This window comes from Ornithorhynchus anatinus, chromosome 13 (genome assembly GCF_004115215.2).
Source record: "Ornithorhynchus anatinus isolate Pmale09 chromosome 13, mOrnAna1.pri.v4, whole genome shotgun sequence".
Classification (NCBI taxonomy): Eukaryota; Metazoa; Chordata; class Mammalia; order Monotremata; family Ornithorhynchidae; genus Ornithorhynchus; species Ornithorhynchus anatinus.
This window is the reverse complement of record NC_041740.1, coordinates 31,402,550-31,471,751: the sequence shown is the minus strand read 5'-3', so window position 1 is coordinate 31,471,751 and position 69,202 is coordinate 31,402,550. Positions and strand designations below refer to the sequence as shown.

The window sequence follows — 69,202 nt, the reverse complement described above, 5'->3', positions numbered from 1 at the left end:
AGCTCCCTCCATTCCTACCATATCCTCGAGTGAAATGTACTCATGGGCTCAAAATAAATGGGGAAAAATAAAAACATCCCTGATCTCAGGAAAGCCTTCAAGAGTGAATGCTACGTGTGCAATTTCTGGACAGCAGAGGTGACCTTGGGTAAACCTTGGGGACATATTTTCTGGGCAGATTGGGCTAGTGAAGCTCCTTGGTGGTCACTTCTGATGACTCCCCCTTTAGCTCTCTGGGACTAGGTACTTATAATTGATGGGACACTGGAGTGTCCACCAGGAGAAGCAGTGAGCCTGGCAAATTGTAAACTTCTTGAGGGCAGGGACTGGGTCCGTTTACTCTTACTGTATATTCCCTTATGCCTATTACAGAGCTCTATACACATCAATAGATGTCGATGATGGATGAAGGAATGAATCCAATTCTGGCTCCTAACGGCTACTGATAATAATAATAATAATTGTAGCATTTGTTGAACACTTACTCTGTGACGAGCACTGTACTAAGTATTGGGAGATGTAAGATAATCAGGTCAGGCTCAGTCCCTTTGCCACAGGGGTCTTACAGCCTACGTAGGTGGGAAGACCAGTATTGAACTGGCCATTTTACAGATGAGAAAACTGAGGCACCAAGAAGGGAAGTGACTTGTCCAAGGTCACACAACAGGAAACTGATGGATCTGGGATTAGAATTTAGGACCACTTACTTGCAGATCATCAATAAGCCAATTAATCAATGGTATTTATGGAGGGCTTGTTTTATGCACTTCATTAAGTACTTGGGAGAGTATACTCTAACAGAGTTGATAGATACGTTCCTGATAGTCACACTCCCTGCCCACAAGGATCTTAAAAGTCTAGAGGGGGAGACAAACATTAATATAAACAAATAAATTACAGGTAAGTACAGAAATGCTATGGCTATATTAGGCCAGGCTGAACCACAAAGACAAATATAGAAGCAATCAATAATATTTATTGAGCATTTACTTTGTGCAGAGCACTGTTCTAAGCTCTTGGGAGAGTATAACCCAACAATATAACAGACACATTCCCTGCTCAAAAGGAGCTTACAGTCTAGAAGGGGAGACAGACATGAATATAAATAAAGCATGGATACGTAATTACCAGTAAATATCAGTTCGCTTTTATAAATTCAAAGTTCAGTGATTATAAACTGTGAACCTTTGTCCTTTGCTTCCATCCCTATCCTCACAGCCCTGGGGACCTAAACAATGGATGCACCCCAATTTTCCCAAGCCTTCAGAGACCAAGGTCCTGCTTCACCCCCTCCTGAAGCTCCAGCCTAGAAACAGGACCACTACTCCCGTCAAAGACTCAAAGCTGGTTCATTTGTTTTGTTTGTTTTATGGTATTTGTCAAAGACTCAGAGTTTGTCTGCAAACAGGCAGACGGGATGGACTCTCTTTGGTTCTAAATTATTCATGGTAACATCCTCTGAGTTTAATGGTGGGTGGGTGGGACTCTTCCCACTCAGGAACTGATACTTTTCCCCCAGTTGCTGGTTCCATATGTGGCCTGGCCAGTGGTGAAGGTAAAGCATGTAGTCCATTCCTGCTGGCTTATGGGGAGAGAAAAGTCGAGTACTGGGCTTACACCCTGCTGGAGGGGACATAGGGTCAGAATGCATGAGATTTTTAGGTCCCATGGAAAAATCCCAGGCCCCTTTGGAGAAGGTCTCTCAATCAACAACATCAGCATTGATTTAACTGAAGGAGGGACTGTAGGGTGCCGGGCACTACACTGGTCTCTGAAGCACCAGGAGAGCATTTCTGAAGATCTGGAGTGTGCTACATTAGATCAATATGCTTGTACCCACAGAGCTGGAAACTGAAATAGTAACCCCGCTGCCTGGAAACGAATTTCTCTGGCTTGAGAAGATGTGAGCTAACAGGAAAACACCGAGAGGTAACCAGTAGACGAGGACATGAAAAAGACCCTTCCATTTCTATTTATACCTAGTGTCTTGTAAAGAATCAAGTTCTTTGTAGGCACAGCACATGGAAAGAATGAGGGTGCACAAATTTTAGCAATCATCCCAGTTCCAATAAGGGGTTGTTTTTATTGCATCTTCCTTCCCAGACATTATGCCCTGAACATAACACCTCAGGAAGTAAGAGGCAAATCTGATCATCAGAATTTTACAGATGAAAACTCTAAAGGAAAGAGAATTGGAATGTAAGAGTGAGGAAGACTTCAGAGCAGAGTATTTTTTTGTAGGTGGCTTTAGGTAAACCTACTCTATGGCCTTCTTTCTATCCCAAACAATTTCCCTCGAAGTCAGAATTTAATTTGGAATAGCCAAGTGGATTTCTAAGGCTCAGTCTCCTCTGAATAAAGCAGGAAATGCAATCCTGGCTCCAAACCACAGCAGTTTCCTGCATCCCCAGGGTGAGAGGGTATTTTGTATCATCTGGGCTCCTTCCTGTAGAGTATACCCTGCCTCTGTGGTCATCATTTCAGATGGGATTCCAGTGCAAAAGTCCAACTAATAATCATCTGGGTGAAAGCAGGGACCATTTCTACTTTATTATGCTCTCCCAAGTGCTTAAAACAGTGCTCTGCACACATTAAGCACTCAGTGAATGGCAATAGTTGACTGACTGGTTTTTTTACATAATCGACTCTTGTTGGCCTGCTCCTGAATTCTAGGATAAGTTTCTTGAGGCAGGAACCATGTTGTCCATTTTCACTGTAAGTTCCTCCAATACTGCCTTCCCCAGAGAGCACCCCCAGCACATACTGACTGACTCACTGATGTAATCCTAAGGGATGGCTGTGGGCAGTCATTTTGGAAATGCTATTACTTGTCTGGAACCAGCATCACCACATTGGTGATGATAGCTTGAAATCCAAACTGGGAGATTTTTCAGTGCTGCCTCAACTCTCCTGATTATTGCAGAATCCTAGATATGAAGAGTCATCTGGGAGTGACAACCTTGTTAGTACAGCCTTTAGATTATAAACTCCTTGTGGGCAGGGAACATGTCTACCCACTCTAATGCAGCATAACCTCCGAAGTGCTTGGTAGAATGGTGTGCACACATTAATCACTCAGGGAAGACCATAGATTGATTTACAGAAGCTTAATCCTGAAGTTCTAAGGCAACTCAAATCCTTTTCCCTCAGGGGTGATTTCTCCTGGCATTTTCATTGTCTAAATTCAGATACAGTGTCAGAATAGGCCCCGATCCACCAGAAAACTCTTCCAACTCAGCAAGCATCCAACACAATCACATCTCTTTCAGACAGTCACCAGGGAGCTAGTGTCTGCTGGTGACTGTGCTATGGGGACTCATACACAAGAAAACAGTCTCCTTGTGCATTTGCTGCACCTAGTCAGCACAGCATTATCGACTGACAATAATCCCTGAGAAGCCTGAGGTTATGTACTAGTCAAATTTTACACACAACTAAAATTTTTCAATGGAAGCATAGGAGTCCGCTCACCAGGCAATTTGTTATTCAGAATGGTATTCAGATTGTGGGAATCCAAATAAAGAAATCCAGCATGTCCTTTGGTAAAGTGACACAGTGAGAAGAAAATGGAATTATAATTATAATAATTATTATAGTATTTGTTAGGCACTTACTATGTGTCAGTCACTATACTAAGCACTGGGGTGGATATAAGCAAATTGGGTTGGACACAATCCCTGTCCCACATGGGGCTTACCATAAGGTAACTGAGGCACAGAGAAGTGGAGTGACTTGCCCAAGATCACAAAGCAGACAAGTGGTAGATCCAGGATTAGAACCCATGACTTCCTGATTGCCAGACCCATGCTCTATCCACTATATTATGGAAATTCAACTCCTGACCAAAATGAAGATGATAAAATTGTAATAGGTTTGAACTTTCTCTATGGCTAGGACTCCTGAACTGACCACAGAAAGCACATCCAGTCTTCTGAGCAGTAACATCAGCATCATATACAGGCAATCGTCAACATTAGAGGGCAAGGCAAGTTCACAGATAATGAGTTCCTGGGGCGCAGACCATTTTCCCAGTTCTGTAGCAATATTCATAGCATATAGCTTTGCTGGGAGAGTCATGCGGGCAGAATGGGTGTCTGCATGATACCAAGTAGCTACTATCTGGTGAACTGGAATGGGACATTAGCAAGCAAGAAGTGCTGTAAAGACATACTCAATCTCAGTCATACTCAGTGTGACATAAAGTAGACCATGGGGAAACTCAGCAGCAGGCAGACCAGCCTGGCCTATTCCAACCAGGAGAGAGAATGTCCTCTGCCTTGCTGATGTGTTTGCCCCATGAAGTGCTTGTTGCTCTTTTCTAATTGATCTTTTGAACTTTAGATTTTGCCTGAACTTCTTCCAGCCCCCTACCACCAATTTCTACATTTCAGGCTGATCTGTAATTGTTTCCCAGAAGCCCACTGCTATATCATGTTGCTTCAGACCTTGTTTCACTCTGTGGAACTGTGAGGCTACAAGGAACGTGAGAGGACTTCTAGTCAAACTCCCTGCTTTCATCCAAGCCCTCACAGGGGACTATTTCAGACACATGAGACTCTATCCAATTTCTGAACGTTCCCAAAGAATTCAACAACCTCCCTCAAAACCCATTCCATTCATTCAATGGCTTTTTTTTTATGGTTTTTGTTAAGCACTTACTATGTGTTAAGCACTGTTCTAATAACTGGGCAGATACAAATTTATCAGGTTAGACACAGTCCCTGCCTCACATGGGGCTCACAGTCTAAGTTGGAGGGAGATAGATTTAATTTCCATTTTACAGGTGAGGTAACTGAGACACACAGCAAGCAGTTGGCAGAGTCAGGATTAGAACCCAGGTCCTCTGACTCCCAGGCCCATGCTCTTTCCACTAGGCCATGCCACTTCTCATTTAATGAGTTCTTAATGTGTGCAGAGCACATTACTAAGTGCTTGGGAGAGTACAATACAACAGAGTTGGTAGATTATGATCCCTGTCCGCAAGGAGTTTACAGGAGAGCTTTTTTTAGACCATATTTTACTCTGTCAATGAAATGTGACCAACGAAATGGAATCCTCTCATCTTCTAAGCCCTCTAAGCATTTTAACAAAAAAAAAATATTATTTGCATGTAGAAAATGTTTAAAGAGGATAATTGTTGATGTTCAATAAATGTAAAGTGAATCAATAAGAAGAAAAAGGTAACTGCTCATAAATCAAATTTGACAATATCTAAGGGGCAACATCTAGCCCATTATGTTTATATGTATTCGTTTGCTCTTTTAAGAACTGAGTTGAAAAAAGCTATTAGGTTCTAAGCTATAAAAAAATTTGAAAAACCAACGGAAAACTCTAAATGCTACCTGAATTCAATTAGTGTATGTCTTTGCCTGCAGCAAAGATAAAGTTTATTTCACAGAATAAGTATTGTGGCTTCCTTTTTAAAGTCACATAACTTTTTTTTGCAGGACTTGAAAATAAGTTTGATGTTGTTAGAATTGACATATAAAATAGGCATCACTATTCAAAAAAAACCATTTTTGTTAAACGAATATCTTGTTTCCACCAGGAAAGAGTACTATAATCACATTTACAAGTTAATCATCATCATCATCATCATCAGTAATGTTATTGAGTGTCTACGGAGTGTCAAGCAGTATATTAAGCACTTGGAAAACCTGAAAAAGCAAGGCATCCATTCACTTCCTTTCAGGAGTTAACAATCTAATGATTTTACAGATAAAAATTAGAAGGGGCATGAGAAAGAACAAGGAAGGAAGAGGAAGCAATACAAATGGGCCAGGATCAAATAGTTTACACAAATGAATGTGCAAATAAAATTATATATGCATACACACACATAGATCCTGAATGTAGAATTACTATATACAAGTGGTAAGGATGAGATTGGGTTGACATGACTGTAGTGTTCTCAATTAATTAGGGAAGGCTTCCCAGAGGAGGGTGGGATTTTAGGAGAGCTTTGAAGATAAGAAAAGTTGTGAGCCAGCAGAAAAGCAGCGTGGTTTAGTGTATAGAGGCTGGGACTGGGAGTCAGAAGGATCTGGGTTCTAATCTCTGCTCTGCCATTTGTCTGCTGTATGACCTTGGGCAAGTCTTTTCACTTCTCTGTACCTCAGTTATCTCATTTGCAAAATGGGGATTAGGTCTATGGGATTAAGTCTTTGAGTCCCTTATGGTACATGGATTATCCTTTACTTACCCCAGTGCATAAGTACAGTGCCAGGCACATAGTAAATGCTTAACAAATATTAAAAAAATGTAGGGGAAGCATTCCAGGCTAAGGTAACAGTGTGAGTCAGGGGATGACAGTGAGGGGTCATCCACTTGGGTCATCCAAGTCAAGAGCATGGGTTAGGAGCTGAGCTTGAGAGGGGTGGAAAGTGTGAACTGGAGAGTTGTGCTTGAGGAGAGCTGATGTATAAAATGATGAGAGCTGATCTCTAAGTCAGAGAAAGGTGGTGGAGAACCTCAAAGCAATGGAGTTTCTGTTTAGTGAGCTCTTGCCAAATCGTTTGGTAATTTATTCTCTATTACATTTTCTCTAGCTGCCATTTTCCTTGTTTGATTAACAATGAAGCAAGGGCAATCCTTAGTATGTCTTAGTATAGAGAACATAGGTGTTGCACTCAACAGTGGATTATCCAACAGACTACAATACTGAGGAGCCTTGAAACTGTTTTTTTTGGTCACCCCAGGCTGACTCCACTTCTTCTGCCATCTGCTTTGCCATCAACAGTGCTAGGTACACAATTGATTGGTTGATCAATTGATTATAACCACATCATGCACAATCCCTGACCACATGGGACTCACAGACTAAGGGAGAATAGGTATTTAATCCCCATTTTACAGATGAGGAAATTGAGGCACAGAGATGTTATGTGACTATCCCAAAGTCATACAGCCAAGACAGAATTAGAACTCAGATCACCTGACTCCCAGGACTGTACTCTTTCCTTGAGACCATACTGCTTCTCTGAATGTAACTTTGAAATGTCTTTGAACACAGAAGATAGCTCTCTATCTTTTTGACCTAGCTGAAAATAATTCTGTTTCTTTCTCCCCCCTTAGACTCCTTACTCTGTAAGAGCTGGATTGTGACTCTTACCTCTACTGTTCTATCCCAAGTGCTTAGCATAGTACTCTGCCCAAAGTGCTCAATAAATATTGTGAATTGATTAATTTTATCTCTGTATGTTCTGTAAAAATTGTCTGTTGCCATCAATACTTTCTTTGCAGATGAGGCTGAAGCTCCTAGTATCTCCCTTATTCAGCCAGATTCTTAGTGTAAAATTATTCCCTGAGAATGAATCAATCAATCAAGATTATTTATTGAACACTTATTCTGTGCAGAGTACTGAACTAAGATCTTGAAAGGGTACAGTACAGTTAGTAGACACAATCCCTGGCCTCAAGGAGTTTAAGATCTAATGGGAGATGCTATAACTCTCTCTTGAGGGTAGATCTTTGCTTGGTTCCCCCAATTTGCTTGTATACACCCCAGTGCTTAGTACAGTGCTTGGCACATAGTAAGCACTTAACAAATACCGTAATTATTATAAAGAACTTGGCAAAATATTAACCCACTGAATGCAGGCTCCCAAGGAAAAGGATGGGCAAGTATGGGCTTCTCCCAAGTGTGTCCTCAACAATTACTACTGATAGGCTAACCTCAGATATAGGCAAACCTCTACCAGGCAAAAAAATTTAATCTGTGAGCATTTCTCTTTTGTATTTATAAACACATTTTTGCCTCTGCCTATTTCTAACACTTTGGAAGTTCTCACAGTAGGTGTACAAATCCTCCAAATATGAGAGAGATAAATTTTTTATTGAATAAAAGCCCTAAATGATTAAAACCTGGGTCATCCTTGAAAAGGTTATTATCAATCTCAGTGGCTCTCAATATGGATCAGAAGAGATTTAATTTATCTTATTGGTATCTGATGACGACATGCACTATTGAGTCTTACTGGAAGTCAGTGTGGATAAGAGGAGGATTCTGGATCCATGTCTAGACAGGTGCTGTCAAAGTGCCTTGAACTTTTAGCGTATTCCAGAGATACTAAATTATGTTGACAGTGTGCAAGGAAATTTTTACTGCTAGGACTAAAGTAGAATGGATTTACAGATTAGCACTCAAACACAGGAGAGTAGAGAGTGAAAATGAGCCTCAGTGATTTAAAAATGAAAGGCAGGGGAGTAGACACACAGCTGTAGCAACTGCCCAAATCACTGGTGGTGTTATTCTTTTGTGGCCATTTACTGGTGGGGTTTAGCAGAAGTTTTAGTTTGCTTAACCCTACCAGAGGATTTGAGTCAGAAGACCTCAGTTCCAATCTCAGTTTCAACATTTGTCTGCTGCGTGACTTTAGGCAAGTCACTTCACTTCTCTGTGTTTCAGTTACCTCATATGTAAAATGGGGATTAAGATTCCCATATGGGACAGAAACTATGTTCACCTTGATTATCTTATATTTACCCCATTACTTAGTATAGTAGGTGGCACATGGTAAGTACTCAGAAAATACCATTTAGAAAGAGAAAGAGAGGGCCAGGCATGCAAAAGTGGATCTGGGAGAGTGTGATGTATAGATAAGAATTTCTTAGACAGAATGATGTGAGGTGTGGTTAGATGGACGGGAAGGTGAGTGAGGTAGATCTGAATGTGACCCCTCAGGTGGAAGGAAAAGAAGGGATTAAGAGAGAAAAAAAATCTATTTTGGGGGCGATTAGAAGGGGAAGAACAGGAACTAAAAGAAGCCTTGATGGCTAGAGGGATATGGAGTAACTAGAAGAGGTGGCCAGGGGGATTGCAGGGACACTCTAGGTAATTGAAGGTAGGCAAATACTTTTATTTGTCAGGGTGTCAAGGCTGTATTTTTTAAATAGTATTTATTAAGTGCTTATTATGTGCTTATTATGTACCAGTAAATAAAACTTGGGGCAGATAAAAGCCTCATAGGAGCTCACAGTTTTAATCTCCATTTTAAAGATGAGGTACCTGAGATACAGAGAAGTGAAGGAACTCGCCCAAGTTCACACAACTGAGAAGTGACAGAGCCAGGATTAGAACCCAAATCTTTCTGCCTGTGCACAATTCATTCATTAATTCAATTGTATTTATTGAGCATTTACTGCATACAGAGCACTAAACTAAGCACTCGGGAGACTACAGTACAACAGTAAACAGACACATTCCCTGCCCACCACAAGCTTACAGTCTAGAGGGTGAGCTAAACTCTATGTCATTGTCCTAATGCGAAGGGTACACATTCTGTGTTTCTAGCCTGTGACCGGCAAAGTTTAAGGCTGATCTCCAGCCAGCATGAAAAAATTGGAAAAATCTAAGCAATTACTCTGGCCATTGGGCTGAACTTGGGCTGAGCCACCAAAGTTTCCACCATTTTGCCTGGCAGAGGATGGTGGAAGATGGCAGTGGTGGAGGTAGTGGTAACAAGACAAGGAAAGGGAGTATCTTCTCCCCTCACCAATCAACTGGATTTATTGAATGCTTACTGTGTGCAGAGGACTAAGTGCCTGGAAGAGTACAATACAACAGAATTGATAGACACATTCTCTACCCACAACGAGGTCACAGTCTAGAGCAGGAGACAGACATTATAGTTAAATAAATTACGAATATATACATAAGCGTGTTGGAGCTGAGGGAAGGGTGAGTAAAAGGAGTAAATAAGGGTGACATAGAAGGGAGTGGGAGAAATGGAAATAAGGGCTTAGTCAGGGAAGGCCTCTTGGAGGAGAAATGCCTTCGACGAGACATTGAAGGTGAGGAGAGTAATTTGTCTGTAGGATATGAAGAAAGAGGACGTTCCATGCCAGAGGCAGGACATGGGCGAGACCCTCTCTTCCTTCTCCCTTTCCTCTCTCCCAAAATCTCTTACCTCTTTTCTCTCTTCTTCTATTCCTTTCGCTTTCATCTCCACCTTCTACCCCTTCACCTCACGCTGCTTCCCCCTGGCCCCATTTATTTAGGTCCTGCCTCCAGGAGGCCCTAGGCATGTTCAGCTAAAATGGCCAGAAATCCATTACCTTAGCTCAGCACTATTCTTCACAGAATGAATGTAGGACAGAGAAAAGAGGAGGTGGACTTTGCTCCTTGTCCCTGCTCCCTCAGGCCTCAGAGTTTGTCCTCCCCTGGCCTGGGGTTTACTAGGGTCCTAACTCGGCCTGGGGAACAGGATCACACCAGTCATTGCTCCTGGGCTTCTGCTTTAGGGGAGGAGCCAGGTGTTAGGTTTATTCCTTCTGGAAAAAATCCAGATCCTTCCCTTTCCACTTCCCAAATGTTGAGAGCAAATTATTTCTGCATTTAACATGCACAGGCACGCCTGTTCCTTAAGCCATTATACATCCCCAGGATGCACTGCTGAATGCAGACAGTGGAGTCTGTGGCAGGCAAGACAGATGTCCAGGAGCTAGAGGTCTGATAGATTTGCCATTATCCTTCAGTTTGGGAAGATGTAGTAATCCGAGGCCTAGGCCGGAAGACATGGGTCCCATCCATCACTCTGCTTCCCCTGAAAAGAACTCCAGCCGAATTTCAATACTTCCCTAGCTAGTTTCATCAGGACAAAGGTTATCTTGCAACACAGAAGAGCCTATGTGCCTTTACTTGACTCATTTTGGGAAGTAAGTGCAAGCAGGACCAAGATTGGCAGAGTGATCAACTCCTTCTGTCCTGTAGCATGAAGGGGGATGAGTTTTGGGCAAAATCCCTCCAAAAATAGCAAGAGACCTTCGACTCCTTCTGGGAGAGCTAAGAAATGCTCAACTTGGACACCTGACAGCAAATTATTTTCCATTTTCTTTTGGATCCTTTTAAGATGTAAGATAAAGAAAAGATGCACAACACAGATACCAATAACTCAAAGAGTTACCTGCATTTTGGCCAGTCCCTGCACTGCTCAGATAATAATAATGTTGGTATTTGTTAAGCGCTTACTATGTGCAGATCAGATAATGCCTTGATCTGGTTAAGCTTCATATGAACAGCCAGGATGCAAGATTATCAGAGGTGGCATCCTCAAATTTAGTCTGAAGGACAGACTAAAAAATATGGAAAAAATCCATAGCAACAGGGGGCAAGACAAAGTTTGTGTGTGAGTGTGTGTGTGTGTGTGTGTGTGTGTGAGAAAGAGAACAAGAAAGAAGACTGAAGTAGAGAGAAAGGGGGGGACAGAGAAAGGGAGAGAAGGAAAAGTGAGACAATAGAGAAATAAGAAAAGGAGATACTGGAGAGACACTTTTTACATCTGTACTTTTTTGATCACCCTCCCCCCTCCCAAAAAAATCTTAGCAATGAGAGATTTTTATTGCTAATCAATTTTGTAAATGTGATAATTGCTTGGTCAGCTTCCCCTAATTTTCCTCTCCCTCCCTTCCCCTGTATTCCCCCTTCTTGTCTCTAAGTGGAAGGAGCTGCTACTCCTAATAATTCTTCAGGTGTGGGGAAGAGACCAGTTTGTTAGCAGAGAGACCCTCCTGGTCCACAGGGCAGATGACTGGGCTCTAATTTGAGAAGTGAGTGTTTGGCTATAGCCTAAAGGGGACTGGAGTGTGCTAGTGGTGGGAGGAGGGAGTAGTCAGAGATGATATTTAGGCAACAATTTATACCAGGAAAGATAAAGTGGATACCTGATTGCCTTTGCTGCTTCAAAATATATAGAAGTAGTTGTGGGAATAAGGTAGAAAACCCTTATATGGCTTCATACACTTAAAACATAATTCAGTTGAGTTCTCTTGCAGTCAGGAGTCCCTGTTTTAAACCCATTTTTTAATGGTAATTGTTTACTATTAATGCTTACTATGTATCAGCTGGTAGAAGCACCTTGAGAAAATGAACTTCACTTGCTCAGTCAGAAGCAGTTTTAATTCAACACTTTCTTAGAATGTTTTTCTACCTGTCTGTTCATTGATGAGGTCCCACTCTGCTTTCCCTTTCTTGGACATTTAAAACATGTAAAGCTTGGATCAGAGTTCAGCATACTTTTCAGGGCAATCACTGATTCAAAGCTACTGGGAAGTGGCATGGCTTAGTGGAAGGAGCACGGGCAGGGGCTCAGAGGACCTGGGTTCTAAACCCAACTCTGCTACTGTCTGCTGTGTGACCATGAACAAGTCACTTATCTTCCCTGTTCCTGTAAAATGAGAATTAAATCCTCCTTCCTTCTACTTAGACTGTGAGACCTATGTGGGACAGGAACTGAGTCCAATCTGATTTTCGTGTATCTAATGCAGCACTTAGAACAGTGCTTGACACATACTAAGTGCTTAACAACACCATTAAAAAAACCCCAAAAGACTCAAACAAAAAACACCCTAGACTTGTGCTCCAACCCTCTAATAGACCATTCAGGAGGAAGGGGTTGCTAGGGGGAAAATTAGTGATGTAGAGGCACTCAATAAATTAAAGGAGGGACTGTTTATTATTGAATAGAGTCCATTAGACATTTCTCAAAGTACTTCAACTCGGTATGCTTTTGATTAAAACACATTTCAAAAAAAGACTGATGTTTCACCCTGTTAAAATATTCTCTGACTCCCAGTGGTCCACAATGCCAGGTAACATGGTCTTGGAGTTTGAAAACCTGTTGAAAATCTTCCTATTCCTCCCTCCCAACTCACTGATGGATCTGGAACATCTTTTACCTTGAGTATGTTGCTATAAAAAACAGTCTCTTGTTCTGTCCGTGGTGCAACAGAATTCATTCGTGGATATATGGAGAGCACCTTCTTCTTATCCATTTAGTGGTGCAACAGAATTCATTCGTGGAGAGGTGAAGAGCACCTATTAAGATGTGGTAATGACCTCTAATTACTCTTCAGTGCTCTCTGTCTAATGGCTCTCACTTCAGGCAGTGGCTACTGAATGGATTCTTTAATGCTGCATTGGTAAATGCTGCTTGCTCTTCTCTCCCAGATAACCTATTTCACTAACAACCTGCTCTATAGTTCTCACACTTCTGACATTTGGGGTTATCTCTTAGCATGTTCTCCACTTTGGTTTGGTAATAGTGTGTGCTACTCTTTGTCTCAGCCTTTCCCTTCAGCTAATTCTCTTGAACACCTTTTTCCTCTCTACACAGTCAGCTTTCTGTGCTGTGATTGCTCTGGAAATCAGGGGACCTGGGTTTGAGTCCTGGTTCTGCCTGTAGCTGGCTAATGTGGGCAAAGACCATGCATCTATGTCCTAGGGGTAAGCACACGGGCCTAGTAGTCAGATGACCTGGGTTCTAATCCCTGCATCACTACATGCCTGCAGTGTGAACTTGGTCAAGTCACTTTACTTCTCTGTGCTTCAGTTTCCTCATCTGAAAAATGGGGATTCAATACCTATTCTTGTTCCTAGTTAGAATGTGAACCGCCTATGTGACCAGATTATCTTGTGTCTAGCCCAGTGCTTAGTACAGTGCTTGGCATATAGTAAATGCTATATGCTACATCCTTGCCCACCTACTTATTCACTGCACTCCGTCAATCAAATTTATTGAATGTTTACTGTGTGTAGAACACTGTACTAAGCCCATTCCCTGCCCACAATGAGCTTAGAGTCTACAGTGATTGACAGGGATGATATAGCATGAGTGGCACTTCTCAAACCATCAGCATGAGAATTGATTCCTCTGTGCAGTTTCTTGGTCTTGAAATCTCAGGTACCAGGTTCATTCATTTAAATTTTTTTATGGTACTTGTTAAGCATTTCCCATATGTCAGGCACTGTACTAAGCACTGGGGTAGATGCATGATAAACAGGTTGGCTACCATCCCTGTTTCATCTGAGGCTCACAGTCTAAGAAGGAGGATGATTTCCCATTTTACAGATGAAGTACAGAGAAGTTAAGTGACTTGCCCAAGGTCACACTGCAGATAAATGCTGGAGCTGGAATTAGAACTAAGATCCTCTTACTCCCAGGCCTCTACTCTATCATGAGGACACATTGCTTCCTGTCATCCACTCTATTAACACCTTGCTCCCACCTTCCCTCCATTACAACCTTCTTTTTAAATTTTTCTCTGTCTTTCTTTATTTCTTTAAAAGAGAGTTCTGCCCTGGAAGGTTTTCAGCATTGAATAAGGCATGCAGAGAAACATATTTGATTTCTATATTTGTTCTCTGATTTACGTATCACCTACTCTCTAGGGTCTCTAACAAAGTCAGAGTCAACAGAGAAAGGGGCAGATAAGACTATAGTGGGAGATCTTCTTCGGAAGTTTATCTCAGACCAAAAGGGGCTTGAAATAAAAGGTCACCCTGAATGATCCTGACAGAACTGACTACCAGAAAATCCAGAGGCTAGCCTGGTCCACTAGATTGTAAACTCCTTAAGGACAGCAACTCTTTCCTTTTCATCTAGTGCACTTTTTCCAGAGCTTAGTACAGTGCTAGTATAATGTACACAGTATGGGCTCAATAAATATGATTGACTGATCGATTGATAGGCAGTGATTGTGAATACTGCTGACAGAGACTCCTCAAACCACAGCAACCTCTAGCTCCTCTGAGGGGAGTGGAAGGGGTCTCTGGTCTTAGAATTAATGACTCTAGAAGGACTGTCTTGTGGAACTAGCCCCAAGGCTATCTATGGAAGGGTGATGCCTCGGTAGGTGTAGGAATAGTGCCACCTATAAATTGCATTGGCTACAGAGTCAAGATTAGAGCCAACAGCCAGCCGGTTTCTGTAACTGTAACCGAGAACCAGCACCACGTGCTTGGGGGTTGTGGAAACTGTGTCCCCCAACCCATACTAGGTTGAGGTGACCAGATACCCCTGCAGAGATAGTCCAGGATCCACATAATCTCCAGAAAGTAAATGCCACACCCAGAATTACCCATGCCCATTTACTGGGTAGAAACTTGGAGGGGAACAGGGGAATAAATGAATCAATGGGAGAAAAGTGGTATAATAATAATTATTATTATAATAATGGTATTTATTAAGCACCTATTATGCATCGAACACTGTTCTAAATGCTGGGGTAAATACAAGTTAATCAGGTTGGACACAGGCCTTGTCCCATGTGGGACTCTCAGTCTAAGAGGGAAGGAGAATGGGCATTGGATCCCCATTTTACAGAGGTGGAAACTGAGGCACAGATCATTTAAATGACTTGCTCAAGGTCACACAGCAGGCAGATGGTTTGGCCTAGTGGAAATATTTTAGGAGTGAGAGTCAGGACACTGAGTTCTAATCCTGGCTCCACTATTTGCCTACTGGTTGACCTTGGCAAGTCACTTAACTTTGCTGTCCCTCAGTTTCTTGACCTCTAAATTGGAGATTAAATTCCTTACCTCTTTCCCCCAAAGACTTTGAGCCTCACAAGAGAATGTCTGTTTGATTGTATCAAGCCCAGCACTTAGAGCAGTGCTTAGCACAGATTAAGATCTTTTTTAAAAATGGTATTTATTAAGCACTTATTATGTGTTGGACAATGTACTAAGTGCTGGGATAGGTACAAGCCAATCAGGTTGGACATAATCCATGTCCCACATGGGCTCACAGTGTTCATTCCAATTTAACAGATGAGGTAACTGAGGCACAGAGAAGTTGAGTGACTTGCCCCAGGTCATACAGCAGACCTGGCATTTGAACCCAGGGCCTCTTATACCCAGGCCCATGCTCTAACCATTAGGCAACACAGTTTCTTGACAAAACACTTGACAAATACTACAGTTATAATTTGAGGCCTTCTACTGATGATTCCCAACACCAATCAGTGTGTCAGGTTTCTGGTTGGAGGCTATTAGGAGGAAGCTCTAGGGTACTGGACCGACCGGCTGCTCATGCCAGAAAAGGTGTTGACCCAGAGGCTAATTGATTTTTTAACCATTATCTGTTCTTTCCACTCTTCTGACACGTTGCTCTCTCCTGCTGAGACAGGATAGAGGGAATCAGATCTTGACCGCTTCATAACTTTACCTGTTCTTTATCTCCTCTTTTTAATCACTAGGAACAGCTATTTCATTTGCTAAGATCTTTGGAAATGATCCTGATAAATTATGTTAACTGAGCTCACATCTGTTCCTCCTGAAACCACCCATAGTTCCCGAAACCAAAGAAGTCTTTTTTTCTATGTCTTTCCCTCACTGGAATAAGCAATTCCTTTTCCTTTGTTACAAGATTCTAGTTGTTCTTTTCCTGGTTATGCTTGACAACCCTCCCTCAATGCTGATCTCAGCAATGGTTTTGAGAGGCTGGTGCTGATCTCAGCGTTGGTCTGCCAACGTGAACGTGAGCAGTTATGTTCTAAAGAAGCAGAAATGCTAGGACACTGGACCTTGATTTAAGCTTTTCCAATTAAAGATCCCAGAGCACACTTAACCAAAGGCATCGATTAGGAGCCTGAATGCAGACTCGTTGTTTGCTTTGGGGAATTAGTCCTACCTGGTAGGTTAAGAGGAGGATTTACATTATCTAGGATTTCACTGCAGGGGAAAAGGATCTGGAAAATCCCCCTTTGTGGGGAGGAAATTAGGGAGTGTAGGAGAAGAGTGTAGGGAATTTTGATTGTGAAGGAAACCGCTAACCCATACCCTTGCCATACAGTTTTAAATCAGGGGAAGCCTTTCTTAGTGTGCCTTCTGTGCTGTGCCACCCAGGGCAACTTAACATCTCTGTGCCTCAGTTTCCTCATCTGCAAAATGCAGATGAGCTACCTCTTCTTTTTCCCCTTAGACTGTGAATCCCTTTTGGACAGGGACTGTTTCCAGCCTAATTACCTTCCAGCTCAAACCACAGTGTACAGCAAGCACTTAACAGATACCACAATTATTATTAAGAAAGCCAATAATGAAACACCAGAGCTAATTGTCTGTCATAATAGATTCAGTTTAACCTGGTTGCTATAAAAATAAACTGTGCTCTGAAAACCCCTGAAAACTGTGAGTACAACCACTAACAGCACTTTTATTTGATTACATTTTAACTTCCAAAAGTGTCATCCAACTAAGTTATAGCTATAGTATTGTTAGTGAGAAATAACAAATTAGAAAATTATACGGAAGCTGATGTAATAGCCCTATGGAGCATGAAGAAAACAAAACAAAAACAAATCAGAACTGGAGAATCAATTTTCTTTGTCATAAAATGCTAATGTTGTCCCAATAAATAAGAATTCCTTTCTGTTACTTTGTTGCATGTGTACCCAGTGACACACTTGGCATTTGGCTTCCTTTTGTTGTTCATTTTAAAATGGGGTTGTCATTGATAGATCAGTAAAAAAAATAGTTTTTAAGTTCTTTTTCATGAAAGTAATTACATTTCTTCGTTTCCTGTTGATGCAACAAGCCAATCAATAAATACAGAGGGAAGGGGAGCAAACAACATTTAAATTCAAGTTGCTTTAAAATTAGCATCTTCTGCATCAAAAATTACTGAGATAAAATGCTCCAAATTAATCATTTTTCAATAACAGCAGCAAAAAACCCTCCAACAAAGAGGGGGAAACTGTTACACTTCCTGCCAGCTACAGAACCACAGAAACATGACTTAAATATATAATCGCTGCCAGTACCTTGTTGCTAGACTCAAATTTCTCCTCTTAACATTTACCAAAGGCAAATAAAAATGACCATTTTAGTGCCTCATCGAGGAAGATAACCCTCTGTGTTGAAAGATAGTTGGTAGGAAGGTTGTGACGTATTAAATCTATATTGTTACATAGCGAGAGGGAGGATATATTCTGTGGTAGAGTGTCAGTTAAATAGCTCTGATAAGAATTTTACCAGGAAATCTTCTCAAAGGTCTGCTCCTAACTTAAATGAATGCATAATGACCTAGCTGAAGTATCCTTACAAATGGCAATCTGGGAGTACACAGGTTCTTTCTTTGTTATCGTTCTCGGTGACCCATGAAAGTAAGCCAATCTTTCTTTCCAAAGTCTGTATCAGAGAGAATGTAGATAATAATAATAATAATGTTGATATTTGTTAAGCACTTATTATGTGCAGAGCACTCTTCTAAGCGCTGGGGTAGATACAGGGTCATCAGGTTGTCCCACGTGAGGCTCACAGTAATTCCCATTTTACAGATGAGGTAACTGAGGCACAGAGAAGTTAAGTGACTTGCCCACAGTCACACAGCTGACAAGTGGCAGAGCCGGGATTGGAACCCATGACCTCTGATTCCAAAGCCCGGGCTTTTTCCATTGAGCAATGCTTCTTTGACTTCAACCTGTATCCTTTGTTTAGGATGCTAGGAAATGGAAGTCAGGGAAGTAGAGGAGAAGCAGCATGGCCTAGTGGATAAAGCAGGGTTCTGGGAGTCAGAGACTTGGGTTCTAATCCCAGCTCCACCACTTGCTTTCTGTGTGACCTTGGACAAATTACTTAACTTCTCTCTGCCTCAGTTACCTCATCTGTAAAATGTGGATTAAGACTGTGAGCCCCATGTGGGACGGGGGTGGTGTCCAACCTGATTAGCTTGTATGTACTGCAGCACTTAGAACCCCACTTGATACATAGTAAGCTCCTAACATATACCATCATTATTTTATCATTCATGTCTTTCATATTTCATAAATGTCAGTAGTAGTATCTATTGGGAGCCCACTGGGTGCTTACCCAGTGCTTAGTACAGTGCTCTGCACACAGTAAGCATTCAATAAATATGACTGAATGAATGAACTGTACACTACACTGAGTCAGTGGTAGGTACAGAACAAAAACATGACACATTCCCTGCCCACTAGTAATCTACCCTCATTGGGGGAGATAGACAAAAGGTCAGGATTTCATTCCAAGGTATTCCCAGGTCTCTACCCACAAGGTAGGTGGAGGCACTTTTGTTCAGGGTAGGGTTCAATCTGTAGTAATCATTGCACAGAAATCCCACCAAAAATATAGGGGTGATGGCATTGACTGCCCCCATCTGCCCTTTCCAGCCTTCATTTAGTGCTAGCAACTTTCAGAATGCTGGAGGTTATCTTGGATAATAGTATGAGGTCAGACCCACCAATGCTAACCCTCCTCTGGAAAGATGTTGCGACAATGTCCCAGTGTCAAAATGGATGTTAACCTAGGCTACCATATCCTAAGGTGATAGACTGTAAAGGGGCTCTGGTGAATGGAATCTAAGCATCCTTCACCCAAAAGGAAACTGGAGACAGGTCAAAGGTACAGTTCCTGCCACAGGGCTAATGGTTGATGAAAACAACCAGGACAGATGGAGATCTCATCTTTTCTTAAAGTCTCCATGGTTCTAACCTCCTTCTGGACTTATTTTCCCTAATATATAAATTGGGAAGCATCATCATCATCAATGGTACTTACTGAGTGTTTACTGGGTGCAGAGCACTATACTAAGCCCTTGGGAGAGTACAATATAACAGGGTTAGTAGATACATTCCCTGCCTACAATGAGCTTACAGTCTACCACTGAAGATGATGGAAAGATATTTGTATAGAGAGAAAGCCATTACATCTTTCATCTGTTGATCAGATTTGATCAACTTGCACCTGTCCCTGCACTTAGCAGAGTGTGAAGCACAGAGGAAGCAGTTAAGGTTCTCATTAAGAAATTAGAAGAATATGGATATGAGAGGCTGAAGAAGCAAATCACCATGTTTAATATGATTTTGGGTGAGGCTTGGAAATGAATTTCTGATCAAAGTCCAAAACCTTTAAAGTGAATAACTGATCAAGGCAGGAGATAATGCAAGGAGAAGAAAAACAATCCATGGAGGAATGAAGATGAAGTTTTAACATTTTCCAAGGTTATGCAAGGGCACTAGCTGGGCATTTCTGAGCTAGTCTAATTTGGGGGTCTGTGAAATTTGCCTTGGAAGATCTAGGGGATTCCTATGTTGTTTATTAAGAGAGATCATTCTGGGAGGTGGGGAGAGGATATAGAGGTGTCCCCTGGGGAACCAAGAAGAACAAAGCTTTTCTGACTTTCCCTGCAGTCCCCAACTCAGGGACCAATGCTAGAGAAGCTGAGCTGCCTTTGGGATAACCTAGCCTGAAACAGCTGGTCCAACTATAGCTGAGTCCCATGAGAGCTCCAGGCCTCTATGGACACAGGCCAACTTCAAGTCTGGGGAGTCCTTGGAGGTTTGCAGCTGCCTTTGGGGGATCATCCCAGCATTAGTTGCTATTCGATTCAGGAGAGCCTGCAGGAAGGCAGCCAATGAGACACGGAGAAATAACGAGTCAGCAGATGATCCTGGCTACAACACAGTCTTAATGAAAACAACAGATCCTGGGCAGATATGGAGGAGGACAGGGTTAAAACCCCAGCTCCGTTGTGTGACCTTGGGCAAGTCATTTCATCATTGTGTGCCTCAATTTTTTCATTTGTAAAATGTGATTAAATGATTCCTGCTTTTTTTCCTACTTTGCAAGAATATAACTGATGTCAAAGTTCTTTGGTAAAATCAAAGGGCTCTATAATATAAGGTATTACTTTTATTATTTTCACATGCAAAATTCTCACCTTTCAGCTTCCCTGCACCAAATGGGGACTGTCAGTCTATGTCAGGATAATAGTAAAATAGAAAACTCATTTTCTTTAGAAAATTAATCTGAAATTACATACTTCTATTCAACCCAGGGATTACCCTATTTCTGAAAGCCTAGTGCTATTTTGGTTTCATGTGAGCTCTCTTGCTAGGTTTGCTCAGAGGACCGGGCATCTGGAGACCTGGGTTCTAATCTCACTCTTTCACTTGCCTGCTGCGTGACCTTGATGTCACTTAATGTCTCTTAATGTCTCTTTGCCTTGGTTTCCTTACTTGTAAAATGGGATTAAAATGCCTGTTCTTCCTCCTTCTAAGGAGGTTAGCCCTGTGTTGGAAGGGGCTTTGATTTGATTGCATGGCATCTCCCCTAGTGCTTAGCACAGAGTAAGTGCTTAACAAATACCACAATTATTATTATCATCATCCTTATTATTGTGTTCCCCACTCCAAGATTGCTGTCAACACCAGTACTGCTACTGACTTGGACTTGACACGCTCAGATTTTAAACACTACACCCCTACTGCCACCCCTGAGACAACTGCCTCACTTGCTTACTATTGGAAGCTGACCACTTAGCACAGGGCAAGGAAGCAGCATGCCCTAGTGGATAGACCATGGGCCTGGGAGTCAGAAAGTGACCTGGATTCTAATCCCAACTCCACCACTTGTTTTCTGTGTGACCTTCGACAAGTCGCAACGTCTGTCTCGGTTACCTCATCTGTAAAATGGGGATTAAGAATGTAAGCCCTAGGCAGGACAGGGACTGCACCCAACCTGATTAACTTGTATCTACCCCTAGTGCTTAGTACAGGAGAAGCAGCGTGGCTCAGTGGAAAGAGAACGGGCTTGGGAGTCAGAGGTCATGGCCTCGAATCCCGGCTCTGCCACCTATCAGCTATGTGACTGTGGGCAAGTACTTAACTTCTCTGTGCCTCAGTTCCCTCATCTGTAATATGAGGATTAAGACTGTGAGCCTCACGTGGGACAACCTCATGACCCAGTATCTACCCCAGCACTTAGAACAGTGCTCTGCACATAGTAAGCGCTTAACAAATACCAACATGATTATTATGATTATTATTAGTGCCTGGCATAGCAAGTGCTTAACAAATACCATTAAAAAATTGAGAGAAAAGAATGGTTAGAAATAGGAAAAGTCACTGAAGCAAGAGAAACATCACAATGGGACTTGTATTCAATAAGCAACTTTTATGCCTTCCTCCAAGAGCACAAACTTTTTATGCTTTCCTTTAAGAGCACGGATTTGTCCTGGAAGAAGCTGTAGGGACTAAATTCCAGTAAACCAGTCCCCCTCCCAAGGCTGAGTAACTTAGCACCTAATAAGCACTTAAATACCAAAATTATTAGTGTCATTACTTTTGGACCCACTTCCAAAACTCATCTTCCAGTCCTACACAGTCCATCTACACCTTAAATTGTGCCTCAGAACCAGTCTAGACTTCCTCTTTTCTCTCTTTTCCCATTTTCAATAATTTTTCTTTGCTTACTCTCCTCTAACAGTCCACTGCCCATTTTTATTTTTTTTCTATTTCAGAAGTTTTGTAACTTTTCCTTTACAATGGAGTCTCTAAGGATATTCCAGGACTGAGAAGTCCACAACTTAAATGAGTTTCCTCTAATGATTTTCCTGCTTTTCTCTTCAGCAGTGCTAGTGCAGAGGTAGACAATTATGGTACATCCAGAATGTGACAGAACAACACAACCTAATTCTATTCCACCAAGCAATCAAATTCTGCAATTTAATTCCACAGTGGAGTAGAATTTTGACCCACATAATTGGCACATTAAGAAAACATAAAGCAAATGAACATGTGTTTTAAAATAGCGTTGGCTTCCATGTTCCAAACTAACTCTCATGAAGATGTTAATTTTCCCTGAATAGACATGGTTGAGGAGGCTGATGTCTAATAAGCATTAGGAGGCTGGTGTCTAATAAGCAATTCCTCCCACATTGCCTAACCAGAGTCATCATCTTCAATAGCAGCAATGGTTCTTTCTGAGCACCAGACATTTAGGGACTAAACAACAGTTGTAAAGATATAGCCCCTGCTTTGAGAAGCATTTTCAGTCCTAAAAGTAAGCACACCCCAGACCTAAAAGAAACCAGGCTGGGATCAAATTAAAATGGTGAGCTAGACTGATGAAAATCAGGTGGGGGTGTGAAAAGAAATTAATTCTATCAGCCTGTCCTTTTTATTCTCTGGCTTGGCTTGCAGGGGAGGTAATATTTCTAAAACACAGCTCTCCCTGCCTTTTAAATAGCTGTGAGATTTACATTCATGGCTAGTGGAACAGTTTTCTTCCTTAACAAGCACCTAGATCCATAACTGAGTGGCAGGTGGATCGAAATTTTATTTCGCTCTGATGTATTGGGTTGATAAAGTGATATTTTTAGCCTCAATATATCTGCAAGTACTTTGTATCTGATGCCCAATAAACTCTAGTCTAGCACTTTTTATACCTGGATTTAGTCATGTGTTCTGAGAACATATGAGCAGGCCAGGGTTGGGACAGGCTTCAAGAGAAGAAAATAATCTTTTCCTCATCAGAGTCCATACAATATCAATGGGGCTCATGTTTGGGCAATTCTTTATTGTTTGATATTTGCAACACAGAGTATGGCTGTTGTCAGGGACTGGCCTTATGGAAACACAAAAAGTACAATATGCTGTATTGCTATGCATTTTCCATCAATTAATTTTCCTGGTATGGGGATTTTAAAAAATGTTTGTGTGTGTGTGTCTGTATTTGTTTGAATGTTTTTTATTTGTAAACAAAGGTTTTCTGCTGAAGGAAATCACAAAGAGCAGACAAAGCCTGGGACAGAGACTACATCTCCATGTGGCCTCACCCTTCCCTCTTCTAAGCCAGGTCTCCAGCCATGACAGCCACTAGGATACAAAGGAGTGGGAGCAGGAGGGGATGAGGGTGATTGGAGAAGATGGAAGAGGAGGTAAATGGATTTGAATAGTGGTGATTTGCTCCTGGTGAACTAATTTTAGCAGGGCTACAGACCTTGTCCTGGGCTGGTTGGGAAGGGCTTGACAAAATCAGCCACCTTCCAAAATCTGCAGACTCTTGGCCAGGCCCTGGTTGAGCTCTCAGTGTGAACCCACCTCCAGACTCTAAGCTCACTGTGGGCAAGGAAAGTGTCCATTTACTGTTACACTGTACTCTCCCAAGTGCTTAGTGCAGTGTTTTGCACACAGTAAACTCTCAATACATAAGATTGAATGTATAGCCAAGTCACTCTATGTGGGTATAAAAAGAGCTGCTTGGATGAGAGGCAGGAGATCTTGGGAAGAGGACTAGAGACGGTATGGGGGAGGGCAGTATGCTATCAGGGCTCCACCAATCAATCAATCAATCATAGTTATCGAGAATTTACTTTCACTGTACTAAGCACTTGGGATAGAACAAGATAACAGAGTTGGTAGTTACTTTTCCTGCCCACAGCAAACTTACAGCTTTCATCTGCTACATCCCAGCTCAGGCTCTTCACTCCTCCAAAGTCCACTTTCTAACTGTTTCTTACTCTACTGCCTCCAAACCAAACAGAAACTACCATCTCACCGCCTCCAGCACCCAACAGATCTTCCAGGTCACAGCTCTCCTCATCTTCTAAGTCCTCCTAAAATCCCATCTCCACCTGCAAGCCTTCCAAAAATATTCACAACACTCCAGTTATGTCAGTGCAACCCCAACCCTAAATACTTTTGTAATCCAAGCCTGAAATTCTGCTCCTTTAGCCTCAGCACCCTACTGATTTTATTTCGGGTATTTGTCTATAGTTCTTCATCATTCCTGATGTATCTGCCTCCAGTCCCTTCTCCCCACTTATTCTTTTAGATGGTGAGACTCCTGAGGGACAGGGATGATTTTAATTCCTATCTGTGTCTTCTCCAGTGCTTAGTTCAGAGGTCTGTATACAGTCAGTGCTTAATAAATACTACTGCAATTGCTGTTCTCTGGTATTTGTTAAGCGCTTACTATGTGCCGAGCACTGTTCTAAGCGCTGGGGTAGACATAAGGGAATCAGGTTGTCCCACGTGGGGCTCACAGTCTTAATCCCCATTTTACAGATGAGGGAACTGAGGCACAGAGAAGTTAAGTGACTTGCCCACAGTCACACAGCCGACAAGTGGCAGAGCTGGGATTCGAACTCATGAGCCCTGACTCCAAAGCCCGTGCTCTTTCCACTGAGCCACGCTGCTTCTCTGTGTTTATCTATGCATATTTATGTTTGTATTCAATTACTTACTTGACTTTATTAACGTCTGTCTCCCCCTCTAGACTCGTTGTGGGCAGGGAACATGTCTATCAACTTGATTATAGTGTACTTCCCCAAGTGTTTAGTACAGTGTTCTGCACACAGTAAATGTTCAATAAATTGAGAAGCAGCATGGCTCAGTGGAAAGAGGCAGGGCTTGGGAGTCATAGGTCATGGGTTCGAATCCCACCTCCACCACTTGTCGGCTGTGTGACTGTGGGCAAATCACTGAGAAGCAGCGTGGCTCAGTGGAAAGAGCACAGGCTTTGGAGTCAGAGGTCATGGGTTCGAATCCCGCCTCCACCACTTGTCGGCTGTGTGACTGTGGGCAAGTCACTTCACTTCTCTGTGCCTCAGTTACCTCATCTGTAAAATGGGGATTAAGACTGTGAGCCCCACGTGGGACAACCTGATTCCCCTGTGTCTACCCCAGCGCTTAGAACAGTGCTCGGCACATAGTAAGTGCTTAACAAATACCAACATTATTATTATTCTCTGTGCCTCAGTGACCTCATCTGTAAAATGGGGATAAAGACTGTGAGCCTCATGTGGGACAACTTGATTACCCTGTATCTCCCCCAGCACATAGAACAGTGCTCTGCACATAGTAAGTGCTTAACAAATGGCAACATTATTATTAATAAATAGGATTGATTGATCCTCATACATTAGAGGTACTTCCTATTTTGTCCTTGTTTACATAGTGTTTCCAGGAGAAGGGAGTGGTACACACTATCGAAGTCAGCCAAGAGGTTGAATTGAATTAGGATGAAGTAGAGTCTGATAGATCTGGAAAGAAGATGGGCATTGCTCACCTATGAGAGAGCTGTTTCCATGGAGAGAAGGGGGTGGAAATTGGGTACTCTATCTGCTTTCTACTGAACCCCAGTGTTTAAGTCTGCCATGCAAAGATTAAGACTGTCTTTCAAAGATTAAATTCTATGAATAATCTTAAAGAAGGGCTCCCTTTACTGATAAATTTGAATATCAAGGGTTAAAAATAATCCTACATTTTCTCTGAGTCTTTATTGCCTTAGTGATGGGGCAAAATCCTAGCCATTTTTCTGCTGTTTATCTGCAATTCTGCTTGACAGTACAACTTGTTCACTAGAGATGCTACTTTGCTGTAAAAACTCTCTTTATGTTCTGAAGGAATCTGCATTTTGAGTATATACTGCTTGGGAGAGATAAAGCTAGAACATTTGTTCATAGTTCTACTTTATTTTCTGATGGGTGTTCTGGAAGGAGGGTAATTTTGTGAATACCCAATGCAGTTTTGAAATGTAAAACAATTCGGCAACATGTCTTTGACTACCTTGAGAGACAAAAAAGGAACTCAAACTTTAGAATGGTTGAGTTGTGACGATTTAGAGAAGTTATTGGATGGTTTTAAGTTTCTGGTATCAAAATCACTCATAAAAGTGTAGCAATCAGTCACGAAGGCTAAAATGCAGGTTTACTCTGAAAAAATGCAAAGAAATCCATGTTAATTTTAATTTCTTATTCAAAATGGAGGCCTTTGCTAATTGTCCTTAATCTCTGTTCAGATTGAACACTAATTTACAAGGAATTTTCCATAGTGAGAACTGGGGTGTCCTAAGGAAAAAGCACAGGCATGGGAGTCAGAAGACATAGGTTCTAAACCCAGCTCTGCCAACTTCTCTGCTATGCAATTTGAACAAGTCACCTAACTACTCTGTGCCTCAGTTCCCTCATCTGTAAAATGGGGATTAAGACTGTGAGAACCACTTAGAACATAGATTGTGCCTAACCTGATTAGCTTGTGTCTACATTTACCTTAGAGCTTAGTACAGGGCCTGATAAATACTATTTAAAAAAAACCTGAATTCATATAAACAATTAATTAGCTAATTAGGGAAGAAGACTACCTTTCTTAAAATAAATGGGGTCTGGAAAAATTTTCTTTTATATATTGTCGTAAAAATATCACAGAAATATGACTGGATTCTGATATCACTGAGCATACGTGTGTGTATGAATATTTAGAGTGATACTTGCAAATGCATAGCTATAATGTGGGTAAATGTATACATATATATATATATATACATACATATTCTATAAGTGCATCACTGCCTCAATGGTAGAGGAGTAGTAGCAGAGCATTTATTAAACACCCACTTGGTGCAGTGCACTGTGCCAGGCATTTGAAAAATATAGAATAATAATAATAATATTTTTTATTAAGTCCTTACTATATTCCAGGCACTATACCAAGAGTTGGGGTGGATACAAGCAATTCAAGATGGACACAGTCTCTATGCCATGTGAGGCTCACAGGCTCAATCCCTATTTTACAGATGAGGAAACTGAGGCACAAAGAAGTGAAGTGACTTGCCCAGGGTCACACAGCAGACAAATGGTGGAGTCAGGATTAGAACCCATGTGTTCCCTGCCCACTAGTTTGTACTCTAAAGGGGTAGACAGACATAAAAATATTTACAACTCCAAGGATCAAAATAAATAATTGAGAGATTGGATCATTGCTGGAGGGTCAACTAATCCCGTCTCTGTACTTGGACCTTTGGGTGGTGGGTGTGGCTACCAGAGTAAAATCCGGGTCCATATTTCAGATCCAGGTTTCTCCTAATCTGAAATATTCCAGATCCAGATCTGGGAAGCCAGGAGTAAACTTCAAAAAGGGCTACTTTTTTCAGTGTGAAATCTAAAGCTAAATGAAACAAAGATTAATCAGCACATATTTTGGGAAAACAGCTTCAATCAATTTTGGGGAAATGCACAAATGACTAAGTTCTAAGTTGGGAAAATCAACTAGGGAAAGAAACAAACTAAGAGGAAATGTAATTTTTGTGTTAAAGAAATTATTTTTCCACCCAACTAAAAATGATGTTATTTATATTTCACTCAAAAGATGGCAGACATGTTTGTTTACATATTTAACTCACTGCCTCTTAGGCAGATATCTACTTATCTACCTACCTATCATATCAACTCATCCATCCCATCAGCAGATATTTTATGCCATAAGAAAATGAGAGAAATCTTAAATCAAAGGCTCAGAAACACAGTGTTCCTTTCTAAAAATGCCATGAGGTGTGTATATTATCTCTGCAGAACGGTTGGAATTAGCAAACTGATTCCTCCAAGCTAGAGTATTCTAAGATGCACCTGAACTTATTATTTTATTTATTTTAAGTAATTTATTTATTTTTAATGGCATTTAAGCGCTTAATATGTGGCAGGCTTTGTACTAAACACTGGTGTAGATACAAGCTAATCAGGTTAGACACAGTCCATGTCCCATGTGGGGCTTTCAGTCTTAATCCCCACTTTACAAATGAGGTAATTGAGGCACCAAGAAGTTGCTTTGAGTTAATGGCCATCTATTCATTCACTTCAATCATATTTACTGAGTGTTTACTGTGTGTAAAGCACTGTACTAAGTGCTTGGGAGAGTACAATACAACAACAAACATAGTCCCTGCCCATAATGAGCTCATAGTCTAGAGGGGGAGACAGACATTAATTTAAATACATAAATTACAGATATATACATATGGGAATGGGCGGGAGGATGAATGAAGGGAACAAGTCATCCACAATCTGCACTTTCAGTTTCAGAGTGCACAAAAGGACATTTACTCCCTGGCAACTCTCAACTTCCATATTTACTGAAGCAACATTAGAGTTTGCTAGCAAACTAGTGGTTTTGAAGTATACACTGTTACTCTAAACTTTTACAAATCTTCAACTGCCATCCTGATTAGCTTCCCAAATCGGGAAAAGATGATACTGCTATTTCCAAGGTCCTTTAATCTGTAATAATATGACACCCACGTGACACAACAATCATTGAAAAAGCCTTGAGAGAAGGAATTATATATCCACCAAAGGATTCAAATCACTGGTTGCACAGATCTTGAATAGCCCAAATTACCACACTAATAACTCTGGGATTTCAGATTGCATAGAGATAAATAACAGTACAGACAATTGGATATTAATTGAGCAGGCACAATTAGCTAGAACACATACTAAATCAACAGGTCTGTCTCCCTCTCAGGTCAAATTAAGTCGTAACTTTGGCAACTGGGTCTTTGCTTGTGTCCGCTTGTCTTCCAGGCAAGTTACTGATGGAAGAAACAATAATTCAGTGCCTGTGTGATTACTTCAGAGAACATAAATTCTTTTAAGGTTGTGTTTCTTAAAAATATATAAGCAGGGACAAGTCTGAATTTAGGAGAGTAGGTTGGGGCCACAGCATGCTAAAAATGCTGGGAAACTGAATGAATGTCTATTTATTGCTGTGAGGAATAGATAATGGGAAAGAGTCCAATGGAAACAGCTCAATAACTGGGGGTCAGGAGACCTGAATTCTACTACCAGCTCTGTCGCTTGCCTGCTGGGTGACCTTAGGTGAGTCTCTTAACTTCTCTGTCTCAGTTTTCTCATCTGTAAAATACGGATTAAACACCTGTTCTCTCTCCCCTTTAGATTGTGAGTCCCCTGTGAGACAAGGACTTTGTCTGATCTAATCATCTACCCCAGGATTTAGTACAGTATTTGGCATATAATAAGCCATTAACAAATATTATTATTGTTATTAATACCACGTTAGTATAGTACTCAATATCATCCCTATTTTGATCTGACCGCTCAAAATATTAAAGAGCTGTTACAAGCTCTACAACAAAGAGTACTCACGTTCTGGGATTTTCTTGGTAGGTTCACCTACTTATTGTGAACTGAGGGAGTTTTTTTAATCGTATTTGTTAAACATTTAATATGTGCCTGGCATTGTACTAAGTGCTGGGGTAGATATAACCAAGTCAGATTGGACACAGTCCATGTCCCATGAGAGGATCACAGTCTTAATCCCCACTTTTCAGGTAACTGAATGACAGAGGAAGTAAAGTGACTTGTCCAAGGTCACACAGCAGACACATGGCAGAGCCAGAATTAGAACCCAAGTCCTTCTGACTCATAAGTCTGTGCTCTATCAACTAGGCCATACTGCTTCTCTACCTTACCAAAGATGTTGATTGAACCTTGTCTCACTGTGGGCAGGGAATGTGTCTGTTATATTGTTGTGTTGTACTCTCCCAAACACTTAGTACAGTGCTCTGCACACAGTAAGAGCTCAATAAATGGTTAATTGATTGATTGATTTTCTGTGGGGCTGCTGTAATACCTATGCTGATTATATTTTAGTCAACAAGTTTTTTTTTTTTATACTGAATGCTTCATTCTTCTTGAAGTAGAAGGACTTTTTCTTAAAATAAACTGTACTTCTCAATGCTAATGGCATTTTGCTACCCACCCTGATCATCTCTGACCAACTCTATTAAATATTCATCAGGGTTACATTCAACTAGGAATTTTTAGTGATTGACCACAGATCTTTCCCATAAAATATTCATTCCATAACTTTGAATTATTGATTAACGATACAATTGCAGGAATAGTATAGGAACCAAACATTTTCCCTATGCTCCTGGATTAAATTAAAATAAGCTATTCTTTTCCACAAATTTCTCTCCTATATGATTTCCTCCTTTGGTTAGCTGGGAAAAAGTGGTAGCTCAGGGAAATAACTCTTTTTAAATTTTGTTCCACCTCACTCTAGTTCCAGAGGATTATGGAAGGGTAGAGTGGGCAGATAGGACAATTTGAGTGATCCCATACTGAAAGGGTAACTTCTGGTGCACAGAATCACCCATCCCCTGAGTTTCAGAGTTCCTTTTCAAACTTTTCTTCACTCTAACCTATCCAATCAACTCTGGTCCCTTCTATTCCCTTCTTTAATTCCCGCCACTAAGCCTATTCCTGTGAGGAAATACCAAAACCACTGCTCCCAGGGGATCTCGCTGGGTCTTTGCCTGCAAATTGTTTCTAGAACTAAGAAATGTACCTCATCTGACTTGGAGTGAAGGGCAGAGTGCTGCTTTGTCTTTCAAAGCTGTGCATGAATTATATCTATGCCAAATCTCCACCCACTAAATAGTGGAAGGCATCTACCAATATAATTAAAGACCCCCAAATCTGCTTTCATGTAAATTTCTTGACTAACATCTTACCTGCAGTATCCATGCAATTGCCTCAATTCACTTTTCTTTGGCATTGGACAGCTTTTGAATAGGCATTTTTAAGCTGAATGAGCTTTTCTACTGTCAACAACATCAAACAAATGTACGGGCCACTTGACCTACTGGTCTCTTATGGAGAATAATCACGCTTGTTTTGTATTTTAGGACTAATGAGTTAATGTGTGTAAAACCCTGTGAGATGTGTGAGTGAATGATATTCAACCAGCAACGGTTCTATTCACAGCCTGACCTTTAGAGATTTGCCCTTCAAGAACGGTCTAGCTCATTGTTGTGCAAACATTCCACGGTTAGTTAGTTACGCACTTTGAGAATTCAGGGAGAGTCTTCAGTGAGAAAAGTGGACCACTACATACTTCACTAACTAAGGCACCATTACACTTAATACAGTGCCTGGCACATAGTAAGCACTTAAATACCATAATTATTATTATATTTCTGTGCTAAACAGTGAGTTTTTCTAAATAAAAAAAGACTAAAAAATATGGATACTGCACTATTTTAATAGCTGGTGAGAAAGGCACTTATTCCTTTGATGAAATGTACAGACTTAGCAAGCTACAAAGAGAACATAATATTTCTATCCTGTTATGACACTTGCTTCATGAAATGTTGACCTTCAATTTCTACTGGCTTGGATTTCTAATGTCTGAAGAGTGTTTGATCTAGAAAAAAATAATTTAATAATCTTAGTCTGGTAGAATGGGCACTTCTGATGAATTATACTATAATTTCCAACCGCTTAGTATAGTGGTTTGCACACAGTAAGCACTCAATAAATATGATGGAATGGATTAGTTAAAGTCTTAAAATGTTAAAGTCCTAAAAATTGTGAGATGCAGTCAAATGTCTAAAGGGTATAGAACAATGCCCAGCTAGAGGGGAGAGGTATTTTTACCAAATAATCTTGGCAAACTGCTTCTCTTCCCCAAACTGCCCATGTTCCTCCTTGTCTCTTTGCTTTCTGATATGTGGGTTTGTTTCTTTCAGCTTCCATCCATTTCAACTCTTGCAAATACATGGTTGAGAGTTAGACATGATCCTTGACCCCCAAGGTACTTGCAATCTAAGATAAAAAGAGGGGGAAGAAGTTAGCAACAGACACAAAAAGAACGATGAAACAATAATAAAAAATAACATAAAAGACAGACAAAAATAAAGACTGTAGGCTAGTCCCCTAGACTGTAAGCTCATTATCCGCAGGAAACATGTCTACCAACTGTGTTATATTGTAGTCTCCTAAGTGTTTAATACAGTGCTTTGCACAGAGTAAGTGCTTAATAAATACCATTAATTCATTTATAAATACAATAAGAATAATAAGGTACTGTGGCTAAAGAGGTAGAATATTTTAGACTGTAGACCAACATGTCTACCAAATCTGTTACACTGTACTCTTCCTCAAGTACTTATACAATGCTCTGGACATCATTAGCATTTAATTAAATACCACTGACTGAATAATTGATTGATAAATATGATAAAAACAATAAGGTACTTTGGCTGAAAAAGCAGAGTTTAAGACTGTAGAATAAAATGTCTACCAATTCTATTATATTGCACTCTTCCTCAAGTGTTTAGTACAGTACTCTGCACACCGTTGTCTTGCCTTATGTTGTTGAGTCATCTCCTACCCGTATTGATGCCATGGACACGTCTCTCCCAGAACACCCCACCTCCATCTGCAATCGTTTTGGTAGTGTACCCATAGAGTTTTCTTGGTAAAAATATGGAAGTGGTTTACCATTGCTTCCTTCCAGGCAGTAAACTTGAGTCCCCCTCAACTCTCTCCCATGATGCTGCTGCCTAGCACAGGTGAGTTTTGACTTGTAGCAGTTTACCTTTCACTCGCTAACCACTGCCCAAGTTAGAATGGAATGGATATGCCTCTATCTGACTCTACCTCCCATAGCCAAGACTGGTTGAGTACTGGAAACTCTCCAGGTGCGACCCTGAGAGGGGCCGCACCCTGTTAGTGTGTATACATACATACATACATATATTCATACCACTGATCAAATACTAAATACAGTAAGAACAGTAACGTACTGTGGCTAAAGGAGCAGAGTTTCAGACTGTGAACTAATGTGTTTGCCAAATCTGTTATATTGTACTTTCCCTCAAGCATTTAGGACAGTGCTTTGCTCCCAGTAAGCACTCTATAAATACCACTGATTGATTGATTGGTTGATTGATTGATTCAGGCTCCTGGTAGTTCAGAGGGTAACAGTCACAACAGTAATAGCAGTAACCCATAGTCTTCCCAATTTTCTAAAAGTGGAGAAGGCTTTAAGCTGCTGGTATTTTCTCACCAATAATAAGGATGATAATAATTATGATTATGGTATTTGTTAAAGGCATAGTAGGTGTATTAAACACTGGGATAGATACAAGATAATAATAATAAAAATAATTATATTTGTTAAGTGCTTGCTATGTTCTAAGCACTGTTCTAAGTGAATCAGAATGGACACGATCCCTGTCCCACAGAGGGCTCACAATCGAAGGGGAGGATTTTATGGATGAGAAACCGAGGTGCAGAGAAGTTGTGAATTGTCCAAGGTCACACAGCAGAACAGGGATTAGAACCCAGGTCCTCTGGCTCCCAGGTTCATGTTCTTTCCACTAGGACATGCCCTTCCAGGGCTGGACCAGGGACTGATGGGAATTCCCAAAGAGGTGGAGGCTGGGTAGCTTTAGCTAAAACAGACAGAGCTTTTGAAACAAGGAAACAAGTAATGGGGGAGAACGGAAAGGCAAGGTCAAGGAAGGGTGGCAATGTGGCCTAGTGGAAGGAGCCTGAGCCTGGGAGTCAGAGGATTTGGGTTTTAATCCCAACTCCACAACTTGACTGCTGTGTGAATTTAGGCAAGTCGCTCAACTTTTCTGGGCTTCAGTTTCCTCAACTGTAAAATAGGGATTCAATTCCTGTTCCCTCTCCTAGATACATTGTGACCCTATGTAGGACTTGATTAATCTGTATCTACATCAGTGTTTAGAATAGCACTTGACACATAATGAGCACTTAAAAAGTACCACAATAATAACAATGAATAATTAAGAGGGAGCAGAAAAGAAAAAAAAAAGAAGAGGGAATCTGAACTGGAGGCAGAGTTCTAGATGTTCATAATGTGTCTAGCACGGATCCAAGCCATGCTTCTCACTGGGTGGAACTGTATTAAAACAGGTTTGTTATCCCTCCCTTGACTCCAATAGCTCTGATTTTGTTTTCTATTGTAGCCTCCAGAAATTACTACAAGAGGTCGGGGGTTGGGGTCAGGGAGGGTGTTAGTTGGGTGGGGAGGGTGTTTGGGGGGTTCAATCAATCAATCATTCAGTGGTATTTATTGAGTGCTTACTACTTGCAGATCAACTCAACTAAGCACTTAGGAGAGTACTACACAGTAGAGTTGGTAGAAGTGATCCCTGCCCTCAAAGAGTTTATAGTCAATTGTAGCAATTGAGCTACTAGAGAAGCAGCTTAGCCTAAAGATGAAACCAGCTTAGTGGATAGATCATAGCCTGGGAGTCAGGAGGATGTAAAATGAAGATTGAGAATGTGAGGTCCATGTGGGACACGGACTGTATCCAAACTGATTGCCTTTATCTATCTCAGTGCTTAGTACAGTACTTGGCACATAGTAAATGCTTAACAAATACAATTTAAAAAAGACTACAGCATATATATGCAACTAGTGCCATTGGATCTGGTGCCTTCACTTTCTGATATCCCATCAGATTTTAGTTACCCACAATATTAATAAACAATTATGCAGTGTTTGGCCAATTCAGTCTTTCGTTACTAAACATTACTATACAGATTAGTATGCAACTTCTTGTAACTTTCCTTCCCCCTGGAGAGCTTGCTAATGTGTTCTGGTTTCCTGAAACCAGGCATCTCATCTATTATCTAACAGTGAACAGAGTGGCTTCAGCACTCTACAACGTCTAGAAACCTCTCTGATGCCCTAATTGTCCCAACCATGACTAGAGAAGTCATCACTGTGCTGTGATCATGGGCAAATCACTTAACTTTTCTGTGCCTCAGTTACCTCACCTGTCAAATGGGGATAAAATACCTGTTCTCCCTCTCTCAAAGACTGTGAGCTCCATGTAGAACAGGGATTGCATCAAATCTGCCTATATTTTATCTACCCCAGCACTTAGTACAGTGCTTGGCATATAATAAGCCCTTTACAAATACAATTATTATTATCATTGTTATCATTATTAGTATGATTATCATTATTAACAAGTTAAGGACCTGCAGCCCTAATACCTCTGATGAAACTTCAAGGGCTTTCCAGAGAAAAAATTCCACTACTCCCCACCCCCACATCCTTTATCTTTCAAAAGGATTCTCCCTTTTTATCTCTTGCAAAACTTAGGTATTAAATTAGTCTCTCCTTCCTCTACCCCTACCACCTCAGGTCCATTCTGCTTACCTGAGAAGAATAATGGACAGTTAGAAAGCAAATTATATATGTGATGAGGCTGGTTGAGCAGGAAGGATTCAATAATATGTTCTCTCAAGCCATAGTTCTCTTATCACTTGTGGAGCTGCCTTCAGGTTTTAAACTATAACATTCAAGGCCTTTGTTGTAATGTTCACTGAGTTTTCTCCTCTATAGAAAATAAGCCCTTTCATGAAAGCTTAACCAGAGGCGATACTAGATAATGTCTCAAGAGTGTGAGCAATACATCTCTGAAGCACAGGAATACTATTCTTACCTCAGATGATAATAGGCAAAAAATATTTACAACAGGGATAATTAATATTTTTAAAAAGGGAACTTTCCCACGCCCTGGCATTTCTCTCTGCCTGATAAGGCTGTAAAGAACTCTGGAGATGGGGAAAGAAAAAATGCCAGAACTGGGTCTTGATATTTGCAGTTTGTATTATCGCAAGGTCCAGATGAATTTAACTGATCAAAGCCTTACTGAAATCTGTAGGGAAGCATCAAAACCACCTTGGAAATTTTAAAATTTCTTTACATATATAGTCTTTTCATTTTTTTTCCTGATACCCTTTCAAAATAAATCCGCAAATTTATTTGGGAGTTGAGCTTAACCTCTGAAATATTCTACCATCTTTTTGTCAGAACAAAGTTCCCTTAAATGTCCAGCCTCTCACCACCTGCTTTCATGTCAGAAACCAACTTCTGGAGTTGAGAGATGGGTTTGGGTCTTCTATTTCTTTTCAATTCCCTCAAGTAATGAATGTAATGTGATTTGGAGCTGGAAAAATAATGGTATTTGTGAATCACTTACCTTGCGCCCAACACTGTACGTTATGTGCTGGGGTAGATACAATAAAATCAGATCAGATATTGTCCCTGTTGCATATAGGGGTCACAATCTAAGGGGAAGAGAAACAGGTATTTTATCACCATTTCACAGGCGAAGAAACTGAAGCACAAAGTAGCAGGTGACATGCCCTAGGTCACAGAGCAGGCAAGAGGTGGAGTTGGAGATCTAGCCACCTCGAATTCTTGTCTTGATCAACTTTAATTCACTGGAGAAGTTAATCTTTTTGGCTTTTGTTTCTCCAACTGTAAAAGGGAGATAATAATTCCAACTCCCCCTATTTTGCCACAATGTTGTGAGGTAACCTGAGACAATAGATGTAAAAACTCTTTGAGTATTCAAACAGGAAAGCCAGGTTTCAACCCACAGTGGTGCTTCCAGGCCAGCTACTCATATCTGGGGTTGGCAGGCTCTGCCCTCCATTTCTCTTACTTTTTGGTACTTGGTGCCAGAGTGTGGTGAGTACTAGACCTGCTCAGATAGGACAAGTGTATAAAATTGGCATTCTCGCTTCTAGATGATCCTACTCCTAAATTCTTCTCTTCTTCTCAACTCTCCAAAAGCATTGTGGGAAATGACAATCATGAGTCTTGGAACTCCTGGAGCCTTTCAGAAGAAAGGTACTTTAATCTTGACATGAACTTTTCTAACACACGATGCAGCATATCACCTAACTGCTTTGGTGTCATTGTTTCCACAGCCAATTACCTGTAAATTCAACAGTCTCTTTCTTGCTTTTCCACCAAATCCCAGGTGTCTCAAACTCAATTGATCAAAATCTCTTTTTCTCGAAAGTAGCTCCATAAAGTCCATTGATTACTTTGCTGGCTTACACAATCACTTCAATAGCTTCCATAGATTTCGGCCCTTTCCCTGTCCTACTTAAACTGTGAGCCCCATGGGGAACAGAAACTGTGTCCAACCTAATTCATCTCCGGCTTAGAACAGCATTTGACATACAGTAAGTGCTTAATAAAAACCATAGAGAAACAAAAAAAAATAACCCCCTCAAACCTCTAGGCAGATAAGGGAACCCCACTGGACTCTTCTGGTCAGGAAACTAGGATCTTTCCAGGGCTGTCCATGTGTTGGGTTCTGGTAGATTGTGAACCCCCTGAGGGACTAGAACTGTTTCCAACACCCACCTGTGTGTCCTTTTCCGGAACTTAAAGTTTAGTACAGTGCTCCACGCACAGTAAGTACGTAATAAATATTATTATTACTACTACTTCTATTATAGACTCTAAGTTCCTTGTGGGTAGGATTGCATCTACCAACTCTACTGTATTCTACTTCTCCAAGCACTTAGTAAAGTACTCTGCACACAGTAAGCACTCAATAAATACCACTGATTAATTACTATTGGTGCTGCCCCCTGATGCCAATATCTCACATGGAGAAACTCCTCACCAGGTCCAGGCTATTCACTGCTCCTATATTTGCTGACCCCAAAGTCAGCTCATAGGACAGCCTGCTAATGTCCAAATCTAGAGGACCACTGCCAACTGATGGGATACCCAGAACTAGACTGGAGGGTCTCAGGGGGAGGCATTGATGCACAGAGGGAGGTGGCCCTGATTTGGGTGTCACAACTGGCCCCATGGGAGTCTCTCCCCCTTGGCTGGCACGAGGTTGTGCTTGTTGGGATCTTTTTTTCCATTCCCTCGCTCCCCACCTCCACTGACTCCATGATTGTATATAAATATAAATCTCCTGATTAAGATTTTGATGAAAAAATTGAGGCATAAAAAACTAGGAGCAGGCATTTTTGCAACCTAAAGGAAAGCAAAGCTAGCTCTGTGAGAGCAATTCAGTTGACTGACTCTCAGAATTGTTTATTGCTGACCTTAATTAATTTTGAGAAAATTCTCCATCTGACACAAGTCGAGGGGAACTGGTTCTTTCTAGGTTGGAGTGAGCAATAGGGCTGCAAAAGTAAACGATGTAATTATCAAAACATATATTTACAATGAACTTGCATTAATGGATATTTTCTTGTCTCTGACTTTTCCTGAATCTTGAAACAGATAATCCCAGGGATCAGGGGAAGAAGCTTCAAATGGGAGAATTTATTTTAAAAATTCTATAATTGAAAGCATGGCCTCGGCTAAGGACCAACTCTAGATAAACAAAACATAAATGTACACCTCTGAAAGCAGAAAAATGCTGAAGAAAAAGTTCAAGTGACTCAGTAATATAATGATTTCTCTGAGAACTGATAATAATGATGATAACAATAATGACATTTAAACACTATGTGTCAAACGTTGAGGTAGATACAGAACAATCAGATCAGTCACAGTCCCCATCTCACATGGGACTCACAATCAAAGGGGAATCAGTGTGGCTTAGTGAAAAGAGCACAGTCTTGGGAGTCAGAGACTTGGGTTCTAATCCTGGCTCTGCCACTTGTCTGCTCTGTGACCTTGGGCAAGCCACTTAACTTCTCTGTAAAATGGAGATTAAGACTGTGAGCCCCTCGCGGGACAACTTGATTACTTTGTATCTAACCCAGCGCTTAGAACTGCTTGGCACAAAGTAAGCACTCAACAAATACCATAACAATAATAATTATTATTATTATTATTCTCTGGGCCTCAGTTAACTCATATGCAAAATGGGGATCGAGACTGTGAGCCCCACATTGGGCAGGGACTGTGTCCAGCCCAATTTGCTTGTATCCACCCCAGGATTTACTACAGTGCCTGGCACATAGTAAGTGCTTAGCAAATAACATAGTTATTATTACTATTAACATGTTTTTAAGCCCCACTTTAAAAATGAGGGAATTGTGGCACAAAGAAGTTTAGTAATTACAACTAAAGGCACAGAGCAGGCAAGTGGCATAAAACTAACTCTCTAATGCTCTTGAAAGCTTTCAGGTTTCTTCTTTTAAACTTTGTAGGGATAACTTTCTACAAATGGACTAGACTTAGAAGTTAAAAATGGTGCCCAGCTAAACTCTTCCACATGACCAAGACTAAAATAATCACAAGACTTTAATTTGGCAGGGGAGATGTCAAATGTCTGTGGTCTCTCAAGGAATATTTACTTAGCTTAGGCTGAAAGAAGGATCCTTCCTAGGGGATTTCCCTTCAGAACAAGTTTTTTGCCTTCGATTCATCTGGCAACTTCTTCAGAAGCTTGAATTCAACTGATGATTTATCTGGATTATTAATATTCAGTGTAACTTCCAAAGAAATCAGGCTTTATAAATGCATTATAATTCAAGATTTAAATGTTGGGCACCAGTCAGTAAGACAGCTTTGTGTCATTGACTAATACCTTTAGGAGAATTGTTTCACCTTGGTGACATCTATGAAATCAGTTGAATTTTCAGGACTCTAAGGCTGTTAATGGATGGCTAGAGACCTTCCTTTGCAGTTTAGACTCATTTTTTTTTCTGAAAATAGGCTTCATTAAAACAAATCATACTTTCCTCCCATTCTTCACCCAAATTTTGTATGAAATATTTCAACAATTTTATCGAGAAAATTGACTATGCTAAGGTAAAGTCTCTAGTCTCCGAAATGTTCCAGGACTCAATTATTTTTTGATAATTGGAAAGGAAGACAGGGATTGCCTGGATCCCATCTATGAGCATGGATGTGAGGCTCTAGTTCCTACTCTGGATCCAAAAGGGAATCCCTAAATCCTCTCTCATGCCAGAAATAGCAAACATTCACTCTCCCCAGCTTCAAACACCTATTAAAATCACACCTCCCAGTTAATGCCTCCTTAAGGCCCCACAGCATCTCATTAACATATCACTGTATTCACCCTCCTTTCTGTATCTCCATTTTAATCTGCATTAAGAAGTAGATTAATAATAATAATAATGATAATAACTGTGGTATTTGTTAAGTACTATGTACCAACCACGTACTAAGGTCTGGGATGGATACAAGTAAATTGGGTTGGACACAGTCCCTGTCCCACATGGGGCTCACAGTTTTAATCAAAGCTTGGCCTAATGGAAAGAGTATAGTCCTGGGAGTCAGAGGACCTGGTTCTAATTTTGGCTCTGCCATGTATTTGCTGTGTAACCTTGGGCAAGTCAGTTCTCTGTGTCTCAGTACTCTCATATACAAAATGGCAATTCAATATCTGTTCTCCCTCCTACTTAGATTGTGATCCCCATGTAACACCTGATTGTTTTGTATCTCCCCAGCACTTAGTACAGTGCTCAGCACATAGCAAACACTTAACAATACCACCCCGGCTTGATTTCTCCTACCCTTTGTCTCCTTTTCTTCTCCTCCTGTCTTCTCCCTTATCTTAAGAGCCCAAGGCTGGGTTTTGTGGGCAGACAGAAAACATATTAGAATTTTCCCAAATTCAGCACCTCCCCAAGTCAATAAATAGGATGTTTAGTTGAAAGCATGATGAGGAACAGATTTTAGAATCCATTTCCGTTTTGATATTACTCTTCTAAAAATACCATTTCAAGCCATCAGAAATAACAAAAAAAATTTAGTTTTGAATCATTTCAGGGCTCTTGACTGATTTTCTTTCTGTCATTGTTCAAAGGGATCCCTCCTTAACGACTTGCTGCAGGAATCTGTGGCCATGGAGGAAACACTAGAACCCCTAGAATCTGAATGCCTGTGGACATTAGCAGTCACTGTTCAGTTCTGAGGATTTGCTCTTTTCCTTGATTAAAATGTTCTAGGACAGACTTAATTTTAATGCAGATATTTCCCTTGAGTAGAAAGTCTTAATGAGAATTCTCTTCATCTTTCTGAAAAATAGTAAAACTTATGTGGATGAATTCCTTTTAGCAAAGCTTGTCCATAACTATGTCCACTCACGAGAAATCTCTTAGATAATGCCTTGGCAGATGAAGAGCTTTCAGGAGGCCATGAAATTATATTGGTGAAATGGTACATGAAGCTAGATTCTTATTTTTCTCAAGGATTTTATTTAGAAAGTGCAGTCCAGCACTTTCCTTATAATATTCAGGGAGGGGACAAGAGGAGAAGGCAAGACTTGATGGGTAAATTGATCCAATCGCTCTACCTCTCTAAATATTCCATCGGTATTTGTTTTTCAATCTACAGGACTGCTCAAAAGGATGTCAGTGTGTCTCATGTATGAGATTGTTCCTTATTTCAGTGTCAGTGTCTTGTTTTCTTGGAAAGGTCTGGCAGAGTGTGGGAGTTGAGAGGAGGACTGGAATTATCCCACGTTTCAAAAATCCAAATTTTCACAAAAGCAGGGAGTGGGTGAAGCCAAATCACAATGACACAAATACTATTAGTCTCAAATTGAGCATTCAGGTCCTATTAAATAAGGTCTTGCTAGGGAGTGAGATCAGAAAAAATGAATTCCTTGCCCAATGGAGCCATGGAATCATGAGGAGCTATGAGGACCTGACTGACAGACATGATAAAATTTAGGGTCTGATTTAAATTTTATAAAGACTTTCCAATAAAAGTGGCTGGCAGGAAGGAATTAATGTGAGCACAGTATAGCCTGTGTGTTTCTTAGGCTGAACTCAGCAGTCAGCAATTACCCATGGGATAACATTTTCACAATGTACTGACTTCATTTAGAAATCTACACAACCTCCCAAAGGCACTGCTCTGACACCATTCTGTAAACTAGTGAATAGAACCTGAACAAGTATCAATAAGGTTGATTGGGAATGTTACCTGAGGTGACTGGTGTTGACCTCATCAGTTTCCAAAGGCTGGAATTTAGAGCTCTGGAAATAGTGACTTCATTATCCTAAGGGTCTCTTCTCCAGAGCCTTAATACCACAGTCTGCTTAATAAATACTTGTACAGGTGATGAGTAATGATGTTTGAGTGGATCAGGGTACAGGTTGTATCCTCTTTGGGACCCTTCTCACAAAGCAACACCCAGTGAAAATTGGCGGTAGTGTACTTGAAACAAACCAAAGAAAGCACTTCTTCACCCGGTGAGGAGTGAACTTGTAAAATATCAACTGAGGGAATATCAGTAAGTTCAAGAGCAGTTTGGATAAAGTCACAGGTAGCAAGTCTGTTGGAGAAGTGGCATGGCCTAATGAAAAGAGCTTGGGTTTGGGAACGGGAGGACCTGGGTTCTAAACCCTGCTCCACCTACTGTGTGACCTTGGACAACTCCCTTAACTTCTCTGTGTCTCAGTTCTCTTTTCTGCAAAATGGGGGTTCAATACTTGTTCTCCCTTCTATTGGAAAGAGCTTGGGCTTGGGAGTCAGAAGTCATGAGTTCGAATCCCGGATCTGCCACTGGTCAGCTGTGTGACTGTGGGCAAGTCACTTCACAGTTATCTCATCTGTAAAACGGGAATTAAGACTATGAGCCTCATGTGGGACAACCTCATTACTCTGTATCTACCCCAGCGCTTAGAATAGTGCTGTGCACATAGTAAGTGCTTAACAAATACCAACATTATTATTAAGCTCCATGGGGAGGCCTGATTATCATCTGTCTACCCCCATGCTTAGTACAGAGTTTGGCACATAGTAAGCATTCAATATCACGCTTATTATTAGGTGAAAGATATTAGATGGTGTACCCATCGAGTGGTCACTGATGCCCTCTTGAATACCAGATATTGAGACACAAATGACAACATATGCGCTATATATATGGTCATGTCAGGGGTGTCATTTTGTAGAAGTATGCAGATGTTGTGTGATATTTGTGAGTTTCTCCGGGAGGAGGAGGAGGGGGCAACACATACTCCTGGACCCCACCTTGTCAACTTGTTTCACAATTTTACATTCTCCTCCCCAGTCAGTGTGAAGTCTGACACAACTTCCAAGCTGTGGCACTCTATGACTAGAGCTGTGTTGGAGGGATGTTTGACAGTGGAAAAAAAACACCCAAAAAGCTGGACTTCAAAATATCCAGTTCTATACTGGGTCCAGGCAGGGGACTGAGCAGCTGATAAACATGCTCCCAGTATAAAATTAGGTGAGTGGCCACCTTATACATCCATAACCATTAGGGTGACAATACAAAAGGATAAAATAATCACAAACTGCCCGTTAGCATTCTCCTGCCACTAACAGAGACAAAATATTGAGCTGGATGGGCCATTAATCTCATCCAGTTGTAGCATTTTTTATTCTGATGGCTCTGCTCATGCCTTCCCCATCTTAGCCTCATATTCTAGGCGGATGATAGGCTTTTTATGATTATTCCCTTTTACAGTTGGCTACCCTGAGATCCAGAGAGATTAAGTTTCTAAATGGTTTACACAAATTTATACAGTGTTCAGTAGTGCACCTGAGGGTGGAAGTCTATAAAACTAATGAGTGGAAGGTTGTAACATCAACGGGCCATTAAAATTATTCCCCAATTTGCCGACAAACTCTTTAAATTAGATGACCGTATTTGGTTTTGATTCCTGAAGCAGACAAGGGAGAGAAATGAGGGATTGTCTTCAAAAGCATGGTTTGTGCTGGTTTAGGCTCTTAGGTGCTTAGCCTAAACTAACCCTATCATATAACCCTAACTCTGTCCCTCTATCAGTGCTGTTTATTGAGTACTTACTGTGTGCAGAGCACTGTACAAAACATTTGGGATATTTAACCAAATTAAAAGACATGAATTCTGCCCCCAACTTGTTCCCAGGAAACTGTCTGGTGAGCTCATCAAACTGCTCTAATCTGGGTTACCAGATTTTATAGTTTCTGACTGAATTACTATGTTGATGTTGTCTGACTTGCTTTCCAGCTAATGATCAGTGGAGATGGTCTAAGAACTCTCTCACAAATCAGCACAGATGGAGTGGAAAATGAACGAGTGTCATGTCCCCAGGTAATTTTAGTGCTGTCCTAATTGGCCTGGGAGCATGCTTGAGGGGCACCCAAATTTGAGAAATGAGATTGAGGTAGGGAAAGCAGCATGGCATTGTGCGTAGAGCATGGGCCTGGGAGTCAGAAGGTCATGAGTTCTAATCTCGGTTCTGTCACTTGTCTGCTGTGTGACCTTGAGCAAGTCACTTCACTTCTCTGTGCCTCAGTTACCTCATCTGTAAAATGGGGATTGAGACTGAGAGCCCTATGTGGGCCAGGGACTGCGTCCAACCTGATTTGCTTGTATCCACCCCAGCGCTTAGTACAGAGCTTGGCACATAGTAAGCACTTAAAAAATCCTTATTATTACATATAAATACTATAGCTATAAAAAACAGTTATCTAGAAAATGAGTAATGTGGCCAATTTTCTATTTCATCAGTTTGAAGAATGTTGTTAATTTCTGAATAGTGATTCATTAAAAGATGTCACAATTCCCTATCTAGTCCTCTACTTTTCAATATGCTTCTTCTATTTGTTCTACAAACTCTATCTAGAACCTTGAAGTCAGGCTGTATCTCACCTCCAAAATGAAACTTCAAATTTAACTGTCAGTTCAGTGGAAAACTCAAGAGAGTCAACTAGACTCTGTTACAGCTGTTTCAATTCTGCAGAATGATGGAAAGGAAAAGCTTATTTTTGTCAGTAAAGTAGGCAGGTATGACTTAAGATATGCCATGCATCTAGTGAGAGGGACTATTTTTATATGATCACTTTTCATACCATCACAGCCCTATCAATTGAGATTACTTTTCAGATTGAAAGCTATTCCTGGAAGGTTGCCTCAACAAACTCCTTTTTGAAACAGACAGTTCCAACAGTTCAAGTTCAATCACTTTATATCTTCTGTAATTCCCATTCAGGCCGAGATGAAACTTCCACTAGCTTTAACCTTTTCTCCAGTCTTCCTCTTCCCATTAGATTTTCAACATTTGCATCACTGGAGATTAAATTCCTTTGAGTACCAGAGAGCTGAGTTTATTAACCGCTTGAGGGAGCATATTTATGCAAGTGAAATGCAAGGAAAGTAGCGCTCTTAAGGGATGATATAAGGTTTTAAACCTGTGTTCTGAAGCATCTCGTTTTATAACAATAATTACATATCCAAGCAACATCTTCATTTTCACCGTAAGATGAGTCCTCGTCTTCCAGATGGATTAGTTGAGACTGTGGTTTCTACTGTACCGGCCCGGCAGTGCAGCACGTCTAGATTTTATCACTGTCCAGACCCACCATCAACTTTCCTCACTGGCAACAGTCAGGAGTGTGAACCGAATGCAAGCGGATGGAGGGGGCAAAGCAACCACTAGATGGCACTACTACTCTGTGGCTGGGACTGATCAATCGACCAATCAGTGGTATTGAGCGCTTATTGTGTGCAGAGACGTATATTAAGCACTTAGGAGAGTACAATATAATGGAGTTGGTAAACATGTTTCTTGCTCACAAGGATATTACAATCTAGAAGGGATAGAGAATATCAGACAAGGTCCTGGGAGTCAGGCCCTGGGTTCTAATCCTGTCTCTGGCACATCTGCTGTGTGACCTAGGGCAAGTCACATAACCTCTCTGTGCCTCAGTTACTTCATCAGTAAAATGGAAATTAAATCTGTGAGTCCCATGTTGGACAGGGACTGTGGCCAAGGGATTAGCTTGTATCTACCCCAGCACTTAATACAGTGCCTGACACTAAGTAAGCACTTAACAAATACCATTAAAAAGCAAAACAACAAAAGACTACTTTTCCCGGAAGGGCACAGGGGTGGCAGAAGCTCGGTTGCCGCCTGAGCTTAGTCCTCACTGGCCTTCCAGTCATGTGTGGGTGGCTGCCTTGCCAGTTTACTGAAGTATTGGTTGAATGTTATTCCTCTTCTCTAAGCTGCATTCACCTTTATCCAGCCATCAACATTGTTTGAAAACGTTCTATTCAGTCACCTAAATCATACATGAAAATGCTCAAACCCAGACCCCATCATGGTTTACCAAGAATCCTGCTTTAATCCATGAGACTAAAAATTATTATTATTAACACTGATGATAACAATAGTAGTCTAAGATCTTTATTGCTACCCTGGAAGGAATTACACTTGAAAAAAGTAAAGGAAAATTAAAACTACAGTAAATAAGTGCACTTGGAGCTAAATCACCTTCCTGGAGCAGGAAAGCATCTTCTAACCTCCAAAGAAACTGATTCCTGAGCTTGTGTCTTTGCTAGAGAGTTCAGTCATGAAAAGGATCCTCTCTAAGTAGAAGACTCTGAAGTTGCTTCTAAAACTGCCATAAATAACTTTCCTGGCTTCCATATCCACTGTAATGTTAAGTGTATAATAACTATCATTTAAAGTTAATATATTTTTAACAAGGTGGTGGATATGACAACTATGAAAGTTATTTAAGGAAGTCTTATAAGCAGCTAAAAAGTGTAAGGGGGAAAATATCCATTTCTTTCTTGAGTGTCCTCAGTCTCCCTTTGTGGAGATAAAATGGAAAAGTTGGAGAGGGCAGTGTGCTGGGACCTGGCTTCTCTCCTTTTTCTCTCCCATTTTCCTTTTCCTTTTCTCTTCCTCCTTTTCTTTCCTTTCTTTTCCCTCCCTTTCTCTTTCTCTCTCCTTTTCTCTCCCCCTCTCTTTCTGGCCCTCTGTTTCTCTCTCAGGGTGGAAGAGGGGAACCTAGGCAGTTTACACCTGCTGAATTGTCCAGTTTGAAAAGACTATCAAGCCTCTCTAAAGTCCATATCCTCTGGAAAGGCCAGCAGCTGCCTCAGGTCTCTCTGGAGGTGTTTGAGTGGAAAATGTGTTTCCCTGTTGAAGTGCATCTCCCATAAGAGAGGAAATTTGGGGTTTCTTCATTCACATTCAATAATAAAAGAATAGGTTAAACTAAGGTCCCAGAAAGATGAATGAAAAACAGTTCTCATGGTTGCTCTGCACATGGCAAGTGCTTAATAAATACTATTACCGCTACTATTGATTGATTTCTGCAAGCCTGTCTGAATGATATTTGAGCACACATTGGATGCAATGCATTTTCCTAAGCACTGGGAGAGAAGAGAAAGCATACGACCCATCCATTATGGGTGGCTTTCCACTAGTTATTTACATGCTCCCCCCCAAATCACCCTCCCCCATCCATTATCACTCAGGCTTGTGCCAGAATAGGAATCAACCTGTGGTTATTGTGCACTTTCTGTACCAAACAACACAAGACTGTGAGCCTTCTCCACCCCCCGCCCCTGGAGAGGGACAGGGATCAAGTCTAATTCCCAGCTGTGTATTCACAGCACCCACATTTGGCCACAACTGTCAACTCCAAAACAATTAGCATCCAGTCTCATAGATCAAATTAATCAATCAATGGTATGTGATTTCTACGTTCAGAACACTTTATTAAGTGTTTGAGAGAGTACACTAGAACAGAATTAGCAGACACATTCCCCAAATCCCATCTATGTGAGTGAGGGAATGCATCCTATTATTTTTCAGGCCTTCCTTGCCAAAAAGTATCCAATCCTCTTGTACTTCTGGCTAAAATGCAAACATCACTAATGCAAGGTAAGTGAAATCTGGGAAAATCTCCCCTGTTCTTAGGCAGACATGACAAATGTGAATGAAATCAAGCTCCACATAATAGAGAAGCAGCGTGGCTCAGTGGAAAGAGCGCGGGCTTGGGAGTCAGAGGTCATGGATTCTAATCCCGGCTCCGCCGCTAGTTAGCTGTGTGACCTTGGGCAAGTCACTTAACTTCTCTGTGCCTCAGTTACCTCATCTGTCAAATGGGGATTAAAAAAACTGTGAGCCCCATGTGGGACAACCTGATCACCTTGTATCCCCCAGCACTTAGAACAGTGCTTTGCACATAGTAAGCGCTTAACAAATACCACAATTATTATTATTATTAGAAAGATCAGAGAAGCAGCAGCATTGCCTAGTGGATAGAGCATGGGCCCGAGAGTCAGAAGGACTTGGATTATAATCCCAGCTCTGCCACTTGCCTGCTGTGTGACCTTGAACAACTCACTTCACTTGTCTGTGCTTCAGGTACCTCATCTTTAAAATGGGGATGAAGACTGTGAACCCTCTGTGAGACATAAACTCTGTCCAACCTGATTAGCTTGTATCTAGCTATGGTGCTTTGTACAGTGCTTGCCACATAGTAAGTGATTAAGAAATACCATTTTAAAATGCCAGCATTGTTAGACAAAGTTTCCATGGTGTGTATCTACCCCAGAGCTTAGAACAGTACTTGTCACAGAGTAAGTGCTTAACAAATGCCATTAATATTATGATTTCTTTGTGTTCCTGTGATGTTTGTGTTCATGATGATGTGGCCACAGTTATTCTTCCATGCCAATTTCATTCTTCTCCCAATTAAGTATCCCTTTATGCTAGTCAGACTTTAGATCTTTTCTGAGGCTCATTGTACCTATTGTGGGTGTGGCATTTCTGACATGGCTACTTACTGACCCAGATGGCTAAAGAAAGACAAGACATTTGATTTTCTGATCTGCAAACCATCAATATCTGAACACATTCAATAAAGAGAGTTTATGTGTTTTTCAAATGCATAGATGAACTCCTTACTCCAACAGTAGAGAGCAGGAAAGAAATGTGGTAGGGTTGGTTGATTGGAGTTCTTCTTTGGGTTCAGGGATTGTGAATACCAATTCTTCTTTATTGTATTATCTCAAGTGCTTAGTACAGTGCTCAGCACATAGTAAGCAATCAGTAAATACCACTGATTGTCAAGAGGGCTATTGTGTTAGGAAAGAAAGACCCCTAAACGCAGGCCTTGTGACCTGAATCAGACTTTCAAAGCTTTGCCTTTTCCCAAGAGTTTAACGTGCTTTCCAAAGAACATCTAATTAAGCCTCAGTGCATCTACGGAAGAGATGGGAAGAACTCAGGTGTCATTTGGACTCTTTCAACTATGAAGCAGTTAAGTCCCAGAGGAAGTAAATGACTTGTGAAAGATTAGTAGCGAAACTGATAGAACTCGAGTTTCCAAAGATTTTACTTTTAGCTTTTTCATATGCAATCCTGGCATTTTGGCACATCACAGCCCATGTTTCACAGAGTCTTAGGTAGCCTTTGTAAGTCATCCTCTCTGTCCAAGGATGGAGAATTTCATTTTCATCTGGCATATGATTTGATTGTAGACCCTGACCATGGAATTCTGAACCACATCATTTGTGATATTTTCCTGGGTAGGAGCTGAGCACTGCTTTAGAAAAAAATGTAACAAGCTTAATTGAGTTCTTCACCGCCTGAGGCAGATATAAGGAGGAAAATGAGACTAGCAGAGGTAGCTGAACTCAATGAGGAGGGAAGAGCAGATTGAAATGTTCTTTGTTGATTTGGGCTTAATCTCCCCAGAAAGAATGATAAGATCTGCATTTGGTCCCTTTCCTTCCTCTCTCCCTTGCTGTGGGACAAAGGTAAGAGTGAGAGAGGAGAGAGAGGAAGGAAGAAGATGGGAAGTGGGGAAAAGAAGAAGGAGGTGGGAGAGGAAGGGGAATAGGGAGAGGAGGGGGATCGAGGTTGCTTCTTTGAGTGCCCAGTTTTTCAGGGTTCAGGTAGATCCTTTAGGGCTTACAAGTTGAGTCAGCGCTCTGCTGGTGGCAGATGGAAAGGAGGGAGCAGTCAAAATCAGAGGAAATCAAAACCACATCCTATCAGAAATTAATAATAATCGTAATAATGATTGTATTTGCTGAGCACTTACTAGGTGTCGTGCCCTGTTCTATGCACTAATCAGGTTGGACACAGTCCTTGTCCGTTTAGGGCTCACAGTCAAAGTAGGAGAGGCAACAGGTATTTTAGCCTTCAAAGCCTTGGTTACATGAAAGTGGACACTTCAAGGCAGTGGTACCATATAGAGTGGCAGGTTGTTTCCTTAACTAAAAGATAATTCTGGATCATTTTGACAGTCCATCTATTTTTGTTTTCAGGGCCCTTCTGCATCTGACTACACTTCTTTTCAAATCTCTTGTAGTGTCCGATGTTTCCCATTCGAATATAAGCTCCTTGAAGGCAGGGAACATATCTACCAACTCTATTGTATGGTATTCTCCCAAGCGCTTAGTACAGTGCCCTGAACATAGTAAGCACCAAATAAATACCATTGATTTATTCCTCAGGTCTTGGATTGAATTCTTATTCTCTCATCTCTCTTTTTAATTTTAAGCTCACTTTTGACCAGCTAGGTAGAAGCAAATGGAAAGGCTCCACAAGCTTCAGGGACAGAGGGCTGAGAATCAATCAAGCATTGGTATTTACTGAGCATTTACTGTGTGCCTACTCTGGTAGGCACTTGAGAGAGTACATACAATAGAGTTTGGAGACATAATCCCTGCAAACTAGTGGAGGCACTTACAGTTAAGTAATAGTATTTTTTAATCACCCATTTTATGCAGAGCACTGTACTAAGTGCTGGGAGAGAATACACAGTTGGGAATTAGACATTAGTCACCATAAGAACCCGTGTTGGCCTAGTGGATAGAGCACTAGAGACCCGGCTCTGCCACTTGTCTGCTGTGTGTCCTTGGGCATGTCACTTCACTTCTCTATGCCTCAATTACCTCAACTGTAAAATGGGGACTGTGAGCCCCATGTGGGACAGGGACTGTGTCCAACCCTATTCCCTTGTATCTACCCCACCTCTTAGAACAGTGCCTGTCACATAGTAAGTACTTAAATACCATAAAAAAACAAAAAAAACATTAATGACAAAGACTGGAGGCAAAGGGAGAGTGGTGGATTGTCTTTTCCTGAAATGACTGTGGAAGTTGGGCCAGAGTTACCACTTTTGAAGAGAATGTGGCTGAAAACTTTTCTGTTAGTGGAAAGATAACTTGGATGGTGGCATCCTTAATTATGCTTTGAAAAATCAGCTCTGGACTTCAAAACACTAGCTCTCAGATCACTTAGCATACACTTACTCATTCAGTTGTATTTATTGAGTGCTTACTGTGTGTAGAGCACCATACTAAGTGCTTAGGAGAGTACAATATAGCAATAAACAGACACATTACCTGCCCACAATGACTTTACAGTCTAGAGTATTGCAAGGGGAATTAATGCTACCATCCAGGTAAAGGTAGAGATGAGCACACTGTGACTTCTTTTGCCCTAGAGGGCAAACGTAGCAGGCAAAATAGAGTTTTTTCATGGCCTAGTCATTTTAAAATATTACATAGGAACAAACTTACACACAGAGTATTTGCTATTTGCAATTTGTGCTAGAGAAGAAAGAAGGAAATTTTTTAAAAGAAGCAGGCAGGAAACTAATAAATCCAAATTGCAAAAGGATCACTGGATCATTTGTTACTTTTGCTGTGGAACTGAAACACATTTTGGACTCATCCTCAAGGATGACTTCAAATCTAATCCACTTTAGGAGCAAGCAACATTTTGTAATTAGTTTATTGTGCTATTTTTTCCCTGCAGTTTACACATCTAATTTATCTTCCTGACACACCTGAAAGGAAAAGGGGATTCTTGCCATTATTAAACAAGGCAACTTAATCAGAGTGATGCCAAATCTTGTCCATTTAGAGAATTGAATAATAGAGTTGAGTATACATTTTCTAGAATACCATACTGTCAGTAGATCATACAGTCTGTCATGCTGTATTTGATATCAAGTGTCAAGAGAGAATTCCTGACCACAGAGTCCTAGACTAAAGCCAGTCTCCAGTATCAAAGCAATGTTCATCACTTCACCCCTTCACTGGGCTGGACACGAGAGAAGAATGGTTGACAGAAGGGCACCTGAACAGCTCCTCTGTGGTGGAGTGAATCAATCAATCAATAGTATTTATTGAACACTTACTATGTGCAGAGCACTATATTAAGCACTTGGGAGTGTAAAATATGAGAAAATTCATAGACATGGTCCCTGCCCAAGAGCTTACAGTTTAAAGGGTGAAATCTAGTGGGTGATATGGGGTAATCTTCAGGTGGACAGAAGTATCTTCAAAATGCACTGAAGGAAAACCTCATTGTGGCATAGGTGTCACCAAATGGGAAAGAGAATTTCTAACAATTTTTGTAAATACTTCCATTAAAAACAATCCCATTTAAATATGAAATCTACATAGCTTCACTGAAGAAGTGTGATGCAATAGAGCTAAACATCCGGAAAATCCCACATTCAAGATTTCAATCTCATTCCTAACTCCCTCGCTTTCATTTTAAGGCAGTGCCTCTGGGAATTTGCAATGTTTCTGGGAGACCTAGTCCTTTAAGATCTGAACATGTGCAGAAAAGCCAGTTGTTCTTGGACTGCATGTCCCAGCAACTCTTGCGTATGGAGGAAATCTAGGATATTTAGTAAATCCTGGATGTTTGAAGAGACAATTTCTGGAACTTTGTTAGACAATCTGGGACACTGTAAATTTCCTTAAGGCAGGGATCATGTCTTGAATTCTATTGTGCTCTCCCAGTGTACTGCCTGAATAAGGTGTTTATTAAATACTATTGATTTATTGACTTATGATCACTCTACCCTTAAGTATTTTCCTTTAGGGAATAAATATTTGATTGAAGAGATATTGTTTTAGGGATATAATTTTGAGGATTATTTGATTCTGAAATCTTAATGGGGACATTGAAGTTGTGTTCCTTTTAAGATGATGTCATGGCATTAATTTAAAAAAATCAAATAAAAAAAAGATATTTGTGGATTACAGAGCCAATTATAACTTGGAGAGGACTGAACTTGCTTATTGCTTCTTGTTTCATGGAAAAGGAACAAGATCATATAAAAGCTTTTTGCAATAGTTAAATTATTGAGAATAACAGATGGTTCAGTTTAGAGTTATTTTGGCTTTGAATTGCACATGGGTTTAATAATTAAAGAAAGAAACACATTATACCAAACTCCAAACATTTAGAAATAATGTGAGACATTTAATAAATTTCAAAGCCTCGAAGTAGAAAGTAATGGTATTAAAGGACCTGCTTTTCTGGAATAATTCTTAAAATCAATGGCCTTTTTGGAGTGTGTTTTGTACAAGTAAACTTTGGAGATTTACCTTTGATCTTTCATGTTAAATTTCATTAAGTAATCATCAACAGCTTGTGTTTGCCTGCGTATTCTGTAAAGCCACTATACAAGGCAATTTAAGGATTATTCAAAAGAATAACACATTGTCCTTGCCTCCAGAAACTGACAATTACATTAGGAATATGAGCATATATAAAATGACAAAATTCAACAGTTAAGGGAAGCTGAGAATTTATGATAATAACAAAGTAAGTGAATAGGTGACAAATGGATAAATTGGTGCTGTATTAGTGCTGCAGGGAACTCAGGGAGTGATGTGGCTAGGGGAAGGGAAATGAGTCATTAGGGAATACTTCCTGGAGGAAGTGGCTTATCTGATGCAGTCACCAGATAGGAACCAAAGTCAGGCTTCACTCCTGAGATTTTTAAGATAGAAAACCTGAGTGAAGGAAGTGAATAGAGTGCTAGTGGTTTGCCCAGTGCCACTCACTTTCCAGTCTGTCAATCCTGTTTCCCCTAAAATGGATATTTAGAAGTGCTGTGAAGAAGAGGGTGGAGCATCCTGAGTGAAAGAACAGGGACTAAAGAGTGTGAAGGATGGTGAGATTCAGTTGGAAGGAGTGGAGGGCAGGGCCCTACACCATCCCAATCCCACATGGGCTCACAGTCTGAAGGGAAGAAGAACAGGTATTTAGCTTCCATTTTGCAGATTGGAAATAGAAGCACAGAAACGTTATATGACTTGTCCAGAATCATAAGGCAGGACTGACTATCAATCCTAAGTAAGCTCCTGCTCTATACTGTAAGCTTCTCTTGGGCAGGGAACATGTCTTTCAATTCTGTTATATTAAACTCTCCCAAGTGCTTAGTACAGTGCTCTGCACACAGTAAGGATTTCAGGAAATTCAATTGATTTATTGATTGATTGCTCTTTTCACTAGGCAATGCTGCTTCTCTAAAGATGAGTTATTCCCCTAGTTACTACAGTTACTACAAGCATGTGGGGCTTGTCAAACTCTTAAACTCTCTTATCTGCCCTCCTGTTCTACACACTAGAAAGGAATCAATAGTTTGTTTGCATTTTGGGTTTTATCACACATCTCAAATTCTGTCCAAATGAGGTGAAAGGCCAGGAGAAACAGGAACCAGCAAGATCCCTGGAACAGGGATCCATACAGAAGCTATTTAAGCTAAGTGAAGCTGACAATAGGGCTGGCATGATCTCATAAACCCGCTGCTACTGAATTTTCAAGGAGCTCGACAGCCTTGAAGAACAGAAAGATAAAGCCTGAAATGAACACCAACTTGCAAACTTGGTCATGCTCATCAGCCAGGTTTATCTGAATTGGATAATAGCCCAGCTAGAAGTTTTATTTTAATATTGCTAGTCTCCAGACAGAGAAAAAACATGGAGACTTCAGAAGGAAAGGCTATGCATTTCAGCAATACAAAAACACCAAGCACTACAAATTGACAAAATTCTTTCTTCAGCTGCTGTTGTAAAAAAGTAGTCCCAACCTGTTTATTTGTTAAAATTACAGCAAAGATGAATTTTTGTTGCTACAAAGCTTGTTTTTACAAGCAAATGGAAATAGCTATTTTCAAGGCTGTAATTATAGAAGGCTAAAAGATGACATATGAAAATTTACTATGAGGTTTTTTATATATAAACAATAATTTTATGGTTGTTTTGCTCTTTTCAAATTCTTGCTTTTAGAAATTTACAGGTCTACAATAAATCCAGTTAGCTGTCCACCTGTGAAAGACATGGACTATGCCCAGAAAACTTCACTCATTAGTAATTACTATCAGTCAGTCTATCAGTCAATACTAACAACAGTATTTACTGAGCACCTACTGTGTACAATGGAATCAGAAGGTAATGGTTTGGGGTTTCATTTGCAAAATATACCTCATTTTTCAATATGGATATGTAGGAAATCACTACATAAAAACTATAATATTTAAAGAGTCTACAATATAAAGCACATAAAACTGAGTTAAATAATGAATTGAATGTCTATTATTATCATTTCTTTTCTACTTGCTATTCCTAATTGGTCATACTTTAAGAAAATTAATGACCCATTAAAAAAAAACAAGAGGATTTTCAGTAAAATTCTGCAAAACATCAAGTATTTTTCTGTCACTTTGTGATAAATGTTACTTTATAATGCCAATTGAAGAAAAAATCAGTTTACCTTTCTAAATAGCAACATGTCACTGAAGAGTTTTGATTCTCAAATGGAGGTAGAAACTGAAATTTATGCTTTCAACAAGTTTTCCTTTGGCAGTATTTATTTGAGAGCATTTAAGAACCTGAAAATACAGGCACTCTGTGATTTTCTTGTTAGTTGTGGAGGAAGGTCACTTCTTCTTAATGGAAAACTTCGTATAGTATAAAAAGTCGCATACTGATAAGAAAAGCAAAAAAAGCCATTGCTGTTAATACTTATATTTCACTCCAGGTTCTCAGTGGGGAAGTAGGAAAACGTAGTTTTGGCAATTCTCCTTTTTAGAGAAAATAGTATTATTCATGCCAGCTGCCACCTTTTGTTCATGGAGTTTTGACTGTTATTTTGAGATTGGAGAGGGCAAGTAGTAAAGAATATCTGGTCTGTAAAGTGCTTTGCATACAGTAAGTGCTCAACAGAAACGACTGAATTAATAATAATTATAATGCTGGTATTTGTTAAGTGCTTACTATGTGTCAAGCACTGTTGTAAATGCTGCGATTGACCCACGTGGGGCTCACAGTCTTAATCCCCATTTTACAGATGAGGTAACTGAGGCACAGAGAAGTTAAGTGACTTGCCCAAAGTCTCACAGCTGAAAAGTGGCGGAGGTGGGATTAGAACCCACGACCTCGGACTCGCCAGCCTGTGCTCTTCCACTAAGCCACTCGGTCTGAATTTCCTAGGTATCACCTCTAGGAGGCACAATTTACCTCCTCGAGCTGAGTAGGGTAAGTGGAAAGTTTGCAGTTTGTTGAACTCTGACTCTCCCTCTAGACTGAAAGCTTACTCTGGGCAGGGAACGTATCTCCCAACAGTGTTGTATTGTACTCTCCCAGATGCTTAGTTCAGTGATCCTCACACAGTAAGTGCTCAATAAATACCACTGATTGATCAATTAAATGTTCTGATAGAACAGGGGTACTAACTGCCTACGGTGCACTCGATTAAAGATGTGCCTGGGCACCCCTATATGATCTTCCTTCCCTCAGTTGAAGAGGTTGATTTACAACCAGTTAATGATCAAATTTCTCATTCATTTCTGCATATGCGATCTGATTGGTTTGAATCTTCTTTCAGTCATATGATGCAATATGACAATGGCCATTTCTGCTATTGATATATGCATATCTTCTCCACTTTATCATATAGGCGAGGGTTGGAGGGAGCTACTGTCTTGTGTCTAGGAAGAGGAAAAAGGCTAGGGAGGATGAGAGCCCATTTGAAACTTTGAAACTGTTCCCCATTTCTACAGCGCTTCCAACCTGAGGTCTTTTATGACTGGAGGGTACAATTTCATTCACTGAAGTGATACTGTATCACTTGTATTGCTGCAGTTATCTTAAAGAGTTGTTGCACTATGGAACCAGGGAAGAGCTTAGACACTGGTAGAATCAAACTCTAAGCCAGCTTTATAAATTGTCAATACATGTCAAATATGTGAGTTTATAGGGGTGTTTATTGAGCCAGAAAAAAAATTTTCCTGCAGTGGGGAGTTTTGAAAGTCACCTCACATCACCCAGAGAGAATTGAAGATAAAGAAGGTGAGTCCTTAGGAATACTTAAATTACAGTCTTCAATTTTCAAAAATGGCCATGCAGGATTCCATCTCTGCTGGTGAATATATTCCCTAGGGATTGGAAAATTGGGTGGTTGGAACAGGGAGGAGAGGTTTAGTTCTGTTCCTAGAAGGCTGTGTGGGGCTGTGACCTAAAAAGAGTCCTTTAGTAATAATAATTGTAGTATTTGTTCTACGCACTGGGGTGAATACATGCAATTCGGGTAGGACATAGTCCCTGTCCCACATATGGCTCACAGTGTTCATCCCCATTTTACAGATGAGGGAACTGAGGCACAAAGAAGTGAAGTGACTTGCTCAAGGACAAACAGCTGACAAGTGGCAGAGCCAGGATTAGAACAACCCAAGTCTTTCTAACTCTCAGGTCCATGTCCTATCCACTAGACCATGCTGCTTCTTTGTGCTACTTTGCTCCTTCTCCACCTATCCCTTAAAAGTGAAGTGTCTGAATTTTAATCACTCATCTGTGCCTGTTTACAAAATATTTCATTCATAATTCCTGTTATTTGGTTTAATCATTTTCTATTTGTAATCTGCCTTAATTGTATAAAAAATTGACCGCCTTTTGATTACATCTTTCATGTCTCTCAGAAGCAAGATTCAGTCAATCAATATCTTTTATTGGGTTCCCACTATGTGCTTAGTACTGTCCTGACCAATGAAGAGGATGACTGTAATCTCACTTAATCAGCATGAATTAAAGTAGTCCATTTTTTCCCAGATCTTTTCATTATTTTGACCATCCACTTTCGTGCCTGAACTTGATTTATATTTTAAGCCAACTTTAATTTCTACAAATAGAGTGGTTCCTACATTGTTTAAAATGTGAGAAAAAAAAACCATTAGAAAGCTTTCATTTTAACACAAAAGATGTTGCCTTTGATAAGCCTTACTTTAATCATGAATACTGAGGATGTAGATTGGAGAATGCAAAAAAAAAATTTAAGAGTTCTTTTTCTATTGACTATTTGATCTGATTTTAAGGTTTTAAACATTTAAAGCATAAATGATTCCTGGTATTAGCTGTCTTTCACACAGTACTTAGTGGGCTTGACATTCCCCTTTATTAAAATGTCAGTTGGTCAGTATTAAACAGTTAACTAGGTAATGTCCTAGCAAATATAACTTAAAAGTATTCCCACCTCCAGTGCACATCAACATAACTTAAATTGAGTGAGCTTTTATATGAAACGCAGTGATTTTGTCAGTTGTCTTATCTTGAGGACACTGAGGCACAAAGAAGTTAAGTGACTCACTCAGGCCACACAGCAGGCAAGGGCCAGAACTGGGTTAGAACCTCTATAGCACTTATATACATCTTCCTAATTTTTTTATGTTAATGTCTTTCTCCTTCTCTAGACTATAAGCTTCCTGTGGTCAGGGAATGCATTTTCCAATTCTGTTGAACTGTACTCTCCCAAGTCCTTAGTACAGTGCTCTGCACACAGTAAGCACTCAATAAATACCACTGATTGACTGATTGATTACCCAAGATCCTACAGCAGGCAAGTAGCAGAGCCATATTAAAACCCAGGTCCTCTAGATCCTAGGCCCATACTCTTTGCATATACTCGGTGCATAAACTGAGGTCAGCTCTTGCCACCTCTTTGCTTCTGCTCAAGGAGCTTCACAGGCAAAGGGATGCAAGTTTTGTGTCTGAATCATCTCCGTAATAACCTACGTCCTTTACTGTGGTTTGGCTGTAGGAAGGCGGTCTACCTGGTCTCTCCCTTGTTCAGAAGCAAAAAACAGGAGTAGAAAGCCAGTCAACTGTTATCTGACCCTTTGAGAGTATAGGCGATGCAGCTGCTTTATACCCCTTGATAGTTCGGACCTGATCTGACCTAGCTTCTGCTCCAGAGATAAAAATCTCAGCTCTCCTCTTAGGAAACTTTTAAACATGAAAAGTAGATTATTAGTCAAGCTAGTCAAAGTACTGATATTTGAAGAGATTCCCTCCAATTCAAGGATTCCCCCCCCCCCACAGCAAAGTAAGTAGTCACAATAGTGCTAGTAGCAGAAACAGTATAACATTACTATATTATATTATACTGTATTTATATATATTTAATATATTATTAAATAGTGTAATTTAGTAATATATTCCTTCCCCTTAAGGACCTTTCAGGTTGGAAGACAGATAGTGTCTAGCTGAATATATGCAAGCTTTGCTCTGTGACTCACTATTTTTGACAAATACACTATATAAATCTGTACCTGGGATAAGAACAGTGGTCTTAAAATAACTTCTCTTTCCCTTTATTATAACCCTTTCCAATCATTTTCTTCTTCCCATAGTATTAGAGAATGAAATATGACCACATTTCCTAAGTGGGTGATTTTCCATCAATTATCTCTACTTTGGATAGATCGATCAAGCTTGAACGGCCTACCTCTCTTCCTTTCTACCCTACTGTAATTTCAATTTGTAACTTCCCAAAACACAAATATCTCAAGACAATAAAAACAGCCAGCATGCTCAACAGAAATGGGCTAGCTCCTATTGCCGATATTCCAATAAAGCATCCAGCAATTACACAGCAGTCCACTTTCCCTCTTTGTCGGCCTCCAAGTAGATTGTATTAATTCTGCTCTCATCAATTCTGGTTCATCTATTTCCCAATGAATTCAGTACCTGATGAGCAGACTGTTCAGTAATGTCTTATTTAAAGAGGGACAATGAGCAAATGATGGTTCTTTAGTTAAAACAAGATTAAGGGCCATAGTGGGAGATTGGAGTCTGTAAAGTTCTGCACTGTATTAAAAAGAGACTCTCTAGGAAGGGCTGAATATTTTGATTCAATAATGCACAATAGTTATCAGTCATGGAGGCAGGGATGACAGCTTCTTGCTAAACACATTTTAATGATATTAACTAGGATTGTCCTTGGTGCTGGGTTTTTAATATGTCAGAGACTGAGAGGGGCTTGTTTCTAAACTGATCCCTAAAATCTACTCATTGTTTTCAAAAATTTTTCAGTCTGCTGACTGGGCAACTTGCCCACAATCCCTGCCATCATGAAACTGTAAGACTTTGGATTCACAGCCAAAGATTCAGAAAGACTTCCAGGCAAAAGACCTGAGATGCCATTTTGTTGCTTCTTCTTGAGAGCTGGAGAAGAGTGATTCCCCAAACACTTGCTCATGTTCCTGGGAATGGCAAAGCCAGGAAGGAAGTCAGGATTTCTTTCTCTTCATCCTCTTAACAGTAGTTGTAATAGTAGGCATTAAGTACCTATTCTGTGACATGCACTGTACTAAGTGTGGGAAAAAAGGGATATGAGTGAGAAAGAGCCATAGTCCCTGGCCCTTCAGGACCTCACAACCTAAGAAGCAGCGTGGCCTAGTGGATAGAGCACAGGCCTGGGAGTCAGAAGGATCTGGGTTCTAGTGCCCATTCTGCCACTGTCTGTGTGACCTTGGACAAGTCACTTCACTTCTTTGTGCCTCAGTTACTTCATCTATATAATGGGGCTTAAGACTGTGAGCCCCATGTGGGACAGGGACTGTATCCAACCTGATTTGCTTGTATCCATCCTAGCACTTAGTACAGTGTCTATCACATAGTAAGCACTTAACAAATATCACTATTATTATTATTACTGCTCTGTCTTTTCATTAACCTCCTCCATTTGCCTATATATCTGGTTATCTTTTGTTTTAGAAAATTTCACAACTGACATTACTTGCAGATCCTCTGGAAACTGAAAAATTATCTCTGCACAGGGTTGGCCTTCCATTGGCTGAATTAACATGCTTTAGAAGAGAAAGATAATTTCCCCTTGAATTATGGCCCCTGTTGAGGAGTCCTTTATTCCCTCCCTTTCTCCCAGCTACCAGGCAGCAGGATCAATCAGGTCATTTATACTTAGCTGTCATGAACCAGTCTTCCAAAAGACTTCCATTCTCCCTTTCCATGATGCCAGGATCATTAGATACAGTCATTTATGATATCTTGCTTTTGTACTGCACTTTTATTCCCAAAGCACTCTCATCTTAATAACCTCCTTTTACCCTCACAACAACTGCATGAGATACATAAAAAAACAGATATTATTGTAGATTGAAAACACCTTAAGGGCAGGGATTGGTCTCCCAAGGCTACCACATTGTCCCAAGCACTTAGAACAGTGCTCTGCACGGTGTAAACTCTCAATAAATACCACTGATTGATCCCCATTCTGCAGATGAAGAAACTGAGGTACTGAGAGGTTAAGTAACTTGCCCATGGTCACACAGCAGGTTGGTGGCAGAGTGCAGTTGAACCTAGATACCTAGATCATCCAGCTTCCAGCAGGGAATGGAACTATTATATTGTACTCTCCCAAGCACTTAGTACAGTGCTCTGCACACAGTAAGCACTCAAATATGATCAATTGATTGACTGATCTTCCATTACACTGTGCGGCACCCCCCAAGTATAATTACAGTCAGCACACCTTGACCACCATCATGCATATGTGCACAACTCTTTCTTCTGACACCACACTGCATTCTATCCAGATCCTTAATTGTAGGAAGACTCTTTCACAGTTTTCCCACAGCGCTTTATTCAAAACCCTTAGTGAAAACCCAGAAAACTGCTGAAATTGGGTTTTCAGGGCACTGTGATAAATGAAAGACTTCAGAAATGACCAAATCAGTACACGGCTCTAGTTTCAATGTAGGCTTGGAGCCAGAACCTAACTAGCAAAACCAACTCTGCCTTGTTCTCATGTATTTGGGTGAAGTGATATATTAGTCTTCTCTTAAGGTGTTCCAATTAAATGTACATCTTACTGAGGAATCTAAAACATTTTCTGTTGTAATGTTTCCTTGTCTTCATCATTTGTATTCAGTGAGGTTTCAGCTAACAGATCCTTCCTCTTCAGGGAAATGAAGAAAATCTCATTTAAAACCTGTCGTTCAGGGGATTTCCGTTCTCACATTTCTTTGCTCTTTCACTGGTGGTTAAGAAATCTGGCACCTGTACTTTCCCAGCACAGGTTGTTTTTCCTTTGAGAATAACCCTCACTATGCTTATAGCACCTTGCAATATCAAAATTCCTAACAAATATTAGCCTGTGCTATAAACCAGTGAGCAAGATAGAAAATAAAGCTTGTGACTGGTAAGCATAATGGAGTGTGGAAGATTGAGAATACTCACCTCAGCAAAACTGTAGGCTATCTATTTCTAGGTTCTGTTTCTCTAAAAAACAGATCAGGCCTCTTCAGACAAATAGTAATCAGAAATGACAATAAAAGTGAGACGATAATGACAAGCAGCAAGTCTCAATGACAAATACCTTAAGCAATGGGTAGAGGACTTAACACCATGAGTAAGGAGTTTTAGAATCAGAAAGCAATAGATATGAGAGGGCCCTGAACAAATACTGTCCAGCCCCTTGCCTCCAGGCAGGGAGTGATTAGACCATCAGGGGCTCATTGTCATCATTATTTGCAGGCCTGGGTGGTTTTCTGATGTTTTGGAGACAATCTGGTCTTGTGTCTACCCCAGCACTTAGAACAGTGCTTGGCACATAGTGAATGCTCAACAAATGTCATCATCATTATTATTATTATGAGATTTCCAGAGATGGGGGCTTCATAGTTGCAGTAACCTATTCCAGTCTTTAGGAAACTTGAGACTCCAGAAAAGCTTCTTTCTGTCTAGGTGAATTCTCTCCTGCATTAAGCCCATTGTCTCCTGTTTAGTAGAGTATAATTGGTAGGTTTGAAGCTAGAAATTGTCATCTCTCATCCTTCACTTGCCCATTTAACAGCCTAACTCCCTTTATCTTTCCACAAATAACTCTAGCCTCCATTTTCTCCATATTCTCTAGACACACCTTTATAATAAAGCTCTTAGAAGGTAGACTTTCATTTAAATGGATTATTTCACAGTCCTGGCAGGTCCCACTCCTATGTATAGAATCCAGAAACATAGCTTCTTAAATAATACAGTTATATTGTTAATTTACGTGCCTGGGCTTTACTTGTCTTTTTCTTTCATTTGTCCTGTTTAATTTTTATCCTTCAAGTCCACAGCCTTGCTCATGTCCCTCTTGAGTTTCATCCAGGTGTCAAGGTACCATTTTTCCCCTTTTGTCTTGGTGATTTATTCTTGCTGTTTCCTGGATCTGTAAAATGGGAACAGATAGGGAAAAGCTGTGGCTATCTGTAGAATACTCTGAGTTTCCCGGGTTTTTCATAAATTCATAGTTGAACTTATTTCCCCATAATCATTGGTATGGAATTCAATTAATCAATGGTATTTTTGATTAAATGGTATTTATTGAGCGCTTACTATGTGTAGAGCACTTTACTAAGCGCTTGGAATGAACAAGTCGGCAACAGATAGAGACAGTCCCTGCCGTTTGACCGGCTTACAGTCTTATCGGGAGAGACAGGCAGACAAGAACAGTGGCAATAAATAGAGTCAAGGGGAAGAACATCTCAAAAAAACAATGGCAACTAGATAGAATCAGGGTGATGTACATCTCATTAAACAAAATAAACAAATTAAATAGGGTGGTAGAGATATGTACAGTCCAGCGGAGGAATACAGTGCTGAGAGGGAGGGTGTGGGATGGGAGGGAGGAGGAGGAGAGGGAAGGGGGGAGAAGAGGGTTTAGCTGCGGAGAGGTGAAAGGGGGGTAAAGGGAGCAGAAGGAAAAAGGGGGGAGCTCAGTCTGGGAAGGCCTCTTGGAGGAGGTGAGTTTTATGTAGGGATTTGAAGAGGGGAAGAGAATTAGATTGTCTGAGGTGAGGAGGGAGGGCATTCCAGGACCGCGGGAGGACGTGGCCCAGGGGTCGATGGCGGGATAGGCGAGACCGAGGGACGGTGAGGAGGTGGGCGGCAGAGGAGTGGAGCGTGCGGGGTGGGCGGTAGAAAGAGAGAAGGGAGGAGAGGTAGGAAGGGGCAAGGTGATGGAGAGCCTTGAAGCTTAGAGTGAGGAGTTTTTGTTTGGAGCGGAGGTTGATAGGCAACCAATGGAGGTGTTTAAGAAGGGGAGTGACATGCCCAGATCGTTTCTGCAGGAAGATAAACTGGGCAGCAGAGTGAAGAATAGACTGGAGCGGGGCGAGAGAGGAGGAAGGGAGATCAGAGAGAAGGCTGACACAGTAGTCTGGCCGGGATATAACAAGAGCCTGTAGCAGTAAGGTAGCCATTTGGGTGGAGAGGAAAGGGCAGATCTTGGCAATATTGTAAAGGTGAAACCGGCAGGTCTTGGTAACGGATAGGATGTGTGGGGTGAACAAGAGAGATGAGTCAAAGATGACACGGAGATTGTGGGCCTGAGAGACGGGAAGGATGGTCGTGCCATCACGGTGATAGGGAAGTCTGGGAGAGGACCGGGCTTGGGAGGGAAGATGAGGAGCTCAGTCTTGCTCATGTTGAGTTTTAGGTGGCGGGCCGACATCCAGGTGGAGACATCCTGGAGGCAGGAGGAGATGAGAGTCTGAAAGGAGGAGGAGAGGACAGGGGCAGAGATGTATTTATCAGGTGCCTGAGACCTGAGCATTGTACTAAGTGTTTGTGTGACAACAACAGTGGTAAAACACATACTTGGGTGGTGGGGAGAAGGTGAGAGAAGAAATACAGTGTAGCTAACTTGAAGTTGCTCTCTGCATTTCCCACTAGTCATGGTGCAAAAGGTCAGTTCTGCTGGGCACCTGGTCTACATTTTGATCTGAATCTACAGTGCCATTCAAGCTTACCATGGTTAATGATATCCTTCAGTGGGCTGCCTAAAAGGGCAATGGCTAGGATAGTGGATAGTAGGTGGTTTCTCCTAGAACCTTTTCACCTTTCTGCTGGATGATTATTGTGGCCACTTTGAAGTCCTGCTACAATTCTTTATCTTCTATTCATTGAGAAGAAGCCCATAAAGAAGTACAAGCAGCAGGGTCCTCTCTGTAAGTAGATTTTTACTGGAAACGATCTTATCCAGCTTGCTTTCCCATATTCCATAATTTGAACTGTGAGAGTAGCTCAGTCTTCACATTTTGGCTTCCCTCGTGATGATGAAAGGAATTTTTAGAAGAACACTGAAGTGATGTTGCCAGTAAGGATGGTTGTCTCATTTCTTACTTCTTTAGGCCTTCCTTTTCATGACCAGGAATATATACAAGGAGTTAAGAATGTATTTATTTTCCTATTATTAGCAGTCTTTTCATTTGAATCCCTTTCATTGTTCTGATCCTGGTGGCTTTGGGGCTTGATACTTTCCTGGTAGACAGGATCATGGAGAAAAGCCCAGCCCTTATTGGGTACCTGGACCTAGGATTCTTTATTCTACTTGGGCTCTGAAGTTCCTTGCAGCTTGGAGGGATCTTTCATTCTCCAAGAGCTTAACATTATTCACCCTGATGGTTTAGATGCTATTTTTTGGTAAAGTTAGTTTTACATTGCTAAAGTGAGTTTAGTTCCAATTCAGCACTCAAAAGCCTACATGGCTTCAGTGATCCACACATATTTCATATCCTGTTGCTGGAAAACAACATCATCAATAGGATGCTGTTTAGAATGTGGCTAACATCCATGATTATGTTTTCCTTATTAGGGAAGTAAAAATGGTATTGGTTATTATGAGTTTATGCCTTACTGGAAAAATATCATTTCTAGTCTTATGTAGTTCAATGGTTCTTTGAAAAATGGGTTTTAGCATTCTTACCCACCTGTAATCAACTTGTCAGGTAACGCAGCCCTGAGCACTATTATGAATAATAATAACAATACAATAATAATGGTATTTGTTAAGTTCTTACTATGTGCCAAGCATGGTACTAAGTGCTGGGATAGATACAAGATAATCAGGTCAGGTCCACATGAGGCTCACAGTCTAGGTAGGAAGGAGAACAGGTACTGAATCCCCATTTTACAGACTGGAAACTGAGGCCCAAAAAAGTTAAGTGACTTGCCCTAGGTCAAATATCAGGCAAGTGTTGGAGGCAGGATTATAACCCAGGTCCTCGGACTCCCAGGCCTGTGCTCTTTCCACTAGGCAACACTGCTTTCTGCTTTTGTAATGGGTCAGCTTAGGTGCTCAACAAACACTGCTGATGATGACTACAAGTATTCTGATAACTTTCAGTGAATCACTGTCAACTCCACTTTTAGCCAGTTTAAGGACATCAATTACTCTATAACTGAATATTATTTATTGAGTACCTACTGCATAGCAAGCACTATACTAGATGCTTGAGAGAGCACAGTAGCGTTAGAGACCTAATTCCTTTCCAACTGCCATTCTTATTTCTAGATGAGTGTGATGAGTGATGAGTTTTCTCATTACACAACAATCCGATATCTAAGGATGCACTGCTCATTTTCTCTGTACTTGCTCACTTCACCAGATTAAAATCAACCAATAGCAACCCTTCAGTGAACCCAATCAGTAGGAATGAATGAGGCAGGTAGGTTTGGGATAGACTGGCCATATTATTTCTGCTGAGGTCGGGGCAGGTGAAGGATAGGGAAAGAGAGAGAGAGAGAGGGGATTGTTTGAACTAATCAAAATTGGACTTCACTAGCTTGGATGGCCCTGCTCTCAATTGTGTTAAGTTGCCTGGACTTCCACTCCATTTTCCTAACTAGCCAGAGTTTGGATGACCATTGGCCAGCTGACTGATACTTAGTGCCCCTCCGGGCATCTCTTTGCCAATCTACTTAAGTTTTTCTGGAGGTCCAGAATGGCTGAGTTGTTCCAGTTGGCCTGTAGAGGCCCATGAAAACCTTGTAATTAGGTTTGGCACTTTTAAAGTTTTAAATCAACAAAGGCCTCTTCCTTCCGGCCTAAAGAATCCACAGCCACAGGAATACATATGCAAATTCCAAGGGTCTCTTTTTAACCTCACTACTTTTGAAACCATTTTCTTAGTTTCCAAATGAACTTAATGCCATAAGTTCAAATTACACTTCCTCCAATCCAGACAAGAGGATGAAAGAAAGTGATTTACAAAGAGGTGGGTATAAGGCTTTTAGGGGTGAAGTGGTTCTTAACTTATCAAAATATTGATTTTTCTTAACCTATAAATCAGAAATATTTTATATTGAATGCCTATTGACATACAGGTACATTTAATTAAAAATTAAAGGACAAGTATTAGAAAGCTTGCTATGGAGAATAAGACATTTATAAAAAACTTGAGCTGAGCACAAAATGTCACTCAGATCAGCCATCTCTCGCTCAGATCAAGAATAGTGCTGGGATATCAAAGGAAAAATGGGATGGTGGACAGACAGGCATAAAAGAAGCACATGGAGAAATGGGAATTGAGAAGAAATGGAAGCAGAGAAAATAGTGTTTTTTCTGGAATGTAGGAGAATGAGAGAGGATACATAAATACAAATTATCAAAATGAGAGTAAAATAAAGACCCATCTAAACACCAAAGCATATGGCACTAAAGACTTAGTACTGCAGAGGGAAATAGGACCAAAAGAGATTTAATGATTGCAGTTCAGTAAATAAGAGGCAGCTATCAGGAAAACTCCAGTAATTATTGTACTTGTCAAGTGTTTACTACATGCCAAGCACTGTGGAAGATACAAGATAATCAGGTCAAACACAGTCCCTGTTCCAATGGGGCTCATCATTTAAATAGGAGGGAGTAGGTTTTATTCTCCATTTTACAGATGAAGTAACTGAAACACAGAGAAGTTAAGTCATTTGCCCTATGATCACACAGCAGACAAGTCACAGAGCAGAGATTAGAATGCAGGTCCTCTGACTTTCAGGCCAATGCTCTTTCCACTAGGCCACTCTGCTTCCCCAGTGGCAGAAAAAGAAACAATGTATTCTATGAAAAAATGCTGTTTCCATTTTAGCTCACCCAATGGGATGTCTCAAGTAAAGACATAAAACCCAAATTTGTGTTAGGCCCATTGGGTTAGGAAAGGACTATGGCTTGAGGGGGTAAAGGTAAACTGTGTTTCACTTCATATATGATGCCATTGCTCCTAAATGATGCTGGTTCCAGGTGGGGCTCAATGTAGCCCTTCAAATTCAAGTTCCTTCACATGCTGAAGAGATCCAGGGGATTGGACAGAGGGAAACTATTGGTGCCTTTCAAGTTACTGGGAGTTTGCTATACATTTTTCCTAGCAAGACATTGCTTACATGGCAACTCCGGTTTCAACACACTTAGTTGAAAACCAACAAAAGCTTCAGGGAAAAGCTTGCCTCTTGGGCTCAAGGCTTTCATTCATCTATTCAAACTTCAGAAGGTTTAAGGCATTCTTTGTCAGCAAGAAGCTTACTGGAACCCCCACATACTGTGTCAAACTCCCTGTAAATCCTTTATCGGCACATTCTTTTGAAACCGTCATTGAGCTGCATGGACCTAAGGAGTGATAAGCATTAATAATGCGGGGTCCTTTTTATTCCACTTCCTTTCAGCTTCATTTCAGGTTGCATTATCTAAACTTAGCTTTTAAAGTCTAGACAACTGTATTTCCATTTTTCCTTCAAAAGTGAAGCTTAACCCATTAGGTAGAAATGCATAGGGCTGTGTAAATGTGTGTGTTATTGTACATCAGTTATTTGCATGCTGGTACCTAGATAAGATCATTATGAACTTTATTACTCCTATTAGGAACAGGTGTGTGTGGGTATGTGCACATGTGTGTGCAGGCAGACATGACTATACGTGTGTATGAATGTACATCTATTACTTAGATATTTTCATGCTGGTATCTAGACTATGATTAACATTTTTTGGCTATGACCTTGAAATTCCCTAAATTTCATACTTATTAGATCAAATACATCATGGAATAGTTTCCTGGACATTTCAATGTGGGGGATTGTCTTCCACAATATGATTTCTGGGAAATTACTTGGGTCAGTCCTTGTTGGAGACTCATATTTAGGAAGGTGCAGAGGGAATTGGATCATGAATTTCCTGATCAGTGAAACCTTTAGCCATGAGGGCTAATTCTGTATGTTAAAACAACCCAAGAATTCTGGGCCTGGTCATGTGACTTGATAGGCCTTTCATGGTTGAGAATAATTCCAGCAATATGTTAAACTGTGAGTAAGGAGACTCTGTTAACCATTCTTGCTTTTATTTAGTCACTTGGTTAATGTTTTCAATGCAAAATGCTGCCTATTAGAATTCATAAAACTCCCTCTAACTGAAGTTATAGTGTTAGCAGGCCAAGGGACTAATTTCTCTAGTTGTTAACAGTATTCACATTGATTGCATTGGGAACAAAACCTCTAAGGGAGGCATGTTTGTCTTGAGCTCCAACTTCTGTCTTTAAATCTATACAAGAGCATGATTTGGCAGAGGGGGCTTTTTCTGCCAGGCTTCCAGTAGCAGGGGGCTGCAAACTGACTCCCAAGACACAAAGAGGAGAAGGGCTTAGTTAGCGTCTAGCAAGAATGGCCATTTTCCATTGAGTTAGTTAGTGAGTA

General features: G+C 40.7%; 1 long non-coding RNA gene across 1 annotated transcript; it reads right to left on the bottom strand.

The window, feature by feature from the left end:
* Positions 1–31,356: 31,356 nt before the first annotated feature.
* On the bottom strand, positions 31,357–36,213 carry LOC103165373. The gene is made up of 3 exons (XR_484531.2): positions 36,131–36,213; positions 31,758–31,925; positions 31,357–31,524 (listed from the first exon to the last, which is right to left on the bottom strand). It is a non-coding gene; the product is annotated as an uncharacterized LOC103165373 (long non-coding RNA).
* Positions 36,214–69,202: the final 32,989 nt, after the last annotated feature.